This window comes from Cervus elaphus, chromosome 4, assembly GCF_910594005.1.
Source record: "Cervus elaphus chromosome 4, mCerEla1.1, whole genome shotgun sequence".
NCBI classification, from domain to species: domain Eukaryota; kingdom Metazoa; phylum Chordata; class Mammalia; order Artiodactyla; family Cervidae; genus Cervus; species Cervus elaphus.
Genome location: NC_057818.1, coordinates 25,841,742 through 25,909,954, shown reverse-complemented (window position 1 = coordinate 25,909,954; position 68,213 = coordinate 25,841,742). Strand labels below are relative to the sequence as shown.

The 68,213-nt window shown below is 43.4% G+C and overlaps 1 protein-coding gene and 1 pseudogene across 2 annotated transcripts; both read right to left on the bottom strand.

The window, feature by feature from the left end:
* Positions 1-15,801: 15,801 nt before the first annotated feature.
* On the bottom strand, positions 15,802-21,519 carry LOC122692725 (annotated as a pseudogene).
* A 9,922-nt stretch (positions 21,520-31,441) lies between these two features.
* On the bottom strand, positions 31,442-57,520 carry CES5A (carboxylesterase 5A). 2 transcript variants are annotated; one of them, XM_043898513.1, is made up of 13 exons: positions 57,448-57,520; positions 55,998-56,205; positions 53,035-53,173; positions 50,907-51,040; positions 47,754-47,907; positions 46,880-46,984; positions 44,948-45,052; positions 43,144-43,284; positions 40,102-40,170; positions 38,162-38,309; positions 34,497-34,646; positions 31,929-32,001; positions 31,442-31,837 (listed from the first exon to the last, which is right to left on the bottom strand). In XM_043898513.1, the coding sequence occupies exons 1-13, from the start codon at positions 57,518-57,520 to the stop codon at positions 31,606-31,608; spliced, it is 1,731 nt and encodes a 576-aa protein (XP_043754448.1). In that variant the 3' UTR covers positions 31,442-31,605. The 2 variants fall into 2 exon arrangements, with proteins under 2 accessions (XP_043754448.1, XP_043754449.1); XM_043898514.1 differs by lacking the exon at positions 34,497-34,646.
* Between the last annotated feature and the right edge of the window lie 10,693 nt (positions 57,521-68,213).

Here is a 68,213-nt window from a genome sequence, read left to right as displayed (position 1 = left end):
AGTGTATTAGAGGTTTCTACAGGCTGGGGATGAGGGGAATGAGGAATGACTCCTGATGGGTATGAGGTTTCTTTTAGGAGTGATGACAATTTTCCTGGGGATGGGATTGCATAGTGGTGATGGTTAAACAACTTTGTGAAAAATGTGAATTTTATGGTACTTGAATTATATTTTAAGAAAATTATTTAAAAAATCTAATCATGTATAGTATACTATGTTAAAAAAACAAAGCTCTACTTCATAAATTTGAAGATATAATTGGCTTTTCAAGTGATTGACACACAAAGCAGAAATCCATCGAGCAAGCAGAAAAGTTCTGAAAGGTAGAGAGGGAGTTGGACAAGCAAATCATAAACAAACGAAAAATGATGACATTGGGCAGTGTCACTTTCTTCAAGGGGACAAAAGGATCTGTGAGGCATATTACCTCACTGCTGCTGGCCAGGAAATTCCAGACTGACTGGTTAAGATTCCATTCCTGGGGAAGGTTGAAACTCCAATTAGGTAAGGTACTAAATCTTCATCTGATGATGAAGGCTTAGCACAAGTGACTGCATTTGAGGCCTCTTTTGTTTTTGTTTTTAACAATTCCCCTCTTTTGATCAAACACTTAGCTTAACTGAGAGATGTGATCAAGATCTAAGGCACCTAGGCAAGATCTAAGCTCCACTCTTGGCTACAGGTCACAACTTCTGTGGGTCCTTTGTGTGGTGTCCAGAGCTCAACAATTTTTCTTGTTTAATCCCCGTGACAGTCATAGGTCATGGCTTCAAGTTCATGATACTTAACTGGTTATTCTTTTTCCCTCTTTTCCAACATTCCAGTCTGAGGGAGATTATTTGCTTGGTCCTTAGCAGCTGGGAACATGTATTTAAAGCTTTTGAGAGAATACAGTGCACTTACGGAAATGATTATGATTGTAATAAGCACAGTAACTCTCAATGTTTGGAGTGTACTCAATGCAGGAGATGCAAGAGAAGCAGATCCCATCCCTGGGTGGGGAAAATCTCCTGGAGGAGGAAATGGCAACCCACTCCAGTATTCTTACTTGGGAAATCCCATGGACAGAGGAGCCCGACAGGCTACAGTCTATGGAGTCACAAAGAGTCAGGTACAACTGAGTGACCAAGCATGTGAGGGTGTGCATGCACACACACACACATACCACACAGTAAAGCCATGGTCCTCAAGACCTAAACCAAAGTCAAATCTGTCCAAGAAAGAATCTTCGAAGGAGTCAGCTTTTTAAGCCAAGTGGTTTGCTCAGTGATCTTATGTAATTGATCATATGTGACTAAGTTACTTGCCCAGAAATGTTAATGCAAGTGCAGTAGGTGGTGTTGGTCAAAGCACAGATATCTCCTTGCTCAGTTAAAAGATGATCAGGCTTATCAAGTGTGAAACAGATCGCCAGTCCAGGTTGGATGCATGAGACAAGTGCTCAGGGCTGGTGCACTGGGATGACCCAGAGGGATGTGATAGGGAGGGAGGTGGGAGGGGGTTCAGGATGGGGAACACATGTAAATCTATGGCTGATTCATGTCAATGTATGGCAAAAACCACTACAATATTGTAAAGTAATTAGCCTCCAATTAACAAAAATAAATGAAAAAAAAAGATGATCAGGGGAAAAAGACACATGTATCCCATTGTTCACTGCAGTACTATTTACAATAGCTAGAACATGAAAGCAACCTAGATGTCCATCGATAGATGAATGGATAAAGAATTTGTGGTACATATACACAATGGAATATTACTCAGTGATAAAAAGGAATGCATTTGAGTCAGTTCTAATGAGGTGGATGAACTTAGAACCTATTATACAGAGTGAAGTAAGTCAGAAAGAGAAAGATAAATATCATATTCTAATGCATATATACAAAATCTAGAAAAATGGTACTGAAGAATATTTACAGAGTAGCAATGGAGAAACAGACATAGAGAATAGGCTTATGGACATGGGGAGAGGGGGAGAGGGTGAGAGAGTAAGAGTAACACGGAAACTTACATTACCATATGTAAAATAGATGGCTATTTTAAAAAATAGGGAATTTGCCGTATGGCTCAAGAAACTCAAACAGGGGCTCCGTATCAACCTAGAGGAGTGGGGTGGGGAGGGAGATGGGAGGGGGGTTCAAAAGGGAGGGGATATATGTGTACCTATGGCTGATTCATGTTGAGGTTTGACAGTAAACAACAAAATTCTGTAGAGCAATTATTCTTCAATAAAAAATAAATTAAAGAAAAAGATGATCAAGGGCTATCCTATTATCAAAAACAACTTTGGCTAGAGAGTCTAAGGAGTTTTCTTGGGCAGCTATTGCTTAAGCAGCAGATTCTGTAATACTTTCAAGAGTAAAGGAGAGGTTCCTGATCATAGCCTTATTGACATTTACTCCTAACCATTTACATTTATGCATTCCTTCAAAGGAAGCAAGTCTTGAACACTGAATGCCTCCTGGTAATTCCCATTTGAATCTTTGGCTCAAGATTGGAAAGTTGACAGCCATGGAGGCTAGTAAAAGGGTCTGTAGACCACCCAGGCACTTTTACCCTTTTCCCATGTACAATTTTCTTGCGGATAGCCTGGACACAAGGTTTCCCAAATTTGGGGTTGTTAACAGAGACAAAAAAATGGATCAGGGTGACCCGGGCATCATGGACAGACAACAGTTTTTTAAAAATGACAGATCCAGCAGTCGGAAAACTTCTTCCCTTTAGCAATGGTCTTGGAAATATGGATGATGGCATCATCTTTCCAGGCCATTGCCAGAGTAGAGGGAAGGAAGAGAAGAAAAAGAAAGGTTTCGGGTTTGAAGTATTAAGTCTTTTAAAAAAAATTAATTTCTGTTGGCATATAGTTGCTTTTTACAAGGTGTTAGTTTCTGCTGTACAGCAAAGTGAATCAGCGATGTTGGTGATGCTCATTGCCATTTCCTCCTTCAGGGGTCTTCCTGACCCGCGGATCCAGCCAGCATCGCCTGCACTGCAGGCAGATTCTTTACAGCTGTGTCTCCTGCGAAGCCTCCAACACTATTGTTTGGGTAAATTCCTTTCTTCTTGAGGTTCCTGAGTCTGCCAGGAAGTTATTTTCCTTACTACTTGGTAAGGTTGCTGGGAAACCTGTAAGCAAGGTAACAGGTCAACTTTTTCAAGCAGCTCCTTAAAGTTGTCTGGTCATATTTGAGCCTTTATACATCACGATGGTGTGATCACTCACCTAGAGCCAGACATCCTGGAATGTGAAGTCAGGTGGGGCTTAGAAAGCATCACTACGAACAAAGCTAGTGGAGGTGATGGAATCCCAGTTGAGCTATTTCAAATCCTGATAGATGATGCTGTGAAAGTGCTGCACTCAATATGTCAGCAGATTTGGAAAACTCAGTAGTGACCACAGGACTGGAAAAGGTCAGTTTTCATTCCAATCCCAAAGAATGCTCAAACTACAACACAATTGCACTCATCTCACACGCTAGTAAAGTAATGCTCAAAATTCTCCAAGCAAGGCTTCAGCAATACGTGAACCATGCACTTCCAGATGTTCAGGCTGGTTTTAGAAAAAGCAGAGGAACCAGAGATCAAATTGCCAGCATCCAATGAATCATCGAAAAGGCAAGAGAGTTCCAGAGAAACATCTATTTCTGATTTATTGACTATGCCAAAGCCTTTGACTGTGCGGATCAAAATAAAATGTGGGTATGACGAAACCCACTGAAATGTTGTGAAGTAATTAGCCTCCAACTAATAAAAAATTTTTAAAAAAAATGTGGAAAATTCTGAAAGAGATGGGCACACCAGACCACCTGACCCACCTCTTGAGAAACCTGCATGCAGGTCAGGAAGCAACAGTTAGAACTGGACATGGAACAACAGACTGGTTCCAAATAGGAAAAGGAGTATGTCAAGGCTGTATATTGTCACCCTGCTTATTTAACTTATATGCAGAGTACATCATGAGAAACGCTGGGCTGGAAGAAGCACAAGCTGGAATCAAGATTGCCGGGAGAAGTATCAATAACCTCAGATATGCAGATGACACCACCCTTATGGCAGAGAGTGAAGAACTAAAGAGCCTCTGGATGAAAGTAAAAGAGGAGAGTAAGAAAGTTGGCTTAAAGCTCAACATTCAGAAAACTAAGATCATAGCATCTGGTCCCATCTCTTCATGGGAAATAGATGGGGAAACAGTGGAAGCAGGGTCAGACTTTATTTTGGGGGGCTCCAAAATCACTGCAGATGGTGATTGCAGCCATGAAATTAAAAGACGCTTACTCCTTGGAAGGAAAGTTATGACCAAACTAGACAGCATATTTAAAAGCAAAGACATTTCTTTGCCAACAAAGGTCCATCTAGTCAAGATTATGGTTTTTCCAGTGGTCATGTATGGATGTGAGAGTTGGACTGTGAAGAAGGCTGAGGGCTGAAAAATTGATGCTTTTAAACTGTGGTGTTAGAGAAGACTCTTGAGAGTCCCTTGGACTGCAAGGAGATCCAACCAGTCCATCCTAAAGGAGATCAGTCCTGGCTGTTCATTGGAAGGACTGATGCTGAAGCTGAAACTCCAATACTTTGGCCACCTCATGTGAAGAGTTGTCTCAATGGAAAAGACCCTGATGCTGGGAGGGATTGAGGGCAGGAGTGGAAGGGGACAACAGAGGATGAGATGGCTGGATGGCATCACCGACTCGATGGACATGAGTTTGAGTAAACTCTGGGGGTTGGTGATGGACAGGGAGGCCTGGAGTGCTGCGATTCATGGGGTCACAGAGAGTTGGACACGACTGGGTGACTGAACTGAACTGAACTGAACATCTCTTTCAAATATGACATTCTCAGGTTCAATGGCTGGGTCCAGAAGTTCCCCTGGAGAAGGAAACAGCAACCCACTTCAGTTTTCTTACCTGGAAAATTTCATGGCCAGAGGAGCCTGGTGGGCTACATTTCATGGGGTCGCAAAGAGTTGGACATGACTGAGGAATCGAGCCCTACAACTACTCGTCAAAGCTCTGGTAATATGTCCAATGTTATTGTGTTCTGTTACAAGGAGAACAGATTCTTACTGAACTTACTCAAATAAACTATATTGCCATGAAAAGAATACTCAAGAGTTTCTGAATTTTGAAGGGGTTAGGTAGGGAGAAAAAGTAAATGTTTCATCTTTGTTCACAAGGGTATAATTGATTAACTTGTCAATCACTTCAAGAGAAAGAAAACAGGTTTCCTGAAATTTGGAAGAACAAAACATAAGCAAACCAGCAACATTTCAAACAAAAAATCAAAAATTATAATGATCTTTACCAATTCATTTAGTGCTACATAATTAATTCTTGTTGATCTTTTGTTAGCAATTTCATGAATTTAGATTTTCCTTAGAGTTTTGAAAATTGTTACCCAGTTTGGTGGTATGATCGAAAGTTATTACAATCGGTATTTTAGAGCACTTGTGTATGAATTTCTCTGAAGATGAAACATTTTATTGGAATACTTTTGCAAAAGCATCCAAGTAAAACAAGAACTATCTGTAAACGACAAAAGACTTAAAATAACCATGGTTAAAGATCTAATTAGATTTCATTACAATGTGATTGATATGGAAATTTTGTTATTTCTGTGACACACACAACATTTTAAGATAATAACTGGAATTACTAAGACATTTCAGATTTTTAGGAATTTCATGCAATTTTTGGAACACATAATACATACTAACATAAATACAACATTAAAACACTTAGTTTTACTTCTTTTCTGACAATGTTTTCCATGTAACTTAACACGTCAAATAATAATATCTTTACATATGTGAGAGAATAAATTTTTAAAGGTGTTCAAGGAATCCTTCAAAAGATCCCAAAGTTAGTTTATGTCAAAAGATTTCATTTAGAATTTGACTTTGGGGAAGTTTGTGAAAAATAACAAAAGGTTTAAAAACAGTCAAATAGAATCACAGGTCACTGTGAAACAATACGTAGTTATCTGATAAACCAAAGTGACAAAGACTTCTCAAGCAAATATGGAAGGTTATATATTCTGAGCAAAACTTACCTCATTTACTATTGAGAGGACTAGTTTTACTTAAGTAATTAAAGACAACATACAATACACGTGATTATTTTAACAAGTCTCAAAATGTTTGTTTTCTAGGCAGATCATTTTAAAAGGAAAAGAAAAACCTTTCACTATCGGACCAATAGTTCAATAAAACATTTTCCCTTTAACAGTGAAAAAGTCAACTTTTAATTTGTACCAGCTTACTTCTGATATTGGGAAAGTTCCCAGTGGCTCAAGGGTAAAGAAACCACCTGAAATGCAGGAGAGGCAGTAGGAGCCGTGGGTTCGATCCCTGGGTTAGGAAGATACCCTGAAGAAGGAAATGGCAGCCCACTCTAGTATTCCTGTCTGAGAATCCAATGGACAGAGGAGCCTGGCAGGCTACTGTCCGTGGGATCACACAGAGTCGGACACAGCTGAACAACGGAGCACACACTTTTGATATGAAAACTCATTCAACTTATTTAAAAATTTAAAAATACATTCAATATATTTTTTAGAAGCAGAATTTTTATAGCAAAATTTTCAATGTGGCACAAGATATGTTTACTAACATACCCAACAAACTTAAACTAGCTTTTATTTATTAAAGATTATTTTAGATCATATGAACTTGAGAAACATTTGTACTAGTTTCTATTATATTTCTGAGAGTTTGACTTATATAAGCACTTAATTTTTCTTAAACTAATTAAATAGAGCTCTTTTTACAAGTTAATTTTGGAAATACCATCTAGAGGTAGAAAATACACACACATCTACAGCACACATATTTATACATATAAACATACAGAGAGAGAAAAAGAGACTTTTTAGTTTCATTTATGAATTGTAGCCAGGCCAGCACAGTAAGAGGCGGCAGCACCTCCATTATGCTCACATGCTTTGACAATGTCATTTAGCAAGCCTGCTTTTGTCCAGGCCAGACCAATATTGACATCAGAGAGAGCTGAGCAACCAGCAGCTATAAAACACAAGATAATCCTGAAAAGGCTCATGGGTTCTTGGCTAAGGGCATAGTTAGTTATAGCTGAAATGAAGCTTCTGGAGACCCACATTCTAGAAAGGATGCTCACTTGCACTTATTCTGGCCACAATGGCAGGCCTGTGAGGGGAAGCCCTGTGTTACAGATGAGGACTTTGTAACAGAATTGGGATCAGCCTTCAGAGAAGATTGCTTCTATGAAGCGTGATTTCTTCCCTTACTTTTATTTGAGAAAGAACCAGGGGTCATATGAGCACCCTAAAATGGGAGCCTCTATTTCTATCCATGTGGAACAATCCAAGTGGTCTACCTAAGCAAAAAACAAGGCTGTTTCTAATCACTTACATACCACACACACACACACACACACATACTTACACTCACACTGAAACTCATAAATGCATACGCCTGTCAAGGAATAACCATCCAGCCTTATGCCCTGGCCATTTGGCCTTTCCATTCTGGGAACACAACCCTAGCTGTTAGCCCATGAAGACTGTGGGGTGCTGTCTTAACAAAATATAAAAAGAAGAGATGAATTATTCTCATTTCATGGTTCAATCACATATCTACTTGCAACACCCACAATTTCAAAAAGAGAGGCAGCCACTCCCAGACCTTGCTCTGAATGGCTATAGTTATGGATGCCCATACCTGGCTCATGATGACTCTGCAGAAGTGGGTAAGGCTGAAGCCTATCAAACCTGAAGCCAAACCTCAGTTTCGCTTAATGTATATAATCTTATGACATCACAACTGCTATAAGTAACACAGCTCTTAGGTGTCAGTGGTGATTGATTGGGATGATCTCCTTTCCTTTGGGTAACTCCTTAATGTTTCCATGTGAAACTAGATGATCTGGAAAGTAAAATCCTAGGAACTGACCTTAACTCCTAAGCAGTTGGGCAGGTCTTAGGAGAGAAGACAAAACCTTTCCAACTCTATCAATTTATTCAAAAGATGTACAGGGAGCACATACGAAAACAAGCACTGGACAAGTATGAGCTTGTGTCATGCTGGGTCCTTTACTGGGCTTTGTCTGGTGAACCATGGGATTAATCGGACAAAGCCTTCATGATGTAGGACACAGCACTGGGAGATCAGAAACCTGGGAACTCCACTGGGTGGCATTTGGGCAACTATTCTGGAAAGGGAGTGGTGAGAGGCAGGAGCGGCCATGGGTGAGGTAATCTCTCATGCACCACTCACTCTGAATCGACATTCTGTGAATATAGAATTATATGACACTTTCCACTGCAGCCTAGACATGTGTAGTGTTTCTGGAACCTCAGTTGTTTTCATAATAACACCATGCTTTTTTGCCATTATATTATACCATCTGTATTACTATTATCATGAGAGCCTGTGTGTGTGCTCAGCATCACATATCTGACTTTTTTCAACTCCGTGGATTGCAGCCCTCCAGGCTCCTCTGTCCATGAAATTTTCCAAGCAAGGATATTGGAGTGGGTAGCCATGCCCTCCTCCAGTGGAACTTCTCCATCCAGGGACTGAACTTGTGCCTCCTGCATTGCAGGTGGATTCTTTACCACTGAACCACCTACAGGTGGATTCTTTACCACTGAACCAACTGGAAAGCCCATCAGAGCATATATATATATTTATATATGTTTATTTTTATAAAAGCCCAAATCTGTCCAATACTTCTGATCATACTGGATATTAAGAGGTGAGCAGGATTTGGAGAACAGAGAAGAAAGGACATTAGCAGCAGTGCAAGGTGGATTTGGAGGCTTCTTGGGGGTGGGCAGCAGGGGCTGAGAGGTGAATAAAGGACAGAGACCAATTGTTTTTACTCTGAAAAGTACCAAGTTAAGGAGAGATGGGTTTCACCCCAGATGATGGGGATGACAAGATACCAACAGTGTTTCTGAAAGTAGAATATGGGAAAAGCATGTAAGCCATTGGAGTGGCCAAGAGGGTTACTCTAAAAGGAATCTTCCATACATTCACTAAGATGGAGGTAGGTGAGCTCTCCTTCCCAAACATGGCTAAGTTCTCTGCAGGTGAAAGTTTTTCCTTAGGGGCTCCCACAGACCTCAGCAAGAATAACGACCGGAGAATCTCCAAAATGCTAGATGCCAAAAAGTTTTGTCAGATCCCAGGATCTATTGTTGTGAGCTCTTGGCTCTTGCTCTGAAAGGTCACAGGAGCCATGGGAAGTTGTAACCCACTGAGATCCCCCAGAACCAATGCCTTGTCCTACTAGGAAGCAGGTCATGAGCACATTGGAGACTGGGCACAAGTGTGTGGTGTGGGCAGAGGCTGAATCAGCCCACGGTTCCCCTAACATATCGCCCAGGGTTCAAGTACCCTTCAAGCTACACATACATATAAAATGTTACTCCAAAGTACAATAAGCATGAACATCAAGATATGCAAATTAAAACTATATGTATCAAACTGTACCTATCCAATTGGCAAGGAATCACCTCATGACAGTTTTAGTGGTTGTGCCAAGTATTGGCAAGAAAAACAGGAACTTCCACAACTGATATAGGAGATAAATTAATACAGCATTTCTTGGGGCAATTTTGCAAAATCTATCCCCCTGAAGAAGGAAATGGCAATCCGTTCCAGCCGAACATGACTTCGAACACGACTGAAGCAGTTGAGCACATCCAAAAACTTACAAAGGATATCCGGGTTGCCCTAGCTATTCTCTGCTGCTGCTGCTGATAAGTCACTTCAGTCATGTCTGACTCTGTGCGACCCCATAGACGGCAGCCCACCAGGCTCCTCCGTCCCTGGGATTCTCCAGGCAAGAACACTGGAGTGGGTTGCCATTTCCATCTCCAATGCATGAGGGGAAAAGTGAAAGTGAAGTCGCTGAGTCGTGTCTGACTCTTCACGACCCCATGGACTGCAGCCTACCAGGCTCCTCCGACTGTGGGAGGAAGTTTCCAGGCAAGGGAGGAGTATCCAGGCAAGAGTACTGGAGTTGGTTGCCATTGCCTTCTCCCCAGCTATTCTCTACTGAGGAATAATTCTGAATGTGCTCAAAGCTGTCTGTATCATATTGTTCACCTCAGTGATACTGATGGTAGTAAAAAGTATGAAATAACCTATGACCAACAAAGTAAATGGTTAAATAATTTATTAAGTATTTCTACTGTGGGATGCTATGGAGCAGTCAAAAATGTAGAAACATATATGATACTGTTTTTAAGTGTTCATTAAAAAATCAGTTTGGCATTTGCTATTAAAGAAGAAGGATCAAAACTTGCATTTATGGGGACTTCCCTGGTCGTCCAGTGGTTAAGAATTTGCCTGCCATGCAGGGGATGCAGGTTTGATCCCTGGTTGGGTAACTAAGATTCTACATGCCTCAGAGCAACTAAGCCCACAGGCCACAATTACTGAACCTGAACACTCTTGAGCCTGCCCGCCACAACTAGAGAGTCCATAGGCTGTAGCAAAAGATCCCACATAACACGACTAAGCCTCCACACAGCCAAATAAATAAATATTATAAAAAATCTATTAAAAAACCCCATGCATTTATTTCCACTCCCTTCTCAAGTTTTTCTAAAAGGAGAGCAAAATAACATTTGTTAAGGCACAAGCTGCTGTGTCCGAACAAAACAGAAGAAGAGATGATGGCAACAGTATTTTGGAAGCTGAAAGATGACAGAACAGTGATTACTACTTTCAGAGCAGAGAGAGGGAGAGTCGATGTGTGGGGAAGAGGGAACCCTCAACAGATGGATGCAGAATGGAGGCAATAGACAGCCCTCTGGCTTAGAGGTGCCAGGTAACTGTTAAAGTGGGGGTGTAGGTATCCCCAACTTCTGTGCATCAAGGGTGCAGCTCTCCCCTCCAAGATCCACCCAGGCCAAAGTTCCCCACGTGGGCTCTGCTTCAGCCATTCCTAGAACTGGACTGCATCTGGGGAATCCAATCACCTGATCACAACGGGGCATCAGAAGGACCCTGGAAGTCTCAACATAATGTTATTTCTGTCCAGAGAACTGAGTGTAAAAAGGAAAAGTCTCCTGAAGTTCCAGGAATTGACTGCAGTAGCAGTGACCCTTGATGAAGACAATGCCTGGTCACCTGCCTAGTGGTCATGATGGTGGACAAGGCACTCCCATCCTTATATTACTAGCTGATCATCAGTGGTATGCTTTTCCCACCAAGTAACTTATTTTCAGGAAAATAATTTTCTAAGGGAGTGGCCAACATGGTGGAGTGGAAAGACCCGGAACTCACCTCCTCCAACAGGCACTCCAGATAGGGTAACAATGAGAATGACCTGAAGACTAGCAGAAAAGGTTTTCCACAACTAAGATACGCAGAAGGAAGCAACAATGCAGGAGGATGGATGGAGAAGACCCACGCCCCCTGCGTAGGTGGCCCACACCCGGGAGGAGAAGCACAGCTGAAGAGGTTCTTCCCAAGGGGCAAGGAGTCTGAGTCCTGCCTGCACCAGGGCCCCCAATCTGCGGAACCTGCGCCAGGAAGACCAGCCCCCAGAATCTCTGGCTTTGAAGGCCAGCATGCAGAGGAACTGGAGGCCTTGGGAAAGGTGCACATAAAATATCACATACTCTTAGGCCCAGCAAGGAAGCAGTCATTTGAAAGGAGCCTAGATCTGATACACTTGCTGATCGTGGAGAGCCTCCTGAAGAGGCAGGAGACAACTGGGATACCCCCTAAGGAAAAGTATTATAGTGGCAGCCATTTATGGGCTCCTGCTCTACCACCAGGACCCCAGTGCTAGCAAGTGCCATTTGGGAGCCCTCCCTCTCGTCCATTAGCACGCCCTCCTCCCTACCCACCAGGTAGTTGGCACAAGTCCCAGGACCCCTCAGGCTGAGCAGTCAGCCACTCTGGGACACAGCGCTGCCCGTCAGCAGGCCCAGAACCCATCAACAGGTCAGCACCAGCTGTAAAACCACCCAACCTCAGAGCCAACCTACTGGCACATGGCCCTGCCATGAATGGGCGGAAACCAGCCCTGGGCCCCACCCCCAGTTCAGGATCCGCTGGCAGCCACCTGGCCCAGGGACCAGCCCACCTACCGTGGGCCCGCAGGGGTCCGCCCTGCCAAACAGGAGGACTCGGGCATCCTCACAGGTGGCGCCACTGGAGCCTATAATCTTGGTGACCTGACGGGAGTGTGCTGCTGGCTCCCACAGGTGAGAACCGCTGCATGAGGCCACTTCTCCAAGACTGGGAGATGTAGCTGACCTATCTAATACAAAAAATGAAAACAGAGCTAGGCAAAAGGAGGCAAAACGAAAATATGTTACAAGCAAGGAATAAGATCAAACTCTAGAAGAACCGGAGAAAAGCAATCTATTCCATAAAGGGTTCAAGGTAATGAATATAAACAGCCTCAACAAACTCAAGAAGACTGGATGAACACAGTGAGAAGCACAACAAAGAATGAGAAAGTATAAAGAAAAATGGAGCTGAAGAATAGAACAACTGAAATTAAAAACATGCTAGAGGAATCATCAGTAGAATAGGTGATACGAGGGAACAAATCAGTGAACTGCAGGACAGAGTAGTGGGGATCCCCAAAGTGCAATAGGAAAAAAAAAAGAATTAGGAAAAATTAGAATAGGTTAAAAGACCTCTGGGACAACATCAAGTATACTATCATTTGCAGGATAGGGGTTCCAGAAAGAGAAGAGAGAGAGAAAGGGGCAGAAATTCTATTTGGAGAAATGATAGCTGAAAACTTCCCTTATATGGGAAAGGAAACAGAAATCCAGATCCAGGAAGCACAGAGTGTCCCAAACAAGATCAAACCAAGATGTCCACACCAAGACAAAATGACAAAATGTCAAAAGTTAAAGAGAGACTATTAAAAGCACCAAGGTTAAACCAACTAGTTATGCCTAATGAAATTCCCATGAAGCATCAGCTGACTCTTCAGCAGAAACTCTACATGTCAGGAGGGAGTGGCATATATATTTGAAGTCATGAAAGGAAAAATCCTACAATCAAGAATACTCTACCTGACAAGGATATCATTCAGCTTTGAAAATAAGATAAAGAGTTTAAGCTACAAGAAGGCTTCCCTGGTGACTCAGTGGTAAAGAATCCACCTGCCAATGCAGGTTCAATCCCTGGATAGGGAACATTGGATTTTCCCTGGAGAAGGAAATGACAACCAACTCCAATATTCATGCCAGGGAAATCCCATGGATAGAGGAGCTTGGCAGGCTACAGTCCAGGGGGTCACAAAAGAGTCGGAGATGACTTAGCGATTAAACAACAAAAGCTAGGAGTTCGATACCAGAAAACTGGCTTTACAATAAATGCTAAAGGGACTTCTCTAAGAATGAAAGGCCACAGCTAGAGATAGGAAATTTACAGAAGAAAATATCTCACTGGTAACCAATGGTAGTAGATCAGCTCCTCTACAACAGAGGGCCACATAAAGATGGGCTGGCTGGGCAGAGTCATGGTGTTCCCCAAACCCCACCCCAGTGTGGTGACCTACAAGCAGGAGGGATCTCACAAACACACTGCTTATCCCTGAGGAGCGAGGGGCCTGTGCCCACTAGCCCTTGGGACCTGAACTAGAGAGACAGCTCCTAGGATGCCTGATTTTAAAAACCAGCAGGGCTCCGGTTCAGGAGAACTATGGGCCTATAGGGAATGGAGTTTTCCCTCTTAAATAGATCATGCTCAAACTCACTTGCCTGGGATCTAGCACAAAAGCAGCAGCTTAAAAGATGCCTAGACCATTTGTGAAGAAGATTTATTTGGTAATCCTTAAGCATCTGCTGGAGGGGCAGGAACCTGTTGGGATGCTCTCTGGGGACACAGGCACCGGTGGGCACCCTTTTTGCTTCTCCTTCTACCTTGCTAACATCAGCTTGGCAGACACATTTTCTGTACTCTGCCTCTGACCTACTAGTTCCGGGGGGGATATCTGGCATCTGGAACTTTCCCTTGGCCCCGCCAAAGCCGACCAAGCAAGTGCCTCACCCCTGAACCACTTCTGCAGTCCCTCCAAAGCCAGTTGGGTGGGTGTCTACAGTTGCCAAGCCTGGCTGGGCAAGTACCCTGCCCTTACACTGCTCCTGTGACCGTCCCCCAAAGCCGGCAGACACACGCAGGCCACAGTGGGGACACCCACTGAGTGGTTCACTCTGGTGGCAAGGAGTTTTATATTTCTGGGTCCCAGGGGTCTGAAAAATCAGAGAGTTCTTGACACCCTCAAAAACTGGCGCCTATCAAGAAAAAAAATCAGGCTGCTTAGAAACAGACTCACAGACTTAGAGAATGAGTTTATGGTTGCCAGGGAGGAAGGATGTGGGGAAGGAATATTAGGGAGTATGGGATTGACATGTACACATTGCCATATTGAAAATGGATAACCAATAAGGACCCACTGTATAGCACAGGGAACTGTGCTCAATGCTATGTGACAGCCTGGATGGGAAAGGAGTTAGGGGGAGAAAGGATATATGCACATATGTGGCTGAGTCCCTTTGCTGTCCTCCTGAAACTATGACAACACTGTTAATTGACTATATTCCAATATAAAATAGAAAGTTTTAAAAAAATCTAAACCACAAAATTAAAAAAAATCAGGCTGCTTAGATAATCACAAATGACTAAGAGACAACCCAGGCTAGGTCAGGTTAAATGCTGTTTTATCTCCTACTCACGTCTGTTACTTCATGACTGGGAGAGATAGCTATTTTGCCGTATATAAATACATAGGAACAAATACAGAGAGCAAAACAGAATGAGGAGATTGAGGAATATTTTCCAAGTGAAAGAACAAGATAAAACCCCAGAAAAACCTTAATGAAATAGAAATAGATAATTTACCCAGTAGAAGTCTAAAAGCAATGGTCATGAGGACGGTCACTGAATTTGGGAGAGGAAAGGATGAACACAGCAGAATTTCAGCAAAGAGAAAACACGAGAAGGTACCAAACACATCAGAGGCCTGCAGAATACAATAACTGAACCAAAAAATACACTGGAGGGGTTCAGCTGCAGACTGGAAGAAGCGTCGAAAAGAATTAGTGACTTGGAAGACAGGGCAGTGGAACTTACTCAAAGAGAGCAGCAAAGAGAAAAAAAGAACTTTAAAAATGAAGATAACTTAAGGGACCTATAGGACCACATCAAGCAGAATACCATTCACATTATAGGGATTCAAGAAACATAAGAAGAGAAAAGAGAGTCACTTCAGATCTAACCTGAAGAAGAAGATGGCAACCGGCTCCAGTATTCTTGCCTGGAGAATCCCACGGACAGAAGAGCCTGGTGAGCCCCCGCATGTGGGATTACAAAGAGTCGGACACGACTGAGCGACTAACACTTCACTTCAGATCTGAAGACGCACACAAACTGAAAGTAAGGAGATGGGTAACCTCTGAATTCTTTGTTTTCTGAGCGCATATAAAAGTTATATTTACACCCTAACAGTCTATTAGGACTTTCCAAGCGGAGATGGTAAAGAGTCTGCCTACAATTCGGGAGACCTGGGTTCGATCCCTGAGTTGGGAAGATCCTTTGGAGAAGGAAATGGCAATCCGCTACAGTATTCTTGCCTGGAAAATCCCATGGACGGAGAAGCCTGGTAGGCTACAGTCCATGGGGTCACAAAGAGTCGGACACAACTAAGCGACTTCAGTTTCTTTCTTTCATAGTAGTCTATTAAGTATTCAATAGCATTATGTTTAAAAAAAAATCAATGCTCATACCTTATTTTAAAAATACTTTTTTTTTTTTTGCTAAAAAAAGTGCTAACCATCATCTGAGCCTTCAGCAAGTCATAATCTTTTTGCTGGTAGAGGGTCTTAACTTGATGTTGATAGCTGCTGACTGATCAGGGTGTTGGTTGCTGAACATTGGGGTGACTGTGGCAATTTTTAAAGATAACAGTGAAGTCTGTGCATTGATTGACTCTTCCTTTCATGAATGATTTCTCTGTAGCATGCAATGCTGTTTGATGGCATTTTACCTACAGTAGGACTCCTTTCAAAATTGGAGTCAAATTCTCCCAAATCCTGCTGTTGCTTTACCAATGAAGTTTATGTATTATGCTAAATCTTTATTGTTATCTTAACAATAAAGTTAAATCTAGTTATTTTAACTAGATCTGATAGACACAGTGCCTGATGAACTATGGACAGAGGTTCATGACATTGTACAGGAGACAGGAAGCAAGACCATCCCCAAGAAAAAGAAATGCAAAAAGGCAAAATGGTTGTCTGAGGAGGCCCTACAAATAGCTTTGAAAAGGAGAGAGGTGAAAGGCAAAGGAGAAAAGGAAAGATATTCCCCTTTGAAGGCAGAGTTCTAAACAATAGCAAGGAGAGATAAGAAAGCCTTCCTCAGTGATCAATGCAAAGAAATAGAGGAAAACAATAGAATGGGAAAGACTAGAGATCTTGTCAAGAAAATTAGAGATACCAAGGGAACATTTCATGCAAAGATGGGCTCAATGAAGGACAGAAATGGTAGGGATCTAACAGAAGCAGAAGATATTAAGAAGAGGTGGCAAGAATACACAGAAGAACTGTACAAAAAAGATCTTCACAATCCAGATAATTACGAATGTGTGATCACTCACACTCACCTAGAGCCAGACATCCTGGAATGTGAGTCAGGTGGGCCTTAGGAAGCACCACTATGGGCAAAGCTAGTGGCAGTGATGAAATTCCAGTTGAGCTATTTCAAATCCTGAAAGATGACGCTGTGAAAGTGCTGCACTCATGTCAGCAGATTTGGAAAACTCAGCAGTGACCACAGGACTGGAAAAGGTCAGTTTTCATTCCAATCCCAAAGAAAGGCAATGCCAAAGAATGCTCAAACTCCCGCACAATTGCACTCAGCTCACACACTAGTAAAGTAATGCTCAAAATTCTCCAAGCCAGGCTTCAGCGATACGTGAACTGAGAACTTCCAGATGTTCAAGCTGGTTTTAGAAAAGGCAGAGGAACCAGAGATCAAATTGCCAGCATCTGCTGGATCATCGAAAAAGTAAGAGAGTTCCAGAAAAACATCTATTTCTGCTTTATTGACTATGCCAAAGTCTTTGACTGTGTGGATCACAATAAACTGGAAAATTCTGAAAGAGATGGGCATACCAGACCACCTGACCTGCCTCTTGAGAAATCTGTATGCAGATCAGGAAGCAACAGTTAGAACTGGACATGGAACAACAGACTGGTTCCAAATAGGAAAAGGAGTACGCCAAGGCTGTATATTGTCACCCTGCTTATTTAACTTATATGCAGAGTACATCATGAGAAACGCTGGGCTCGAAGAAGCAGAAGCTGGAATCAAGACTGCCGGGAGAAATATCAATAACCTCAGATATGCAGATGACACCACCTTTACGGCAGAAAGTGAAGAACTAATGAGCCTCTTGATGAAAGTGAAAGAGGAGAGTGAAAAAATTGGCTTAAAGCTCAACATTCAGAAAAGTAAGATCTTGGCATCCGGTCCCATCACTTCATGACAGATAGATGGGGAAACAGTGGAAACAGTGGCTGACTTTATTTTTCTGGCCTCCAAAATCACTTCAGATAGTGATTGCAGCCATGAAATTAAAAGACGCTTACTCCTTGGAAGGAAAGTTATGACCAACCTAGACAGCATATTTAAAAGCAGAGACATTTCTTTGCCAACAAAGGTTCATCTAGTCAAGGCTATGGTTTTTCCAGTGGTCATGTATGGATGTGAGAGTTGGACTATAAAGAAGGCTGAGCACTGAAAAATTGATGCTTTTGAACTGTGGTGTTGGAGAAGACTCTTGAGAGTCCCTTGGACTGCAAGGAGATCCAACCAGTCCATCCTAAAGGAGATCAGTCCTGGGTGTTCATTGGAAGGACTGATGTTGAAATTGAAACTCCAGTACTTTACTTTGGCCACCTGATGTGAAGAGCTGACTCATTGGAAAAGACCCTGACGCTGGGAAAGATTGGGGGCAGGTGGAGAAGGGGACGATGGAGGATGAGATGGCTGGATGGCATCATCAACTCAATGGACATGGATTTGGGTGGGCTCCAGGAGTTGGTGATGGACAGGGAGGCCTGGTGTGCTGCGGTTCATGGGGTCACAGAGTCGGACATGACTGAGTGACTGAACTGAACATGAACATGTTTTCATGATAGAGTAATTGGCCTCCAACTAATAAAAATAAATGAAAAAAAAAATTCAACAGCTGAGTAGTTGCTTCTAATGATGAGCAAAGAAAGCGGCTACTTTAGATGAAATCTATTCCTGGTGAAGATGTTGTGAAGATTATTAGCTCAGTTCAGTTCAGTTCAGTCACTCAGTCATCTCCAACTCTTTGCAACCCCACCATCCACAGCAAGCCAGGCCTCCCTGTCCATCACCAACTCCCGAAGTCCACCCAAACCCATGTCCATTGTGTCGGTGATGCCATCCAACCATCTCATCCCAGCATTTCTCATGATGTACTCTGCATATAAGTCAAATAAGCAGGGTGACAATATACAGCCTTGACGTACTCCTTTTCCTGTTTGGAACCATTCTGTTGTTTCATGTCCAGTTCTAACTGTTGCTTCCTGATCTGCATACAGATTTCTCAAAAGGCAGGTCAGGTGGTCTGGTATGCCCATCTCTTTCAGATTTTTTCTACAGTTTATTGTGATCCACACAGTCAAAGACTTTGGCATAGTCAATAAAGCAGAAATAGATGTTTTTCTGGAACTCTCTTGCTTTTTCGATGATCCAGCAGATGCTGGCAATTTGATCTCTGGTTCCTCTGCCTTTTCTAAAACCAGCTTGAACATCTGGAAGTTCTCAGTTCACGTATCGCTGAAGCCTGGCTTGGAGAATTTTGAGCATTACTTTACTAGTGTGTGAGCTGAGTGCAATTGTGCGGGAGTTTGAGCATTCTTTGGCATTGCCTTTCTTTGGGATTGGAATGAAAACTGACCTTTTCCAGTCCTGTGGTCACTGCTGAGTTTTCCAAATCTGCTGACATATTGAGTGCAGCACTTTCACAGCGTCATCTTTCAGGATTTGAAATAGCTCAACTGGAATTTCATCACTGCCACTAACTTTGTTCGTAGTGATGCTTCCTAAGGCCCACTTGACTTCACATTCCAGGATGTCTGATGACTTCACATGGCCAGGAAGTCAAGAAACACCTGGAGTAACAGGCAAATTTGGCCTTGGAGTACAGAATGAAGCAGGGCAAAGGCTAATAGAGTTCTGCCAAGAGAACGCATTGGTCATAGCAAACACCCTCTTCCAACAACACAAGAGAAGACTCTACACATGGACATCACCAGATAGTCAACACCGAAATCAGATTGATTATATTCTTTGCAGCCAAAGATGGAGAAGCTCTATACAGTCAGCAAAAACAAGACTGGGAGCTGACTGTGGCTCAGATCATGAACTCCTTATTGCCAAATTCAGAATGAAATTGAAGAAAGTGGAGAAAACCACTAGACCATTCAGGTATGACCTAAGTCAAATCCCTTATGACTATACAGTGGAAGTGAGAAATAGATTTAAGGGACTAGATCTGATAGAGTGCCTGATGAACTATGGATGGAGGTTCGTGACATTGTACAGGAGACAGGAATCAAGACCATTCCCAAGAAAAAGAAATGTAAAAAAGCAAAATGGCTGTCTGAAGAGGCCTTACAAATAGCTGCAAAAAGATGGGAAGTGAAAAGCAAAGGAGAAAAGGAAAGATGTACCCATTTGAATGCAGAGTTCTAAACAATAACAAGGAGAGACAAGAAAGCCTTCCTCAGCGATCAATGCAAGGAAATAGAGGAAAACAATAGAATGGGGAAGACTAGAGATCTCTTCAAGAAAACTAGAGATACCAAGGGAACATTTCATGAAAAGATGGGCTCAATAAAGGACAGAAATGGTAAGGACCTAACAGAAGCAGAAGATATTAAGAAGAGGTGGCAAGAATATACAGAAGAACTGTACAAAAACCATATACTTTACCACAGGTTAAATGGGTAGCCAGTGGGAATTTGCTGAGTGACACAGGGAGCCTAAACATGGTGCTCTGTGACAAACAAGAGGGGTGGGATGGGGGTGGGAGGTGGGTGGTAGGCTTAAGAGAGAGGGGACTTGTGTATACCTATGGCTGATTCATGCTGATGTATGGCATAGACAAATATAATATTGTAAAGCAATTATCCTCCAATTTAAAAAAGGTAAAAAAGTTTTATCATGAGATGGCAGCAATTCAGTCACTTCATGAGGTTCCTCATCTAATTCTAGCTCTCTTGCTATTTCCATCACATCTGCAGTTAGTTCCTCCACTGAAGTCTTAAACCCTTCAAAGTCATCCATGAAAGCTGGAACCAGCTTCTTCTAAACTATTGTTAATATTGACATTTGGGCTTTTTCACATGAATCATGAATGTTCTTAATGGCATCTAGAAAGATGAATCCTTTCCAGAAGGTTTTCAATTTCCTTTGCCCAGATCCATCAGAGGAATCAATACCTGTATTGTCTATAACCTGAATAAAAAGTATTTCTTAAATAACATAACTTGAAAGTTTAAACTAGCCCTTGATCCATGGACTGCAGAATGGATGTTTAAGCAGCATGAAAATAGAGCTCTTGAGTGACTAGGTGCATTGTCAGTGAGCAGTAATATTTTGAAAGGAATCCTTCTTTTCCCTGAGCACCAGGTCTGAACAGTGGGCTTAAAATTTTTGGCAAACCGTGTTGGAAACAAATGTATTGTCATCCAGGCTTTGTGGTTCCATTTACAGAGCACAAGCAGAGTAGATTTAGAATAATTCTTCTAAGCGCCCTAGGATTTTCAGAATGGTAAATGAGCATTGACTCAACTGAAAGTCAGCAGCTGCATTAGCCCCTAACAACAGAGTCGGCCTGTCCTCTGAAGTTTTGAAGCCAGATAGTCACTTCTCCTCTCTAGCTGTGAAAATCCTAGATGGATCATCTCCTAATAGAAGGCTGTTTATATTGAAAATCTGTCAATAGTGCAGCTGCCTTTGCTAATCATTTTAGCTAGATAATCTGGATGATTTGCTGCAGTTTCTTGGCACTTCTTTGTTCTTCTATGTTATGGTGACAGTTTCTTTCCTTAAACCTTATAAACCAAGCTCTGCTAGCTTCAAACTTTTATTCTGCAGCTTCCTCACCTGTCTCAGCCTTCACAGAATTAAAGGAACTCAGGGTCATGCATTAGATTAGATTTTGGCTTAAGGGAATGTTGTGACTGGCTTGATCTTCTATCTGACCACTAAAACTTTTTCCATATCAGCAATAAGGCTGTTTTGCTTTCTTATCATTTGTGTTTACTGGAGTAGCACTTTTCATTTCCTTCAAGAACTTTCCCTTTGCATTTACAATTTGACTAATGTTTGGCACAAGAAGCCTAGCTTTCAGCCTGTCTTGGCTTTCAACACGCCTTTCTCACTAAGCTTATTCATTTCTAGCTTTTGACTTAAAGAGACGTGAAACCCTTCCTTTCACTTGAATGTTTAGAGGCCATTGTAGGGTTATTAATTGGCCAAATTTCAATACGGCTTTGTCTCAGAGAATAGGGAGGCCTGCGGAGAGGGAGAGACAGAGGGGAATGGTCCATCAGTGGAGTAGTCAGAGTACACACATTTATTAAATTCGTGATTTTATGTGAACATGAGAGCATGGTTCCTGGTGCCAGAAGACAATTATAATAAATCAAAGATCACTAGTCACAGACCGTCATAATAAATATAATAATGAAGAAAAGTTTGAAATATTGTGAGAATTACCAAAATGTGACATAGAGATACAAAGTGAGCAAATGCACCAACAGATTTGCTCCACACACGGTTGCCACAAACTTTCAATTTGTAAAACATGCAGTATCTCTGAAGCACAATAAATTCAATAACAATAAAATGAGGTATGTCTATAAAGGGGCCCAGATACATAGACGATAGATAGATGTATGCGTGTATGTGTTAGTTGCTCAGTCTTGTCCGACTCTTTGTGACCCCATAGACTGTAGCCCACCAGGGTCCTCTGTCCATGGAATTCCCCAGGCAAGAATACTGGAGTGGGTTGCTATTCCCTTCTCCAGGGGATCTTCCCAACCCAGGGACTGAACTCACACATTGTCTCACACATTGCAGGCAGATTCTTTACCATCTGAGCCAGCAAGGAAGCCTGATAGATAGATACAGATGATAGATAATGGACGAATGAATGGATAGGTAGGTAAATTCACCTTTTATCAATCATCCCACTGTAAACAAAGAGATCTATTTCCTACAGGTCAAAGTATACAAACTCTTCTCTAAGCCTCGAGGCTGTGCTCCAGCATCCATGACAATACCGGCCCCGGGCTGCATACTGGGCTGACTCCCGCCCTGTCCTGAGAATTTATGGCCAAGCTCCTACACAGCTTTGCTGGCCTTTACTCCCCCATTCCTTCTGGCCCCAATGTAAGACTGAGTTCATCCACACAGCATAGCAATCTCTTTGCCCAGGAATCCCCTTGTCGTTGAACACAATCAGATGACAAGTTAGGTTTTTTCATCCCCACGCCTCCCTTCCCAGGGGATGAAATGAGCCGCACACTTGCAAACTTGCAGAGCACGGGGCTGTGGTGCGCTGGAGCTGTCTTAGGGCAGCGGTCGCCCAGGCAGGGCAGCTTCCCAGGTCTGGGTCCTGAACCCCACCTCTGCCAGGAGGGGGAGCCCATGACTTGTGGCCAAGACCAGAGGCTGACGGGGAGGAGGAACGGGCTTTGGGCGGTCAGGCAGAAAGGTCCACAGCGCAAAGGGCCGCTGAGGGAGGAGTAGAAAGAAGAGAATCTGCTGGGGAAGGAACTGCTTCCGACCCGTCTGAGGCCCGGAGGGATTGATAGAAAACTAGAAAAAATAGGAAAGGAAAAGACCGCTGGCCCCAAACTCTGTTTTGCCTGTGAGTCATTTCAGTCAGACTTTGTTTTTTAATTGGAGTATAATTGCTTTACGATGTTGTGTTAGCTCCTGTTGCACAACAACGTAAATCAGCTTTTTATATACATACACTCCTCCCTCTGGAGCCTTCACCTGCCCCACTCCTCTAGGTCATCACAGAGCACGGAGCTGAGCTCCCTGTGCCAGACAGCAGCTTCCCACTAGCCATTCTGTGGGAGCGTGTATATGTCGATGCTACTCTCTGCATTTTCCTGCCTCCCCTTCCCCCACTGTGTCCAGCAGTCTGTTCTCTACATCTGAGTGTCTGTTCCTGCCCTTGAGGTAATGAACTATACGTTTCCCCTTTCCAAATATTACAGAGAAAAGAGACAATGGTTAATGGTGATGGTTTGCAACTTAACTATTTTGTATGGTTTTCTTTTCCTCCTAAGCTCTAGCATTATCACAGCACCTGCGTCCCAGGAGCCCTGAGGGAAGGGAAATTTTTTCCTCTTTTACATTGCTGCCCTCTGCTGGATGAGAGGAAATTCACAGGTGAAGACTGATTTATCTCTTCAAGTTTTGTTTGGGTTTGATTTAGTAATTCAATTCAAGATGGTCTGAAAAAAAAAATAAAGGATTTTTCTGTAAATAAAGAAGTTTTAAAGTTTGCAACAAGAAAGTAATTAAATATTTAATGCTTTTAGAATGATGAAAAAGCAGAAGAGTCTGTGAAATACATGTACCTGTATTGTTGAAGAAGTGATGTGATCTTCCAGAAGTGAATTTGTAGAACAAAGGACAGTAATGTTAATAGGGCACCGCCTTTGATCCAGTTGATCTTCTGCAAATTCAGAAGCCAGAAACAGTTTTTAAAAGTATCAATAAAAGTACATATGCACTGTATAAGTTTAAGGTTACAGAATAATGATGTGACTTACATGTATCATGAAATGATTACCACAATTTTCGTGAACAGCCATCATCTCATACAGATACAAAATTAAGGATAAACTTTTTTCCCCTTGTAATGAAAACCCTAGGATTTACTCTCTTAACAAATTTCATACATAACATTTCCCAGGCAAGAATTTCCTGAGAAATCTGTATGCATGTCAAGAAGTGACAGTTAGAACTGGACATGGGAAAATGGGCTGGTTTAAAATTGGGAAAGGAGTATGTCAAGGCTGTATATTGTCACCCTGCTTATTTAACTTACATGCAGAGTACATCATGAAAAATGCCAGCTGGATGAAGCACAAGCTGGAATCAAGATTGCCAGAAGAAATATCAATTACCTCAGACATGCAGATGACACCACCCTTACAGCAGAAAGCAAAGAGGAACTAAAGAGCCTCTTGATGAAGGTGAAAAAGGAGAGTGAAAAAGCTGACTTAAAACTCAACATTCAAAAAACCAAGACCATGGCATCTGGTCCCATCACTTCATGGCAAATAGATGGCGAAACAATGGAAACAGTCAGACTTTATTTTGGGGGGCTCCAAAATCACTGCAGCTGGTGACTGCAGCCATGAAATTAAAAGATGCTTGCTCCTTGAAAGAAAAGCTATGACAAAACTAGACAGTGTATAAAAAGCAGAGACATTACTTTGCTGACAAAGGTCTGATAGTCAAGGCCATGGTTTTTCCAGTAGTCATGTACGGATGTGAGAGTTGGACCATAAAGAAGGCTGAGCACCGAAGAATTGATGTTTTTGAACTGTGGTGTTGGAGAAGACTCTTGAGAGTCCCTTGGACTGCAAGGAGACCCAACCAGTCCATCCCTTGGACTGCAAGGAGACCCAACCAGTCCATCCTAAAGGAAATCAGTCCTGAATATTCATTCGAAGGACAGATGTTGAAGCTGAAGCTCCTATACTTTGGCCACCTGATGCAAAGAACTGACTCATTGGAAAAGACCCTGATGCTGGGAAAGACTGAAGGCAGGAGGAGAAGGGGATGATAAAGGATGAGATGGTTGAAAGGCATCACTGACTCAGTGGACATGAGTTTGAGCAAGTTTGGGAGATGGTGAAGGACAGGGAAGACTGGCACACTGCAGTCCATGGAGTTGCAAAGAGTTGCACACGACTGAGTAGACCGCACAACAAGGCAAGAATACAGCAGTGGGTGGCTGTTTCCTTCTCCAGTGGATCTTCCCAAAGCAGGGATCAAACCTGCATCTCCTGCTTGGCAGGTACATTCTTTACCGCTGAGCCACCTGGGAAGCTCTTCATATATAACATACTGTAATGTTAATTACAGGGCTTCCCAGGTGGCCCTAGTGGTAAAGAACCTGCCTGCCAATACAGGAGATGTAAGAGACCCAGGTTCAGTCCCTGGGTTGGGACGAGGCCGTGGAGGAGGGCATGGCAACCTACTCCAGTATTCTTGCCTGGAGAATCTCATAGACAGAGCAGTCTGGTGGGCTACAATCCACAGGGTTGCAAAGAGTTGGTCATGGCTGAAGTGACTTAGCATGCATGCATGCAGTGTTAATTTATTATGTTGTACATTGCATCTCTCTAGTATTTATTTATCTGATAATGGGAAATTTGTACCTTTTGACAACATTCACACTATTTCACCTTCCCCACCCCTGCCTCTAGTAACCAAAAATATAATCTGCTTTTCTATGAGTTTTTTAGTTTATTTGCTTGTTTGGGCTTCCCAGGTGGTGCAGTTGGTAAAGAATCTGCTTGCTAATGCAGGAGACGGAAGACACACAAGTTTGATCCCTGGGTCAGGAAGATCCCCTGGAGGAGGAAATAGCAACCCACTCCAGTATTCTTGCCTGGACAATTCCATGGACAGAGGACCCCAGAGGGCTATAGTCCATGGGGTCGCAGAGTCAGACATGGCTGAACACAGCACAGCCTTGCTTGTTTGTTTGTTTTTGAAGTATAATTGCCCTACAACACTCTGTTAGTTCCTATTACATAACATAGTGATCTACATGTTTCCAAAAAATCACCATGATAATCTAGTTACTATCTCTCACTATACAATAGCACATATATTTTCTATATCCCCCATGCTGGACATTTTACATCCACAACTCATTGTTTTACAACTGGAAGTTGGCAATTCTTAATCTCCCTCCCCTATTTTTCTCTTTTACCCAACCCCCACTCCTTGACAACCACCTGTTTCTTCTCTGTATCTATGATTATGTTTCTGTTTTGTTTTTTCATTTGTTTTGTATAAGGGGAATCATACAATAGTTGTCTTTCTTTGACTTATTTTGCTTAGCATAATAACTGCTAGGTCCATCTACATTGTCAAAAACAGCAAGATCTCATTCTTATGGTTAAGCATATATATATATATATATATATATATATACACACACACATATATATACACACACACACATATACATATGTGTATATATACCTATCTTCAGTGTCCATTCGTCTTTTGATGGCACTTAGGCTGCTTCTGTATTTTACCTATTGTAAATAATTCTGCAAGAAACATTTCAAACTAATGTTTATGTCTCCTTTGGATAAACTGCCAGGAGTAAAATTTCTGGATCATATGGCAGTTATATTTTTAATTTTTTGAGGATTCTCCATACTGTATTGCATAGTAGCTGCACCAAATTTACATTCCCACCAATAGAGCCGAGGGTTCCCTTTCCTCCACATCCTCACCAACACTTGCTATTTGTTGTCTTTTTTATAATAGCCATTCTGACAGGTGTGAGGTGATACCTCATTGTGGTTTTGATTTTTATTTCCCTGATGATTAGCGACATTAGCATATTTTCATGTGCCTGCTGGCCTTTGTATATCTTCTTTGGAAAAATGTCTGTTCAGGTCCTCTGCCCATTTTAAAATCATGTTTTGTTTTTTTTTTTTGGATGTTGAGTTCTGTGAGTTCTTTGTATATTTTGGATATTAGACTCTTATCATATATATCATTTGCAAATATTTTCTCCCATTTTGTAGGTAGACTTTTTGTTTTGCTGATAGTTTCCTTTGCTGTATAAAACCTTTTTAGTTTGATGTAACCTTATTTGTTTGTTTTGGCTTTTGTTTCCCTTACCTGGGGAGATAGATCCAAAAAAACGTTACCAAGACCAAAGTCAAAGAATGTACTACCTGTTTTCTTCTACAAGTTTTAAGATTTGGGGTCCTACATTTAAGTCTTTGATACATTTTGAATTTGTTTTTGATTATGGTGTGAGAAGTAGTCCTGCTTGATTATTTTGCATGCTGCTGTCCAGTTCCCCAGCACCATTTATTGAAGAGGCTGCCTTTCCCCTCACTGTGTGTTCTCACTTACTTGGTCCTAGATTGTGTGCTGTGTGCTCAGTCACTTCAGTCGTGTCTGACTCTTTGCGACCCTGTGGGCCATAGACCACCCGGCTCCCCTGTCCTTGGGATTCTCCAGGCAAGAATACTGGAGTGGGTTGCCATGCCCTCCTCCAGGGGATCTTCCTGACCCAGGGATTCAAATTGTGTTTCTTATGTCTCCTGCATTGGCAGGCAGGTTCTTTGCCGCTAGTGCCATCTGGGAAGCTCTAGATTAACGGACCATATATGTGTGAGTTCACTTCTGGACTCTCTCCTCTGTTTCATTGATCTGTATGCCCTTTTTTGTGCCAGGATCATACTGTTTTGATTACTGTAGTTTTGTATGAGAATTTGAAATCAGGAAACATGATACCTTCAGTTTTGTTCTTCTTTCTCAACATTGTTTTGGCTATTCTGGATCTTCTGTGTCTCCATACAAATAGTTCTAGTTCTGTGAAAGGTTCCATGGGTATTTTGATAGGAACTGTATTGAGTCTGTAGACTGTCTTGGGTAGTACGGTCAATTTAACAGTATCAGTTCTTCTAATCCATGAGCACAGTATATCTTTCCATTTGTTTGTGTCATTCTTAATTTCTTTGGTCAGTGTCTTATAGCTTTTTGAGTACAGGTGTTTTATCTCTTTGGTTAGATTTATTTCTTAGGTATTTTATTCTTTTTGATGTGATTGTGAATGGAATTGTTTTCTAAATTTCTCTTTCTGATAGTTCATTGTTAGTGTATAGAAGCATAGCAGATTTCTATGTATTAATTTTGTATCCTGAATCTTCACTGAATTCATTGATGAGTTCTAATGTTTTTTCAGTGGTAGCTTTAGGATTTTCTATATATAATATTATGCCATCTGCAAACAGGGAGAGTTTTACTTCTTTTTTTTTCCAATCTGGATTCCTTTTATTTCTTTTTCTTGTCAAATTTCTGTGGCTAAGACCTCCAGTACTAAGTTGAATAAAAGTGGTGAGGGTGGCATCCTTGGCTTGTTCCTGACAAGAGGAAATGCCTTCAGCTTTTCATTATTGAGTGTGATGTTATCTGTGGGCTTGTCATAGATGACCTATATTATGTTGAGGTTTGTTCCCTCTGTATCTATTTTTTGAGAGTTTTTATCATAAATGGATGTCAAATTTTTTCAAAAGCTTTTTCAACATCTATTGTGATTATCATGTGATTTTTATTCTTCAATTTGTTGGTGTGGTATTTCATATTGATTGATTTTCAGATATTGAACTATCCCTGCATGCCCACCATAAATTCTGCATGATCATGTTATATGTTCCTTTTACTGCATAGTTGAATTCAATCTGCTAATAGCTTGTTGAGGAATTTGCATCTATGTTTGTTAGTGATATTAGCCTGTAATTTTCTTTTTTTGTGATATCTTCATTTGATTTTAGTATCAGGGTGATGTTGGCCTTCTGTAATGAGTCTAACCCAGGTAATTTCAAATTACTGCTTCTGCCCTGGGTCTCAGAGAATGTAAGATTTTGTGTGTGCCCTTAAATGTGGAGTTTCTGTTTCCTACAACCTTCTCATGAAAGTTAGATCCACTGGCCTGCCAAGTCAAATGTTTTGGGGGATCATCTTCCCTGTGCAGGGCCCCTGGACTGAGGACCCCAATGTGGAGCTTAGACCCCTCACTCTTGGGGGGGGAACCTCTGCAGTTGGAATTATAATCCTGCTTGTGGGTTGCCTATACAGGGGTATGGATCTTGACTATAATATTTCTGCCCCTCCAACTCATCTCATTGTAGACCCTCTTTTAATTAATATATTTAATTATACAAAATATTTTCTGCTAGTCTTCATGTCATTCTCATTGATAGTTGCTCTGTAAATAGCTATAATTTAGTTTGCCCATGAGAATAGGTGGAATTGGGGTCTTCCTACTTTGCCATCTTGGCCATGCCCCATAAAAGTTGATTTTTTTTAAGATTCTCTAACAATTAGAAAAATACATATGCCACATGATTAATGCTCAGCAGTTCTTATTCAGGGTGCACACTGAACATGTAAAAGCTGAAAATATAGATATCCAGGTCCCTCCCAAGAAGATTTTGCCTCAGTTAGACTGGGGTATGGCTGGACATTAGATTTTGAAAAAAACCCTCCATATAATTCTTCTACTTACACCCCATATAAATTCTGAATTAAATGAAGAAAGTTGGATACCAAGTGTCATTTATATTTCAACCTTGGTTTGATAAAACATCTGATTGCAGGTGGACAGGAATACGAGGAGAGAGGGCCCTATATCTGGATGAAGTAGAAATATGCTCCCTCCAGCAAGATATTAACCAAAATAAGAACCATATTTGATGTTAGGACTATATTCGGTATATAAATAATATGTGTAATTTCATTTAATATAATAATATTTAAAAATATGAGTTGAGTGGTATTTTCTAGTTGGTAGTTTTGCCACATATCAATGTAGAAATTAGCCTTCTGCAGCTGCAGAAGCAATTGAATTTTCAGCTTGCTTGCATGTGGCTCAGTCCCTCTTTTAAGAGCCATAAAATAGCCTGAACATCACTGATCTGCAGCTCTCAAAATCACCTAAACTAGAGACAATCCAATGACTTTGGATCATCTGCTGAGAGAGGCAGCCAACATGGCAGGATGGGTCTTGCTCTGGAGAGACAAGAGATTCAAGGCCTGGTTGATGCAAGTTGGCTTGCTGCTAACTCACTAAGTGATCTTGGGTGAATCCCATCATCCCTGCAGATTACTGTAAAATGAGAAGGTAAGGGGTCCAAACCTAAACACCTTCAGGGGGCAGGTAATGTCAGTGAGTGAAGTGGGCCAGGACCAAGATAGTGGGGAATAGTGAGGGCTGTGGAACACTGAGAGTTCATTCCTCTGTCAAGGGATAGCCACTCCTCAGCTCCTGAAGACTGTTCTGTCAGAGAACAGTTACGAAGGTCGTACACTGTACAAGGACACTATTTCAGAGGATGTGTCATTCATATCATAGATGTAGATATTTTCTGTGGAGAGTTCTGAGGAAAGGATATCTTCTAATTTGCACAAAGGTATTTCACGGGCTTTCAGAAGTCCATGTTAGTGTGTGGTAATTCTGTTCCAATGTCAGCAGATCTGTTGTTGAGAAGCTGTAAATATAGCTTTTAATGTGAAATTTCCCTAATTTAAAATTAGGTGGAAACTAATTCCAAAACATATTTGACATTGTGTGAGCTAAACAAAATACTTGTGGGGATCAGATTCAGGCTGTAAGCAATCTCTGACTGAGATGAACTGTAAGTTACTGACATTTCAGAGACTTTCTTATTCTGTGTACCTCATGTGTAATTCTGAAGGAATAAATAAAAAAATGCTAATTACCTGGGTAAGTTATATGGATGTAATAGGGATTATATGGGTATAAAAAGTAAAAGTACACCCTTTGAATGATGGTATGTATAATGTTCTCCCTAATTATCATGTGGTTAACTTTAATTCATCCCTTCTTATTACAAATGTTATTTCTCCAGAGAGAACTTCCTGAGACTTTCACCTAAGTTAGGTTCCCCTCTTACACTTTCTTAAAACACCTTACTTTCTGAGTGAACTCTTCAATGTTATAATGTAAGATAGTCACATGTGTGAATGTTTGCTTCCTGTCTGCTTACCATTCAGTGGAGAGTATGCCTTTGTTAATCGCTATATGCCCATTGGAGATATTACTGATATCTATCAGGCATCCAGTGTAGATTTACTGAATGATGGATTAGTCTTCACACATCAGTGTAACATCTTTTCCTCTTGGTGTCTCTGACTGAACTTGCTGCTTGGTGCTTGACTTCTCGGACCCAGACCTTGGGGGACATCTGGTTTCCATTCCTGAGGAGGATCTCTGGTATGTCGCCCTCCCTGAAATATCTCCAGAGTCAGATAAGAGACATAGTTCAAGTCAGTGATGTTCAGGACATCCATTCTTGGTTTGTGGTTAAAAATCACCTGGATGGGGGTTGGAGGACTCGTAATTTGGGAAACATACACAAGATACATTTTGCTGATAGAAAGTCCACTTCATCTTGGTGGCTGGGACTGGGGGGAGAATTTTCAGCCCAGAATTATATTCTGTTCTCTGTACATGTTTTGCATTTTTATTTTATTTTAGATGAGTAACAGGATCATGATGATGCCAACTGATGGGCCAGCCCTCTTTCAGATTTACTAAAGAAATCTGGTAGCCTTCCAAGACAAACTGCATTTTTTGATGTTGAAAATAGTTTTTTAAGGATCATCCCCAAGTTCCCAAAACACAGATAAAGCAGCTGATTCCATAAAGTAACTGAACATAGATGAAGCTAATGATGGTGGACGAAATTGTAGGAGAAGGAAAACCAAAACTACACAAAGATAACTTCTCAGGGAGCAAAAGAGAAAATGAAAGGCAGGAGTAGAAAAAGGAAGGTTAAGGAAGAAAGAGAAGCCAGGAGAGCTCCAGACGAGGTCATCATTAAGGGGAGGGTTTCTGTCCAAAATTTCAGCTCCACCTCTTTCAGTCTCTGTCCCACGCTTATGTTCAAGTCCAGCTGCAAGTATTCCTCAGACTGCCTGTAGGCCGGCCACAGAGGCAGACCTTTCCCATTAGGATTCCTGGAAGTGAGAGATTTTTTTGCCTCAAATACCCAGTGAGATTTTCATCCTCAAACACCTGGTTATGGAGGAAGCTGGGAGGTTCACTTACCCAGTCCGAGCAAAGTTAGCCCAGTATCTCATCATCTTCCTGCTCAGTCCTTTCTCTTCCTCTGTGGCTTCTTCTGCAGGAAATAATCACAAAATCTCATTCCCACAATGATTTGCCAGAAGCCCAAGGGGCCTCACATTGGATGAATCACTTTCGCACTTTTCTTTCCATTGCATGCCTAACAGCCTACCAAGTCACCGTACTCATTGTGTATTTGCAATGACTTGCCCAAGGAATCATGCTTTCTAATGGCGGAGGCTGAACACACACCTTTGCTGTCTGTCCAATGCTCTTCCAGCCCTTTATATGTGACTGCGATTTCTTGGGGACAAAGATCACCTCTCTCCCTCTCTACCAATCCATTAATTGTATTTTTTTTTTATTTGAAAATGTAATACTGCTCAAAGTACAAAATTAGAAATACAGGAAGTAAATCTAATGAAAGTTAAGTTTCTTCCCATCTCTTCCCTCTAGTCACTGAGTTACCAGCCTCAGAGGCAACCATTGTTTCCTTGTTTTTGAGAGCACTTCCAAAGGAGTGCAGATGTGCACAGGGGTTTAAGCAGACATCTTTTTACACACTTGGTACTATAATGGACACACATTGTATATCTTTCTCTTTTACTAAAACTGTATCCAGGAGTTAGTTCCACATTGGCACCTATAAAACTTCCATTTGTTGCTCTTTGTTGTTCTAGAAACAGATAATATATAAATATATATTTATATGTATGTGCTTGTGTGTGTGCTCAGTCGTGTCCGTCTCTTTGTGACACCATGGACTGTACCACGCCAGGCTCCTCTGTTCATGGGATTTTCCATGCAACAATACTAGAGTGGGCTATTATTTCCTCCTCCAAGGGATCTTCCCAACCCAGGGATCAAACCCACATCTCTGGCATCTCCTGCTTTGGCAGGCAGATTCTTTTCCACTGAGCCACATGGGAAGCCCATATTTACAGTTAATTATATGTAAATATATAATTCAGGTATCCAGTACTGTATTAATGGGTCTTGACATTTTTTCAATTTTTTGCTCAAAAAAGCAATGTTTCACTGTGTGCATATATATTTTTGCACATGTGGAAGTATAATTGCACACAAAAAAATCTTAGAAGTTGAATTGTTGGACTAATGACTACGTGCATTTTAAGTTTTGATAGAGTGTTCCATTGATATATGAGGTGTACAAATCCCCCACCTGCTCAAATACATTATGTAAAATGTTCTTCCCAACCTTGACCTATGAAAAATGATTACTTGGTCAAGGTTAGTTTTTAATCCTCTTTGCCAGGAGCCAGTCAGAGTAGATTTTTATGCTCAAAAGCCACTGGTGTTTCTGTTTCCATAAACTATCTATTTATATCTGTTACCCAGTTTTTGACTGGGTTGTGCTTTTCTCATTAATTTCACAAGCTCTTCAGGTATCAAGTAATTTAACTCTTTGACACAAACATATGTTGTTCATTTGTCCATTTTTGAGAGTCTATGTGCCCATCACATACTACAGACTCAGTGATAGCTACTGAGTAGTAATAGTAATATGTATTAAGCACTCACCATGTGATTTATGAGAATTGTTTCATTTAATCCTTATGACAACCTAAGAGGTAATTCTGTTATTACTGGCATTAAAGATAAGAAAGAATAAATAAGCAATGAACAAACCACACTACACACACTCTAGAGGAGAGGTTCTGTCCTTATCACAGAGAGGCCAGCATGAATTGGTTAAGGGTCCATATTGTGCAATTTTTTTTAATGAAATAGTTGAGTCATAACTCCTGTGTATAGTTCCTGTGGTTTTTAAATTTTTGATAACCTCACTGAACAGGTCATAAGCTCAGGAATAAATGAGCTAACCTCACTAGAAACAGTTCACAAGCATTCACATAAGATCACCTGAATCCACACCATTTTCAGCTAAAATTATGAAAAATATGGCTTTTGCCTTTGAAAGCCCTGGGTAGTAGCCTCACAAGCTCTGAGAAGGGCAGGGAGGATAAGATCAGGTGTCAGGGAGAGGGAACTAAGTGGCTTTGTTTCTCAAAATGATCAGATTGTGCGACTTCACTGGTGGTCCAAAGACTAAGACTGTGCACTCCCAATGCAGGGGACTCAAGTTCGATCCCTGGTCAGGGAACTAGATCCCACATGCCGCTACTAAGAGTTCACATGGTGCAACTGACGATCCTGTGTGCTGCAAGGACAACGGAAGAACTCACATGCTACAGCTAAGACCCAGCGCAGCCAAGTAAATAAATATCGAATTGCATGAGTGCCCCCAGGAGCCCACCCTGGCTTTAGTCCACCAGACAGAAACATTTATCGAGCAAATGTTGGCCCTTCTTTTTCATCCTGGTTTCTAAAACTATGAGTGGGGCCATTCTCCAGGGAAAGGTTGTGTCTGTAAACCAGAAGTGCAGTCCACACCACCAGTCCTCCCAGGCTCTCGCATAGTGCTGGCGTGGGTGAGGCTTCATGCTAACGGTGGTGATTCTCTCCTTCTCCCCTTATCCTTATTTCATGTTCCTGCAAGAGCAGGAACCCCTCAGGCCAGTTTCTTACCAAACATGACAATGTTGCCCTTCAGGAAGGCGCCTCCAAAGACGAAGCGGATTTCATCAGTGTGATCAGCCTTGACATAAGGTGGCTTCCTGTCCTTCAAGCACTGGGGCTGATGCTGAAATTCATAGAAGTAGACAAGGGCACCAGCATCTACAGGAAGGTAGAGAGGGTTTGTGGTAGGCATGCAGGCAGGGGACAGGAGAGGCTGGCCCCGCACTCCACCCATCTGGTCTGGGATTCACAGACTCACAGGTGGAGCAGCCCAGAGACTAGAGGTGACCTAAACCAAGCCAACTCCTTCCTCATCTGAGGCTAGGGTTTCCTGCTTCTGGAAACAGAACTCATTACCCCTCAGGGCAGCAAAACAGTTCTACTTCTCAAAACAAACAAACAACAAAAACCAAGGGAGGATGGGATAAATTAGGAGAATAGCATTGACATGTATTTATATACCATGTGTAAAACAGATAGTTAGTGGGAAGCTGTTGTATAGCACAGGAGGTCAGCTCTGTGCTCTGTGATGACCTGGAGGGCTGGGGTGGGGGTGGATGGGAGGGAGGTCCAAGAGGGAGGGGATGTATGTATACTTATAGCTGATTCATGTTATTATACAGCAGAAACTAACACAACATCGTAAAGCAATTATTCTCCAATTAAAAAAATTCTTTATACTGATCCAAGATATACCTCCTTGTGACTTCCTTTCACTGACACTGGTTCAACTGTCTGCAGAAAATAGGACAAAGCTATCCTCCTGCTTCCAAGATGCTCCACTGCATCCTATGTTGCTTCATCTCTCTTCTAGTAAACGTCTTTGCTCTGTCATTTCCCCTCCTTCTCTGCATCAGTTTTTCTCTATCGGATCATCACCATCAGTGGCAATAAGCTTACAAAGTCTCTCATTAAAGCACATACACACACACATGCATGCATGCATACACATAGAGAAACACACACAAACATACATACTCTTGGTCTCAACTTCCCCTCCTGTTACTGGCTTGTTTCTCTAAATCCTTTCTAGCTAGCCTTATAATGCAGTTGCCTTGTACTCACTATCTCTGCTTCCTTTCCTCCCATTTTCTCTCTTTTCATCAAAGTTTCAGGTAAAAAGCACAGATTTTAAGTGTACATTTTGATGAGATTTAACAAATGTAGGCACCTTCATGTAAACACCACCCCAGGCAGGATACAGAGCCTTTCCATCACCCCAGAAGTTCCTTGTAGCTCCTCTAGTCATTCTACCAAGAAACACAATATTTTTATTCCTATCACAATTGATTGATTTTGCTTGTTCTTGAACTTTGTGGGAATGGAATAACACAATATGTGCTCTCCTGAACCTGGCTTCTTTGGCTCATCATCATGTTTCTGAGGTTCATCCATGTCTTCCCTGTGTCAGTAGCTGACTCCTTGTCACCAAGTAGTATGCTACTGCATGAATATACCATAAATTATTTATCTATTCGTCTGATGAAAGACATTTTGGGTTCTTTCCCGTTTTGGGCTATTATGATCGAAGCTGCTGTGGATATCCATACACAAGTCTTATGTATATTTGAGTAATACAGTAGGTATATGTTTAACTCTGTAAGAAACGTACTGTTTTCCAGAGTGATTGTAACCATTTCACATTCTTGTCAAACGTACTAAACATTCCACATCCTTGGCAATAATTTTTGGTATATGGTTTGTTTTTAATATTAAACATTAATCATCCTAGCAGGTGTAAATGATTGCCTCATTTTGGGTTTACTTTGTATTTCCCTGATGATTAATACTGTGGAGCACCTTTTCATGTGCTTTTTGTTCTCGTTTTTCCTCTACTGCAAAGTGTCTTTTCAAGTCTTTCACCCATTTGTAAATGGATTATTTGTCTTTTCATTATTGAACTATATGAATTCTTCTATTCTGGATATGGCTTTTTGTGGGATAGCTGTGTTGTGAATATATTCTTCCATCTGTGGCTTGCTTTTGCAGTTTCTTCACTGTAAATCTTAAAAACTCACCAACATAAAGGTCAACATTTTAACAGTTTCAGGGTGTGTAATTCAGCAGCTTTTAGAAAGTTCAGAATGTTGTGCAATCATCACCACTATCTAGGTCCAGAACATACTTGTCACTCCAGACAGAAACCCAGGTCCGTTGAAGCACTCATTCCCTCATTGACCCCTCCTTTTCATTCATGGAAACTGTATGACTCTGTAGATTGGCCTATTCTGGACATATCACATAAACAGAATCACACAACATATAACCTTTTGTGTCTGGCTTCTTACACTTAGCAGTGCTTCCAAGCTTCATCCATGTTGTGGCACGTATCAATATTTCATTCCTTTTTAATAGCCAAATAATAATTCATATATATAAATTAAATATGTATATTCTGCATTGGCAAAAGAATTCTTTATCACTAGCATCACCTGGGAAGCCCCATGATCCAAAAAGATACATGCACCCTAATGTTCATAGCAGCAGTATTCACAATACCCAAAACATGGAAACAACCTAAATGTCCATCAACAGAAGAACGGATAAAGAAGATGTGGTCTGTAAGTGTGTATTTTTATATATACATCGGAATACTACTCAGCCATAGAAAGAATGGAATAATGCCATCTGCTGCAACATGGATGCAACTAGAGATTACTAAGTGAAGTAAACCAGAAAGAAAAAGACAAATACCATATAATATCATTTACATGTGGTATCTAAAATATGACACAAATGAACTTAATTGTGAAATGGACTCAGAGACACAGAGAACAAATTTGTGGTTGCCAAGAGGGAAGGGGGCTGGGGGAGGAATGGACTGGGAGTTTGGGTTTAGCAGATGAAAATTATTATATATAGAATGGATAACAACAAGGTCCTACTGTATAGCACAGGAAACTATACTCAATATCCTGTGATAAACCATAATGGAAAAGAATACTAAAAAGAATATATATATGTATATATGTACATACATATATAGCTGAATTATTTTGCTATATAGCAGAAATTTACACAACATTGTAAATCAACTATACTTCAATTAAAAGTAAATAAATACAAACTTTTTTTAAAAAGAAAGAAGGGCAGGTTTGTGCCCCACAAGTAATCTTCTCTTTCTTATTGCTCCACTACTCCTTACAGATATTTGGGAAGACATTTCCAAGGGCAGGACTTCCCAGGTGACTCAGTGGTAAAGAATCCACCGGCCAATGCAGGAGACATGGGTTTGATCCCTGGGTCGGGAAGATCCCCTGGAGTAGGAATTGGCAACCTGCTCCTGTATTATTGCCTGGAAAACCTGGCAGACTGTAGCCCATGGAGTCACAAAGAGTCAGACACAACTGAGCATGCTCACGCACGTATTCCAAAGAGAAAGGTGAGTGGGGGCCGGCCTCTGAAAATATGGCGGGGGGGGAATGGGACTTTTCTACATAGTCCTGAAGAAAGGAAAGTACTAGAATCAACAAGGACTGATCGACATTCCTGAACCCTGAAAGGCAGGGGAACTGCGAAGGTCGGCATGCAGGGCTATATCCCAGGCAGCCTTGGGAGCTCCCTCTCAGCAAGGGGAACAGAGGGCAGGGTAGACCAGGTGGCTGCCAGTACACAGGCAACAGGGACCCCTGCGGCCACCAGCCTTGCAGCAGAAGGGGTGCGAGGAGACTTACCTGTGTGATATTGAGCTGTGACCAGCCCAGGGATCACAAAGAACACATCTCCAAGCAGATCCAGGAAGCGATTTCGTATATCGACCAGAGAGTGCATGTTGTAGAAATATTCATTAGCCACAAGGTATAAATACTGGACAGGGATGTGCTGTAAAACATCACGGTAGCAAGAGATCCAGGTCAATCGCAATAGCCATCATAGCAAGACTCGCCAAACATTTGCCTTTGCAGGCATAATTCTAAGTGCTTTATATGCATTGTCTCATTGAATCCACACAGTGACACTATGATGCAGGCATCAGAATTAACCCCATTTGACAGGTGAGGGAACTGAGGTTTAGAGAGATGATGTGGTTTGTCCAAAGTGGTGGAACCTTGACCCCTTCACAAGTCTATTTGCATCCAGGTCCCATGTTCTTAACCCTGGTATGAGGTATTTGGTCATGTTCACCCATCCCAACAGTCTACAAGTCCCTCAAATGCAGGGAGAGTGCCTGCTATCACTGTCCAGTTCAGTTCAGTTGCTCAATCGTGTCCGACTCTTCGCGACCCCATGGATAGCAGCACACCAGGCTTCCCTGTCCATTACTAACTCCCGGGACCTGCTCAAACTCACGTCCATCGAGTCAGTGATGCCATCCAACTGACTCATCCTCTGTTGTCCCTTTCTCCTCCTGCCTTCAATCTTTCCCAGCATCAGGGTCTTTTCCAATGAGTTGGCTCTTTGCATCAGCTGGCCAAAGTATTGGAGCTTCAACTTCAGCATCAGTCCTTCCAATGAATGTTCAGGACTGATTTGTTTTAGGATTGACTGGTTTGATCTCCTTGCAGTCCAAGGGACTCTCAAAAATCTTCTTTAATACCACAGTTCAAAAGCCTCAATTCTTTGGTGCTCAGCTTTCTTTATGGTCCAACTCTCACATTCCTACATGACTACTGGAAAAACCATAGCTTTGACTAGATGGACCTTTGTTGGCAAAGTAATGTCTCTGCTTTTTAATATGCTGTCTAGGTTGGTCATAGCTTGTCTTCCAAGGAGCAAATGTCTTTTAATTTCATGGCTGCAGTCACCATCTACAGTGATTTTGGAGCCCAAGAAAATAAAGTCTCTCACTGTTTCCATTGTTTCCCCAACTATTTGCCACGAAGTGATGGAACCGGATGCCATGATCTTAGTTTTCTGAGTGTTTAGTTTCAAGTCAGTTTTTTTTCATTCTCCTCTTTCACTTTCATCAAGAGGCTCTTCAGTTCCTTTATCACTGTACCCAGGACCTAAGACATGCCAGGGTGTGTGGACTCTCAAGAAACATTTATTACGAAAAAATGAATGAAATGAACCTGGCACAGAATACACACTGAGTGTATATTTATGGAAAGAAGAAAGGAAGGAAGGAAAGAAATCTATCTCTGTCTTAGGGTCTAAGTTAAATATATCTCTATATCCCTAGTATAGGGAGTGAATGAATAAATGATTGACTAAAGACTCTCAGCATTGCTAGAACGTAGAACAGTACCTGACTGGTATGTAGTGAATATGGGTCTCTAGTCCCAGGTGGTTTTCAGAATTCAAAACTTTTCAGTTCTTAGATGAATAATTCAGCACATATGCTGAAAATTATATGATATGTTCAGCCCCCACATCCATATGATCACAGAGAAACATATAGTGGGATAAAGTGAATGAATGTGTAGGAATAGTGAAGACCAATGGCTGTGTATCAGTCTAGGTCAGTTTTGGCTGCCGTGTGGGTTATAAGAAGCTTTTGGGTTGTCAGAGCTATTTGGATGTCGAGACTGTGGATAAGGGATTGCAGAACTCTGTTTAGTGAAGATCTACTAAATGAATGAATGAATAAATTTCTATCCCAGCCTTATCCCTGCGTGTGACCCAGGAGTTTTGTGAAATGAATGGATCTCGGAGGAGAGTCAAGCTCACTTACCAGGATTGAGTTTATCAGTTGCAGGGCGAGGGACTTGTTGGAGCCCCCGATGATCTCAGGAAACTCCTTCTGTGGAAAGAAGCAGGGAGTCCTCCGTGAGTATATCAGGTCATAGAAGGGAAACTGGTCTCCCCGAGGGCCCAGGCACCCACCTTTCAGAGGGGAGGCTGGCCAAAGCAGGAACCCTTTCAGCCCCGAGGGGTCCATGTGTAAGGAGCAGCCTGAGTGGGTTGGTTGAGCAATGATGATTCTTTTTCTCACATTTGAATTTATCAGGCAACTGTTGCCTGTCATACCTGAGGTCTTGAGGGAGCTGAGTGGCCACCACGTTATGAGTTGAGTGCGTCCTCTACCAAAATCCTATATGGAACTCCTAGGACCTCAGAATGTGACTGCGTATGGAGAGGAGGGTCTTTAAAGAGGTTGTTAAACTAACATGAGGATGCTAGGGTGGGCCCTAATCCAGTCTGATCAGTGTCCTTATAAGAAGAAGAAATTTGGACGTGCAGAGACTCCAGGGGTGTGCACATGGAGGAAAGACCTTGTGAGGCCACAGCAAGAAGGGGGCCACCGGCAAACCAAAGAGGAGGCCTCAGAGGAAACCAAACCTGCTGGCACTTTGATCTTGAACTTCTAGCCTCTAGGACATTGAGAAAATACATTTCTGTGGTTTAAGCCACCTCTGCAGTATTTCATTATGGCAGCCCTAGGAAACTAATACAGACCACTACTTGGCTTCAACAGCAAGTTGAAGTGGTTTATTTATTGCTCTCTTTCTAAAGTCCTTTGTCATTGGGCTCTCTGAGAAGCCAGAAGTTGGCAGGGGCAGGCAGCGGGTGAGGCTGCAGAGTGGATGGTTAAAAACACAGAGGCTGCTTGGTATAGAGTAAGAGCTACAAGCAGTTATTTTTAAAACTGACCCTTCCCTGGCCAATATCACAGCTTAAAAACACGAAGGAATAGAAATAGTATTCACTTGTCAAATGAATTTCTCTGGTACATTTTCTGCTGAAAATCTTGGGGTAATGAATCATGACAGATATTTAAACAAATCTGTTTTGTGGAATCTGAGAGAACCCCTAGAGTCATTCAAATAATCCACAAGTACATTTTAACTGCTAAGAACCCTCTCTGTATGTTCAGGAGCTAGGATTGGTTTTTGGAGATTGTCTATGGTCTCAGACAACCACAGAAGGACAGCACTCATGCAGGCTTTTGTGCTATACAGACCTGGGCACCAAGTCCTGTCCTTCCCCTTGAATAATTCCAATATCTAACATATGCCTAGCACTTAGACCATATGCCAGGCTATTTGATGTGTACCTGTGAGGCAGGAAGTAACTTTAGCCGTATTTCATAGATGAGGGAACAGAGGTTCAGAGAGGTTAGGCAGCTCCTCAAAGGTCACACAGCTGGTAAATAGAGAACTCAGATTTACAGGCAGAACCTAAATATATAAAACTTATACACTGCTGTCTCCTCTTGAGCTCGGAGATTTAGGAAAGTCACATGAGCCTCTCTGAGCCTCAGTTTCTTTAGCTGCTAAATGGGGATAATAATGCCTGTTTGCATTATTGTACAGTCGCCAAACACTTGGCTTATGAAAGACACTCAGTCACAGTGATTATGATGATGTAGCTGTTATCAGTAGCACCTTTCTTTCTTTCTCTAGTACAGATCCACAAAGCATTAAAAGAACTAACTTAAGCCACAGTCTGTGACTCAGTTGCTTCAATTACAACGAAGGAAAAAAAAATTCCCACCCCACCTGCCCTGAAACACTGCTCTGTATGTCAAATGAATAATCGCCAGAACATGCCTTTAACAACCCAGTGAACTCAGGGTTTTGGTTCCAGAGGACCACCAGCTAGCCTTTAACTTGACAAACCACTGTGTTTCACAGCCTGCATTTCATACACTGTATTTCATTGCCCCTACTTGAAAGGTGGAGGTTGATCTGTAGAAATGAACTAGGAAATATTAAGAATTGAGCACTCTCTTCTGAGGACAGCACACATGTGTGCTAAGTTACTGTAGTTGTGTCTGAATCTTTGCGACCCTGTAGACCGTAGCCTGACAGGCTCCTCTGTCCATGGGATTCTCCAGGCAAGAACACTGGAGTGGGTTGCCATTTCCTCCTCCAGGGAACCTTTCCCAACCATGGATCAAACTTGCATCTCTTATGTCTCCTGCATTGGCAGGTGGGTTCTTTACCACTAGCGCCACCTGGGAAGCCCTCTAAGGACAGATGAAAAGCTTATTTTAAATGCGGAGACTCAAACTACAGGGTCAAACAAATCATGGCTCCTACTAAGCATTCAGATCTCAGCTCAAATGGTCCCTCCTCACAGAAGCCTTTCCTGACCCCTTTTCCCTAAAGGGAGCCTTAGGAGGCTCCCTAAAGAAGCCTCCTCTTCTCAGTCTATGCCCTTCATAGCCCTTAGACTCTTTGAAACCATCCATTCAATCCTGCATATCATCTGTCTCTTCCTTTGAGAAGTAAGCTGGCAAAAAGCAGGAACAATGTGACTTGCTCATTGCTGAATGCTGTTTTTGTTTTTTTTTTTTAATGAGTGCAGGGCATAGAGTAAACCCTTGGTTCATATTTGTTGGATGAATGAAACAATTCAATAATTTTGCAACTTGCACTGGCATTCTTGGAAATGAAATGCAAGAACCAAGGCTGGACATGAAAGTGTGAAGGTTTGCAGTTTTCTAAACCTGTATGAATCTCATCTTTGAGGGAGAAACAGTGCTTATTTGAAACAATCATTTGTAATATTTTGAACAAAGCTCACTTGGATCTATCACTTTTTTGTACCGTTGTTCCTTTAACCCTATAGGAAGAACAGAGTGAACACTTACTACAGCTGCCCCCAATCCACAGTTCTCCTCCTTCAGAGAGAAAAAGTGACTGCTGTGTATTTCGGGTGATGGGCTCCAGCCCTCATAATGCTGGTGAGATCCATGTGCATGCCCAGTGTGAAGCAGACAGCTGCCTGACTGTTGAAGGAGTGGGAGGAGGCACAGAGGAATTCTTACCATGGGTAGCAGGAAGCCACACTCGTGATTATTGACTCCGATGATGGAAGGAACCAGATGAAATGATTTTTGAGCCAACAGGTCTAGCGGCTCATTAGGAAAGAAAAGGCCATCAACCACTCGAGTGAAAGACTTGGTTTTCTGAAACAAGGAAGAAGAGAAAAATCAGCAGCTGTTTCATTTCACAAAATCTGCTGTCCCCAGACTCTAGCCCAACTGAGCCAATCCACTATAGCAAAAGGCATTAAGAAAAGAAAAATCAATCACTCTTGGCCCATCCCGAGGCATCAGTGCTGCCTGGCCAACTCTGCCACTCACTTGGGAAAAGGGGCCCAACTTTTCCGGGCCTGAATTTCCTGGTCTTCTAAAGGTGGATAAAAAAGTAGTAACTCCCTAAGATATATAATACTTTATAATATATATTATATATATATAAAATATAATTCTCAGAAAGTGGCTCCAAGACCAGCAGCATTGCCTGGGAACTTGTTAGAAATGCAAATTCTCGGGCTTCCCTGGTGGTCTAGTGGTAAAGAACCTGCCAGCCAATGCAGGGAGCACAGGTTCGATCCCTGGTCCAGGAAGATCCCACGTGCCTCAGAGGAACTAAGCCCAGTGCGCCACAGCGACTGAAGCCCAAGTGCCTGGAGCCCGTGCTCCACAGCGAGAGAAGCCACCGCTGCCACCGAGAGTAGCCCCTGCTCTCCACAACCAGAGAAACCCTGCACGGCAATGAAGACCCAGCACAGCCAAAAATAAACAAATAAACGAAAATAAATCTTAAAAAAAACACAAACGAATTCTCATGTCTTATCCCAGGCCTGCCATATACAAAACTCTGGGGTGTGCAGCTCAGCAACCAGCCCTCTAGGTGAGTCTGATGCATTCTCAAGCATGGAACCACTGTCCAAATGCAATGGGCAGAGAGCTGAGGTGAGGGGATGGCCAGGGTAGTGTGGGTTGGTGTGCGCGTCTTCCCAAGGCATCTTCCTCAGCACTGAGACTTGGGTCTGGATGGATGGTTCTTGGGTCTTAGGAAGTAACATCTGATTCTATTCATGAGTTTTCTTTTTTTTTTTTTTAAGGTCTCTGTTTTGGGAGTAGGGGTACAAGAGAGCCCACAAAAAGAACTTTCACACTACACTGAGTCAAGAACTTATCTATTTCCTGGATCCTAGTACAACTTGTAGCAGATTTTTTAATCCATGCCAAATAATTGCTTAACAAATGTTGGAATTGGACAGTAAGGACTTCACTGTCTCTCAAGGACTATCAGAGGGTCTCAAGATTGGAAGATTAGGCATAAAAGATTATCCAGTCCAATGAATTACTTGGTGATTGAAATTCATCTGCAGTCATTTAGACCCTGCTTGCATACCTACAGAGGTGGGTATCTCACTGTGTTCTAAAGGAGCTGATCCCTTTTCAGATAACTGAGTTTTTAGAAAGTGCTTAGTTATGGCTCCCCAACTTCCAGCTCTTGATCTTGACGTTAGCTCCTGGTGGCCTGTGGAGTAAATGTGGACCCTGTTCCCTGTGAGATCCCTTCACTGATGTAGAGATAATCGCAATCTTTGTGTTTTGTTGTGTCTTCTCCAAGTTAAGCAGCACCCTGGCTTGTCAATCTCCTTAAAATAAACTGTAAGAGTTCTATATCCCACATTGCTTTTTTAATAGTTATTACTAGGAATCCCCAACCCCTATCTGTCCAAGTTCTGAATCGAAATAAATAAGAGAGAGGTAGGATTTGTTTACGATTCCATTCAAAGGACAACCTTGTCCCCAAATTCCCCTCCCTCTTCACCTGGTTGATGCTCAGCAACTCCTTGGAGGACTTTGCCCGCAGGCATTGCAGCAGAGCCACGGAGTCTGACGCACTGCAGTCACAAATACTTGCAATTGTCTGCAACTATTTTCAGAGAAGGAACAGGTCAGTGCACAGAACTGAAAGCCTCCAGGAAAATGAGAGTTGAAAAACGTCCTCAATCCAGCCCTAAGCTGCTGCTTTATATGTGAAGACCAGCATGTGGCCTCTCCCACCACAGGCCCATAATGGAATGCACACATTGAGGACAGGTTGGCATTGCATCATCCTTTCTCTCTTGCCTGATCCTCCTCACCATCTTTAGTAATCACCTGAGCTGGATCTGTCTCAGCCTGTCAGCCCTGCTCAAGCCCCACCACCACCCCAACCATCTGAACATGTCCTGAACATCCTTTTTCTGTCTCTACACCAATTCCATTTATTCCTGAAGGCCCCAGCCCCATCTTTTCCAGGATGTCCTTTTAGACTATAGACCCCGTGAGTCCTTCCTCTTCTAATCTCCTGTTGCTCTAAGTGTCCTCACCTTCCTGCCCTAGTTAGCCTTTGCCAAACACCTTCCTACTCTCTCCCTGGACTTGGCCCTTGAAAGTAGTGGTCCTTACTCTTCTGGGAGTCATGGATGCTCTGAGTATCCAATGGAAGCTACAGACCCTCTCCCTGAAAGATGCACACACATGCAGTCTGCATAGAACTGCAGGGGTTCTAGAACCACCTCTTCTACTTTCCATGGATTCCAGGTTAAAAATCATAAAAAGGATTGATGCCATCCAACCACCTTATCTTCTGTCACCCCCCCTTCTCCTGCCCTCAGTCTTTCCCAGCATCAGGGTATTTTCCAATGAGTTGGCTCTTCGCATCAGGTGGCCAAAGTAGATTAAATAAATAAGCCATACATAATATAGAGGACTGAGTTATATATCAGCAAAAGAATATACCAGCAAAGAATAATGGATAAGATGTAAGAACTATCTCACACACACACAGTCTTAAGTTAGTATGTGCCTTCTCCACTTAAACACTCATTGGTCTTAAAATAGAGCAGGGAAAACAATGAGCACTCAATATATGTGTGGCAAACGCACAAACTAAAAGTAGCTTGATATATCATTCTACCAAAATCAATATTCTCTGTGTATTGAGAGTATTTTTAAAAATCATATTAGAGCTCTAGGTTCCCACTCTTGGTTGCTATTTTCTACAAGGTGGTTAAAAAAATGCACCACTATTGTGAATGATACCCAGGAGATGGCTCCATAGTCCAGTGCTAAATTAGTATTCATTGAGTGAATCGGCTCATTCGTGAGCTCATTCATTCAGCAAACATTTAGAATCTCCTAATACACACCAGATACTCTGCTGGGACATGAAAGATACAGAGAGACCTTGACCTCCAGGTCCTCTTATCTGGCAGAGCGCTAAGACAAGATGATAGATGACAAATATCTGGGGCACATGCTTCACTTCCCCCTCACAATCTCATGCCAGACAGCATTTATCAGTCACAGTGTTATTTCACTCTGAGCTGGAAACAACCTCAGAACCTTTCTTAACATAGCACTCTAGGTGAAGTAGAGAAAGCAGATAAGCGATACATAACATACAAAACTGAGTCATATATCACCAGCAAAGAATAATGGATAAGATGTAAGACTATCACACATCTGCTTACATCGCCCCTCCCACCCCGCCACACACAGGCAAGCACACCGGCAGTAGTGCATTGTGCACCTGGGCCCATGTCCTATTGAACCAGACCTTCCATGAAGTCAGAAGGGTCACCTCGGGCCAACATCAGATAGATCCTTTGGTCATGGTCAGTACGGACAGCCAAGCAGACGGTCTCTGGACACCTGACCCCATTCTCTCTTGACCAAAGAGAGGAAGCTGGAGAAGAGTTAACAATATACCTACATCATCATTCCTCTCATAATCAGGGGCCTTCAGGTAAGGGATGATGGCCACCCCACTCTCCATGATGGCTCTGTGGAATAAGCCTTCAGTCATGGGGGACAGAATCTGGAGAGAGAACACAGGAGGCCCAGGAAACGTTATTCAGGGAGCTTCCCACCCATCACACAGAACACCCAGCCTTTCTTTAGAGAAAACTTGCATAGAGATGCAGATGTGGAGAACAGACTTGTGGACACAGCGGGGGAGGGTGGGGGTGGGATGAACTGAGAAAGTAGTCCTGGCGTGTATATATTACCATGTGTAGAGCAGACAGCTAGTGGGAAGCTGCTGCATGACACAGGGAGCCCCGCCTGGCACCCTGTGACAACCTAGAGAGGTGGCAGGAGGGAGGTGGTGGGGGGCTAAAGAGGGAGGGACACATGTATACGCAGGGCTGATTTGTGTTGTTGTGTGGCAGAAACAATAAACATTTTAAAGCAATTAAAAAATTAAAAATAATAAAAGAAATAAAGAAAACTTCCTAGGAAGCCTCCTTAAGTGTTCTAAACTTAGAGGGAAAGAAGTCTTGGTTTGGGAATTTCAAGGATTAGCTGCCAAGGTTTGGGCAAGTCTTCTAACCTCTCAGAGGCCCAGGTTCCTCATGAACTTGGAGGTCAAGCCTTCTGGCATGGGAGTGCTGGCTCCTTCACTTCTTGCCCTTGAAATGAGACTAAGCCCCTCACTCACCATGTATTTGTGAGGTTCGAGGGAGACAATGTGTTTATGAGCGTTTGTTCAACATGAAAGCAACAATTAGATGTGCATGACTCATTGTCTTCATTTTTGTCACCTCCCCCACCGAGGTTCCTTCAGGTCCCAAAGAGAAGAAACTCACAAGGCTGGAAACACTTATTGCTCCTGCTGACTCGCCGAAGATGGTCACGCGGCCTGGGTCCCCACCGAAGGACTCAATGTTTTCCTGGACCCACATCAGGGCAGCCACCTGGTCCATGAAGGCCCAGTTCCCCAGCGCATGCTTGTCCCCTGTGCTGTGGACGAGAGGCAGGGTGAGAATGCTCATCTGGCCGCTGTCTGCTTCCCACAGCCCCGGGGGTCGGAGGAGGAGGCTGTGGGCTGTGTCAGGGCACCGCCACTCCAGCTGGAGAAAAGCAGGGAGTCAGAGGCCTGAGGTCGCTGGGAGAACCAGGCTTAATTCTCACCCTCTGTTGGGATTTGGGTTTCTTTGAGAATCTGATGAAAACTCTATACCCCCAGAAAAATGTATGGACAATCTGGTATGTGCAATTTCAGGGTATTCACAGGCTCCCCTGAATCCATGGATTCCAGAAGAGTCCTGCTCCTGAAAGTTGGTCTGCACCAGGAAGCAAGACCTCCCTGGGCACAGGGGTTCCAAGTGAATGACTGAATGAAAAATAATGATAATAATAGCAGCTGTTGCAGCGTCATGTACAATGCTGTCCCCAGGGCTTTATAGCTGAAGTTCCTTTAACCTCCCACTCTGTGAGGTAGGTGGTGCTGGTCTTTCTCCTTCATCCTTCTGGGTCCTCTCTGCCCTTCTCCACCTTGTTCTCAAAAGGCTGACTTTCATGAACTACCCCACCCAGGCTCCCCACTGTGTGCAGTCAGAGGAAGGCACTGGATGGGGGTTTCAGGGTGGAATATTGAGAGACAGATTCCATCACCCCATGTTCCCCCACCTCTACTGGGAAGTGGTTTGGGCAGTGGCTGCATTTCTTGGCAGCCAGAACTCACTCATGTCATGCCCACCCCCATCAGTGGTATCCGCAACCATGTTCTAAGGATACTGAGAGATTCATTGTTTCCATCTCACAGACAGGAAGCAGAGGCATGAGAGGTGAAGTTCCTTGCCCAGGAGCTAGAAAATTGCAGATCTGGGTCCATTCTCCTAACTGTGTCCCCGTGCTGTTGGGTAGTTCATGTATGCTACCCACCACGTATGAGAGTAACCTCGGGATCATAGTCTACTCCTCCTCCATCTTCTAATCCCCCACACCCACTCTTCCCCTTGGTTCTCTCTGTCTGTCCCTGATGCCTGGGATGGCCCCAACTCCACCCTCTCTCTCCCACAATGCCTGCATCTGGTCAGGAGCCACACTCTGCTAATTTCACTTCCACTCCATCATGGCTTCCACGTTGGTTCCCATTCCTCCCTTTGTTTATCCTGATTCATAACCTGGTCACTTATGATCTGGGTGACCATGAGCAAGTCACTTAACGTGCTTTGCCTCAACGTTCTTATGTCTGAATGGGGTTGATTAACGGTACCTGCTTCCCATGACTGTTGTGAAGACTGACAGTGCAGGCACACAGTAAGTGCCATGTCCATGCTAGCAATCCCTCTAGTTATTCAGCCACCAGCCTGCTTCACCCCGTGACCTGCATCTAGGCTGTATAGCAGCACCCCAACCAGATGTCCCATCTGAAGCCCAGGCACCCCTGGGCCAGCCCGCACCCTGCTCTGAGTGACTTTCCACTATACTGCTCTGCAGGGCACTCCTGGATCCCTCCTTCTTTATCCACTAAAAACCAGTCACCATGCACAGCCTGGCATTCAGGGTCTTTCCCAATCAGGCCTGGCCCTACCTTTTCACACCCATTTCCTTTCATATCCTCAGTTACCTGTCTATTCGAACCCAGATGTTATAAACAACCTTTGGAAACCTATCCGTTGAGAGAATATTGGCAGAATCCCAGTGTACAGATCTGCTAAACATGTAATCACTCTGGTCAGGACATTAGTCTGATCTCAGTCCTTTCTGCCTCCACTGCAGCCTCTCAGTCACCTCCCTGTGCTACATGCCCCAAAACCCAGTTTGCAAATACTGTTCCAGCCCCACATGCGGCTATGTTTCCTTCCAACTTCCTAGTCTTTGCTCAGGCTCTCTCCCAACCCCTCGTGCCTAAGTCCAACCCCGTCTTTAAGGTGCAGTTGGTTCCAATCCCACCTCTCTCAGGAAGACGGGCTGATTTCTTGCAGCTCCCGCCTGTTTCTACATGCAGCTCTAGCGCCTCTTACCCTCAGAACGTGACTGATGTCCTGCCTGGGAGCCTGGGGATTTGTGTCCCTGTGTTATTTTCCCCCTGACACTGGCAGCCTCTCAAGGGCAGGATCCATGCTGGACTCCTTGCTGCCTTCCCCATACTTTCTGACCTTTGGCTCACACTGCATCCTGGCCAGGGCTTGAGTTCTGCCATCTTCTACGTAGGATCAAGGAAGTGGCCAAGAGACCTAGCTCTGTTCTGTGACCTCTGGGAAGTTGTTTCACCTCTCTGTGCTTCCATCTTTCAAGTGTAAAATGAGAATAACAATAGTATGTTTCTCACAGAATTAGTCTGGGGTGAGTTATAACGAATGCATAGCAAGTGCCCGGCATGGTGTTGGGCTCATATGAGCACTGAAACATGCTTGATATTACTTGGTGGGGGAGGGAAGTCATCAATGGAGTGCTTATTCCTAGGTGAGCAATGGAGGAGCCCTGATGTGGGCCCCGATGGCAGACACTTGGAACTGCTCACACTCCCGGTTTCCTCATCTGCCAGGAACACATTTCCCTTGCAGTTGAGTGTGCTATTATGACTGAATTCTGCCAACTGTATGTAAACAGAGCAACAATCATCCCCTCCAAGCTGACCTGGAAAGACCACCCTGGTATGACTCTCCTGCTTGTTCTCCATCTGCTGGCCAAGTGCAGAGGAGTTGGGTGGGGCCCTAGAGGAGAGATGGAAGGAGCCTGGGTCCCTGATTGACCGTGGAGAAAAATGCCTGTCAGTCAGAAACACTTGGTTGGATTTCAGTTGAGTGAGAAGGAAATTTTTATAATTTGAAGCCACTAAAGCTTGAGGCTCATCTGTTACAGCTGCTAAAATGACCTAACTAGTTTGGGCCAAATTAGTTCAGAGCCACTGAAGGCTCATTTCTCCTTAGGTTGCCGAGCACTAAGTTCCCTGTGGCTGTGCCCAGCTGCTCCTTGGGGGTCAGGGGTATCAATCCGTTGGGGAGACTCACTTGAAGAAGCCAAATATTCCTAGTCGGTACTGGATGGTCACAACCAGCACGTTCTCATAGGAAGCCAGGGCGGACCCATCGAAGATGGACGCTGAGCCAGTCTCGAAGGCGCCGCCAGGGAGCCACACCATGACCTGAGGAAGGGGAAAGGAACCCTCCAGCCAGTCCAGCAGGCATCCACAGCCCCTCCCCATGCATGCTGGGACATTCTTTCTTTAGGGAAATAGGAATGTTTCACTTTCCTTCCCAAACAGCCTCAGAGGTTTTGCCTTTTGAAGAAGGCCCAGGGGTTAAGTTTGCCTGGGTTTGATTCCCATCTCTGCCCTTGACTAGCGGTGTGGCTTTGAGCAGCCTTCTGAACCTCTCTGAGGTTTGTTTTTCTCATCTGTAAGATGTGCAGAATGAAAGTGTCTCATTTACGAGGTTAGCATGACGTTTAAAAAAAATTCTTCATCTGAAGTTCATGGAACAACATTGGCATATTTCAAGAGCTCAAAAAGTGTTAACTGAATGTCATGAAACTTGTGACCCACAGAAACATGGAAATAGCTATAAGCGATATATGAGACCAAGAGCCACTTAAACTGTTTTAATCTAGAGTTTATATCCACTTACAGAGAGAAGAGAAGAGAGGAGGGAAAAAGAGAAAAGTGTGGAAGTTTTACTTTATCAATTAGAAAAACTGGGACCAGGAAACATCAAACATTCAAATGGTATTATCACCATGTATATACTTAATGTATGTGTGCGAAGTCACTTCAGTCGTGTCCAACTCTTTGCCACCCCATGGACTATAGCCCGCCAGGCTGCCCTGTCCATGAGATTCTCCAGGCAGGAATACTGGAGTGGGTCGCCATTACCTTCTCCAAGGGATCTTCCCGACCCAGGGATCGAACCTGAGTCTCTTACTAAGTCTCCTGCATTGGTAGGCAAGTTCTTTACCACTAGCACCACCTGGGAAGCCCATACTTAATGACTATTACCATGTATATACTAATTTTTAAACAATCCCTTCTCTTCTAAAAGTCATGTTAATGACTATAACTCATGGGGTAGGAAAGAGAAGAAAGCCATGGAGGTAAAGGAGAACTGGACCAAGCACTGGCTCGACACCCAGATCTGCCACTTACTGTGTGTCTAACGTGGACCAAGTTGCTTATGCCCTCCCTGATTCTCCGCTTCCTCATCTGTAGAATAGGTCCACTAATCCTCCCCCACTTGGTTATTGTGGGGGCTTAGATGAGAGAATGAACAGTACCCGGCATACAGTCAGCCCTCAATAGGTGTTGCTGTTATGATACAGTAGAGCAAGTCTCTGTTGCAGTGGCAAGGGGGAGAGAGAGGGTGATGGAGGGTGTGGTTCAAAATCAGATGTATAGTACACTCACTTGTACAAAGATCTTTCTCATTCTTAAGTGAAACATTTCCCATTATAACCTGTCTTCATCTGAAAATAAAAAATTTGCAAAAGGCAACTATCTTCCTTAAAACAGGATGTCCCCCAGACTTCCTGGGTGGGCCAGTGGATAAGAATCTGCCTGCCAATGCAGGGGACACTGGTTAAATCCCTGGTCTGGGAAGATTCCACATGCCTCAAAGTGACTAAGCTCGTGTGCCACAACTACTGAGCTCTCACTCTAGAGCCCGGGAGCCATAGCTACTGAAGCCCATGCCCCCTAGAGCCCATGTTCTGCAATAAGACAAGCCCCAGCTCACAGCAACTAGAGAAAAACCCTCGCAGCAACAAAGACACAGCATGGCCAAAAAGAAACGAATACATAAATATTTTTTAAAAGATAGGATTTCCCAAACCAAAAAAATCAGAGTCCTTCAAAGCAGGGTCTTTTCTGTTTGCAGACTATTTAATACCCAACAGAGGCAAAAAACAAAACAAAATAAACAATCAGAGGTCAAATTACTAACCATAAAGAAGTAATCACAAAAGAAGACAAAGCAAATCTGTCAGTAGAATGATTTTTAAGAAAGCTATTGACATGTCAAGTGAGTACATTTCCCTTTTACCCAAGGGAGCCTAGATTCGATTCCAGATATCCAGCCACCCCACCCAGGTCCCAGGCCCAGAACCTGTAACTGCAGTCCCCAGCGCAGCAGGAGCTGCGAGCCTTACCGGGAGCCTGGAGCCGGTTTCCGCATGGGCCGGTGCGTAGATGTTAAGGTACAGGCAGTCTTCCGATACTCTGAATTTGGGGTAACGCACCTTGAGAATGTGTTGATCTGTGAACAGCCACTCTAAATTCTGGAAGCACCTTGGAAAAGGGAAGGAGAAACCCCCAGAGTTGCTGTCAGCAGACCTGCCTGGGAGGGGCCAGCTTTTATGACAGCAGGGAGGCCTAGTGATCTCCTATGCCTGAGCAGAATAGGGATTCAGTGCTCTGGTACAAAATTTAAAAACATCCCAGTCCCCATGGTGGCCCATACAAGCTGTGCATGTTAAAGTCATTTCAGTTGTGTCCAACTCTTTGCGACCCTATGGATTATAACCCACCAGGCTTACATGGGATTCGGTCCATGGGATTCTCCAGGCAAGAATACTGGAGTGGGTTGCCATGCCCTCCTCCAGGGGATCTTCCTGAACCCAGGGATCAAACCCATATCTTCTGGGTCTACTGCATTGGCAGGCAGATTCTTTACCACAGGTGCCACCTGGGAAGCCCAAACAAGCTATAATTCTCTTTGATCTGGTTTCTGGGTAAGAAAGCACATTGTGCAGAATAATTATACCATGAACCCCCAGGACCCACTCATGCCTACCCCCAGGACCCACTCATGCCTACCCCCAGGACCCACTCATGCCTACCCCCATCACTATGATCCAGACACACACATAAAGACTCAAGCTGGCTCAACAACTCTCCAAGCTGTAGCCAGTAGGTCACAGGGATGTATATCAAGGGTTGTGCTCTCGGGGCTCCCTTTTCTGCCTCTAGAGGAACAAAAGGACATTCCCAGGCCTTTCTACCGGAAACAACAGAGGTAGGCTAGCAGGAAGATTCCTGCAATCAGGCCTTTGCTTAAGCTTGTCCCTCTGCCCTGACTACTTTCTCCCCAGATCTGCTTGTTCACATTCTTCCCTTTCTTTCAGACTCTGTCAAAGTGTCACCTTCTTCAAGAAGCCTCCTGAGATTTCTCCAGCTAGACCATAGCTCTTTGGAATTGTTTAGTTGCTAAGTCATGTCAGACTGTTTTGCGACCCCATGGACTGTAGCCTGCATGGCTCCTCTGTCCATGGGGTTTCCCAGGCAAGAATACACAAGTGAGTTGCCATTTCCTTCTCCAGGCGAGCTTCCCAATCCAGGGATTGAACCTGTGTCTCCTGCGTTGGCAGGTGGATTCTTTACCACTGAGCCACCTGGGAGGTCTTTGGAAACATGTATATATTTTGTGTTCTTTCCTAGAATCTCTCCTAGTGAACAGCTAAAAGCCTAGGGTTCTGTATGAGTCACCATGGTACCTTAGAGTTCCTATCCCAAGGCATAGTAGGATTAAGTGAGATTATATATGTGAATATGTCTAGTAAGTGCTCAATTAATGTTCATTGTTTTTCTAAAATAGAATAGTGTACAGATTAGGCAGCAGAAAATCATTGCTTCAAATACTTTTTTCTTCCTTTGTATGTTGTATATCAGAAATTGGGGCTCACTGCTTTTAACAAAGCTATATCTGGCCTCCCCTCAAGACTCCCTCACTGACCTGCTCTGACTCCCTAATGCTTGCCTTGTCACCCCATATTTTAACTGTCCTTATTGTTTATGTCTTCACCACCACAGCCAGTCTGCAGATTCCTTGAGGGAAGCTGTGTCTAACTCACTGTCATGATCCCAGGGCCTAATGGAGAGCCAGTTTCTGAGTTGATTCTCAGTGGATATTAGTTGAATAAATGAATGAACATACAAGGTTCAACTTATTGTCCTCGGTGTCTGGACAACATAGGGTTTTCTTCTGTGGCTTAGTTTTCGGGCACCAGGGTCCTCCCTCTGCCTGGGACCCCAGTACCAAGAACCAACATGGCCCAATCTGAGGGCTTCACAGAATCTGAGAGTTGAAAGATTCTTGGTGGACTTCGCTGGTGGTCCAGTGTTCAAGAATCTGCCTGCCAGTGCAGGGGACACAGGTTGGATCCCTGGTCTGGAAAGACTCCACATGCTGAGGGGCAGCTAGGCCCATGAGCCACAACTACTGACCTCGTGTGCTGCAACTACTGAAGCCTGCATGCCTAAAGCCTGCACCCCTAGAGCCTGCTCTTTACAACAAGAGAAGTCACCGTGATGAGAAACCTGTGCAATGGGCTAGAAAGCAGCCCCTGCTCACCAGAACGAGAGAGAGCCCGAGCAGCGACGAAGACCCAGCAGAGCCAAAAGTAAGTAAATAAATAAACTTATACTTAAAAAAAAGATTCTTGGCATTTCCAAGCCTCACCTCCCACCCAGTGCACAAGATACCTCCACAATTTACCTGGGAGCTGCTTGTTCATCTAAGCTGGAAAATTTGCAGTGTCTGGGATAATCAGCCCTCCCAGCTGCCCTGGGTCACAGAGACACATTCATGTATCTGTTCCACAGGTAATCATGGATTCCCCACTATGGGCCAGGCCCTGCATTGGGCACCATGTGAATTGCTAGAGTTAAAATTCCTCTGGGATGGTTCTCACCCTAAAGACCTGACCCAGTCCCATGGTGGAGACTAAGCCTGGGGTAGAGGTCACTTGGAGACACATCAATAACCTCTTTTAACCCAAAGACTCAGTCAGCCCATCACAGTGGTTCCCTAGCCTGACTGGTCCTCAATATCGCTTGAGAGCTTCTTTACAACCCAGTTTCCCAGGCCCAGCTCTGGGGATCCAGGGAGTTCAGAAGAGAGCCCAGGGACTCTGCTTGTTTAAACAGGTGGGAAACCATGTTAAACAAGGTGGGGAGCCATGCCATCACAGAAGCCTCAATCACACCTGACCCTCCGCATCCTCCTCACAAATGCACCCCCTTTTCCACTGGACTGTATGAACTTTACTCCCCCTCCACATTCTGCCCCTACTCACAGGTCACAGGCCACCCCTGGGACCAAGCCAGTTCTTACAATTTAGGGTAGGACGTGGCATTTAGGAAACCATTCCAGGGCAGTAAAGGCTCCGGGTTTGCAAATCGCAGGGGCCCTACAGGGGGTGCGGCATAAGGGACCCCAAGGAACACATTCACGAGCATGTCGTTTCCCAGAACAGAAGCTTGCGTCCCCCGGACCCATCCCAGGTTGGTGTGCCTGGTTGGTGCATCGGCGGTGGCTGGCCCTGAGGAAACACATAGGGAGGAATTAGGGGCGCGAGGAAGAGGCTGGGAACAAGCCAAACTCAGAGTTTCTCAAGGTGGGGCGCTCTTTCTCAACCCAGAGACTGTGCAAGTATCTGGACTCCTTCTCAATGAATCCATGTCCACTGCTCCTTTGACATTCCCCGAGAAGTCATCTTCATCAGAGCACTCACTGAATGTCTCCTAGGGTCACAGCACCAAGCCACAAAACTTTCTAAGATGTAAGTTGGGAACCCATCTCCCTGCTGCTGCACACAAGCTTTTCTTCACTGTGGAAGAGATGCACACTAGCCTTTATAGAGCCTGTGTGTGTTAGTCATTCAATTGTGTCCATCTCTTTGTGACCCCGCGGACTGTGTAGCCCTCCAGACTCCTCTGTCCACGGAATTCTCCAGGCAAGAATGCTGGAGTGGGTTGCCATGCCCTTCTCCAGGGGATCTTCCCGACCCAGAGATCGAACCTGGATTTCCAGCATTGCAGGCGGATTCTTTACCCTAGGACTCAATAAAATCTGGCCCACATTTCAGTTATTTTTATACCCACCGGCATAACTGCTGGCATGTCTGTGTATCACCTGTGTGACTACTGGCTTTCTTCTTTACTTAAAATTAAATTGAGATAGACTTCTAAAATTTTACTTAGGGGAATTCTAAACAATGCCATCTATGGAACTGTGGCTTTGATGACTTAGGTATATGCTTTTGAGTACACAAGAAAATACATATAGAGCAACAAAACCAAAAAATTATCTTACACTACCTGAAATCAGTTCATTTACCTCCAGGGGTACAAGGATAACACTTACAGAGACTGTGCAAGTTTCTCGGTATCCACATCAAATATGGAACCTTGAGAAGTTAGTTGCCCAGCTATTTACTTAGGAGGGCCCAGATTTCTTGGCATTACCTGTTCTAAAGTCATTTCAACAGTGACAGTCCTGCCTCAGCAGTAGGTGTTATAGAAACACAGGCTCCGTTCCACGCCCTTCCAAGCCTCCCAAGATTCAAGCAACCCAAAGACAGGACAGGATCTTCTGTGGTCTACACACACCTGAGAAGGAGACTCTGGCCTGGGGCTCTCAGCAACACCAGGACATGGGTCAGGTGCCCTGAGGTTCTACACAACCCTACATTTTCCATTTTCCACCAGTGAAAAATCCTCCAAGGCAGGGAAATCCCCTATCCCATCTTCTGAGAGCCCTCCTCTCCCACTGGGCGTCTCACCCTTGATGGCAGCTGCAAGGACCCAAACAGCCCAGATCAGGGTCTGGCCTGAGTGCACCCACTCCCCACTCATCTGGCCGGCCCGCCTGACTCTCTGGACATCCATGGCCACAGCTGGCCTCAAGGATCTTCCGTCAGGGACAAGAAGATAGGAGACAGTGTTGAGCAGGCAGACACAGGACACAGCCTCAGTGAAGAATAATAGCTAAGATTTTCAGAGGAATTGGCCAAACAAGACTTTCCTGTTCTGATTTACATAAGAAGCTGATGATTAACTCTTGAGTGCAGGATTGGGTGTGTGTGGGGGCGGGGGGCATTTAGAGATAATTTGATTCACAGGATGGTAGAGTCAGAAAGTCCATTTGGGAACTTTTGGGTGCATCTCAACTCAGATGTCTACAGAGGCTAGGAAGGCAGCAAACAAGCAGTGAATGAAGCTGGCCAGGAGAGGCAATAGGTAGGGACTGTGGAAAACCAGACAGCACATGCTCTGTTTAAAGGGGCAATGACTACTTCACTCCAGTAAACTTTTAGTTCATGATGATGTAGGTTGGCCAAACTAGAAGTCTGTGATACTTCTCAATTCTTAAATGTGGCCTCAATTTTAAAAAAAAATCATCATGTGAGCCCAACAGCATTTCTACTGGCTTGAGTTGTGTTGTGGATGAAGACTCTGCAATCCTAATCCAGTTCCAGGCTCCCCACAGTAAATATAAAGAGACAAACCTAGGGATCGAAATTATCATAAGCCATTCTGTTGGGACCATTCTGTTGGGACAGCATTCTGGATTCTTGTTGCAGTACTGGTGGGTCATGGATGATCCACCTCAGAACCCAGGATCATCACCATCCTGCCCCTCACAGGCTCCGTACCTCACATAGGGTTAAAGACTCAGGATAGAGCTTCCCAAATATTTGGGGCTGGGCCAGTGGGGTCAGAATTATCAGGGGCACTTGTTGAAAAGTGCGTTCTTCTGCCCCACCCCCTGGAGATGCAGGGAAGGAATTTAACAACAGCAATAGTGGGTTTGAGAAGCAAGGGAAGTTTTCTAGAATAGTCAGTCACCTCCTAAAAGAGACAGAGGAGTTATGAGCCAGATACAGAACTCTGCACTAGCAGATAAGGTCATCCTCAAGGTCAGGGCAAGGGGCTGCCTGATGTACTTTGCTCATTGGTGCTCCATAAACTTTGTGGATATGAAGTCCTCCAGTAAATAATATCTTCCTTCCCAGCTGCAACTGCATATCTGCTATGCCACTGACAGCACTAAGGATTGTGGAAAAGGGACTTCAGTGGAGTCTTTTGTGAGAGTTTGATCCTTAATTCAGCAAAAACCCCACATGGTTCAAATAAACCTCGAAAAATCCCTCAAATTGTCTTTGAAATCTGGTGAACACCTATGGACAGTAATCCCTATGCATGATGAGAACCACTGGGGGCCGGGGGTAAGGACGAGAGGGACTGCTCATTTCAGGGTCTTAAGGTCCAGATTGCCCACCTTTAGGTGACCATAAACCCTGGGAGGTGAATGGGGGATGGGGCCAGAATATCGAAAACATTTCCAGCTTGTCTGCATGGTTTACTTATTTTGGTTTAACATGAGGCATACAAACACCTTTTAAAAAAGTTTTTATTTGGTTGTATCGGGCCTTAGTTGTAGCACATGGAATCTTTGTTGCATCATGCAGGATCTTTTGTGATGGCACATGGACTCTCTAGCTGTGGCAAACGGGCTCCAGAGTGCGTGGGCTCAGCAGTTGCTGTGCATGGGCTTAGTTGCTCTGTGGCATATAGGATCTTAGTTCCCTGACCAGGGATTGAACCTCTGTCCCCTGCATTGCAAGATGAATTCCTAATTACTGGACCACCAGGGAAGTCCCTACAAATATCTTAATTCATGTTTTGTTTGTTGTAATAGGTTCAAGAGAACTATAGCATTTTAGACATCAAAGCATTTAGCTTATGCCCGGACTGTATAGTAGGTGGTCAGCAGTGTTTGCTAGATCAGAATCTAAACCTTTTTCTCCAGGCCTCAGTCTCCCATGTTATGAGAACTGAGATGACATTTAAGGATTACAAATTCTAGAGACCCCAGTATGAATGAGGTTTCCATTCCTGCCTGTGATGCCAGAAGAACCCAGAACAGGGTGGAAAGGCAGAGGAGTTTCCAAGGAGAGGAAGAAGGCTGCTGATTGGATAAGTGATTGACTCTGAGGCACAAACTTTGCCAATTCAGAATGGCATCTCCCCTGGCCTTCCCACCCAGCATCTGAAATGACCATTTTGTCTATAATCTTGAGCCTTCTTAGACTATCTCCCTGCTCTGGCCCTCCCTAACTGCCTCCAGAAAGAGTCTTGTTGCCCTACAATTCTGTCCCTCCATTCAATCAGAAATAATATTAATACCTTATACCAATACTCATTCAACAGTTTTAAAAGTGTCTTCACTTGTACTGTTGCTATTGTCACATCTCCGCACACATATTTTGGAAGTCTTTCATTTCTGGCTTCTTATCCTTTAAAGTCCAGTTCAATGGCCACCTCTTTCAAGAAGCTTTCCTAGGTTCTCCTGAACAACTAAATGCTCTGCTTTTTCCAACCCCCCTGCTTGCTAATGAGTTGTGTACATGACTGCCTTACTCCTTGAGGAGGTCTTCTCTACCCATGTATTCATCACAGCTTTTTCCATGTATCCTGGTGTTTCCCCAACTCAGCCATTGACCTCCTAACTTTACAATTTGTATCATTCCCACTACTAACTTTACTATCAATGCACTTGATATTTTTCTTTAAATTGACCTTGAAAATTGTTAATTATCAAAGAAACCATTAATATCTAATACAACAGGGATAGTATTTTAGAAAGAGTAAACCAGTGTGTCTTGCATTTCCATACTGCAAAATCATTCCCCCTTCTCCTGGCAACCATCATGTGAAGCCAAAGGGTGTGATGTAGAGCATCTCTAAATAGGACCAAGAGGAGAGTCTTGGTCCCTCCTACACTGTGGACCTTGGGAAGGAGAAGGAAACAGAGGCAGGGAAGGCAGGAGTTGACACAAGTTGCTTTGAGTCCCAAAGTGGGAGGTATGAGAGGTGGGAGAGTTCCGAAGCAAGCTTGGCTCTCCAGGAGGAGGAGGCTGCCTCCGGTGTGTCCACACCACTGAACCAGCCTGCAGCGGCCACAACAAAATAAAAGAGGACAGACAAATCACAGGTGATGCTCCCACTTCCCTCAGATCTGCTGTTCCTTGGAAGGACCCCAGATAAAATCTTGAAGGGAACACAGAGGTGATTGAGAACCTGGCCAGGAGCTGGAGGGGGAAGAGGGCAAGAGGCCCACAGAGGTGCTTTCTAGACTTGAAAACAAAGTGGAACCACAGCTTGACCTGGGCGGAGCACAGTGCTGAGTGCTGGTCAGAGCTAAAGTGAGGGCTGAGTTAGCAGGGGAGGACCCCTGGTTTTGATCAAGACAAGAGGACAGATCACAAGCTCACCATGTTAAAATTCATCAACCTCCCAGAAACCTGGTGCAGAGGGAAATTGCTGTGGAGATCACAAGAAGAAGAAGACGTTTACAAATGGCTCCAGGCTCCTTCTGCCCTTCTACTCATATAAGTTTCCCCAACTCACACAGCCAGATTGCACCTTGTAGAGGAGGAGGGAAGCTAGGAAGCCAATCTGAGAGGCCACACATTTATTTGAAAAAGCTACTTTTTAAAGCTTATTTATTTTTTTAATTGAAGTACAGTAGATTTATAATGTTGTGTTAGCAATATGTGTATGTGCTCAGTTGTGAAGTCATGTCCTACTCTTTGTGACCCCATGGACTGTAGCCCGCCAGGCTCCTCTGTCCATGGGACCTTCCAGGCAAGAACACTGGAGTGGGTTGCCATTTCCTTCTCCATGAAAAAAGTTTATGTTACTTAAAGAGACTTTAAAGTATTGAATAGAACTGAATTTACCAGTTTAAACACAATGTAATTTTCTCCCATTAACCAGAGGGACGAGGGTGTTCTCTCTTTGTTATAAAGAAAAATTAACAAGATATATATGGTGGCTCAGCAGTAAGGAATCCACCTGCAATGCAAGAGACAGGGGTTTGATCCCTGGGTTGGGAAGATCCCCTAGAGAAGGAAATGACAACCCATTCCAGTATTCTTGCCTGGGAAATCCCATGGACAGAGAAGCCTGGCAGGCTGTAGTCCATAGGGTGGCAAAGAGGAGGATATGATTTAGTGACTAAACAACAACAATATGCATATATATATATATTATTAATAAGATATATAAACATATATTTTATTTTATATATGTATGTATATCTTATATGTATGTATATATGAAACATGCAAACTGAGTCTATCTTTTCTGCAAAACCATTGAAAGAGAACTGTGGAGGATATGGCTTCCTAACCACGTATCTTCTATTTCCTGTTCCATCTAGGTCGCCTGTCCCCTAATGCTCAGCAACTCCACCCTGGGAGACACTAATATATGTCAAGAAACAATGGTACTAATTTTCATGTATGGAATGCCTTGTCGGTGTCAGATCCCAGGCAGAATGCTTTGCAACTATTCTCTAATTTAATGCAATGATTGCCATTCTGTAGATGAGGAAGCTGAAGTTTTGCAAGGTAGGATGAATTGTCAAATATCACAAAGCTGAAAAGCAGCATAGCTGGGACTTGAGCCCAGATTTCCTGCCTCCAAGCTGTAGGCTTTGCCATTTAGAGAGGATGGAGTAAGAAATGAGGAACAGAAGTAAGATTCAGGAAGGATGGCTGACTTCTGCAGTTCTTGATCTGTGAAAAATCACATAATCATCTCGGAAGCTGACTAATCACTTGACATCACCTCCTAGGACCTTGATGTCCCCATCAGTAGCACAGACCAGTGGCCTGGATGGCCCCAGAGAGACACAGGCCTTCCACGGGCTCTCTCTGTTCTCCAGATTGCTCTGCTATAACCCCTGAGGGAGAAACCAAAAGTGAGAGAGGACCCCAGTCTGAGGCGTGGCGTAAAGCATGCGCTCAACTACCCCTGCTGATAGATGGTAGTGGATATCAAAAGCACACTTTCCGATTCTCATAAGGGGAGACTGAAGGAACCCTGAAGGCATCAGAGCAACTCTGTGGCCTCAAAGTGGAGAGTGGCCCGCAGGTTGACAAAACAAAGGGAGGATGGTCTGGGGATGGAATCAGGTCAGCAGGCAATGCCCCTGTTATCCCACACGGGCCCAGAGCTGGACCTTTAGAGTTTCCTTCTTTCAATCTTTCTTCAAACCCACTTCACATTCATGTTAAACCCAAATCCTGCCATCCCAAAGAGATGCCTCATTGCACCCCATCCCTACAACCTGATAAAAACATGCCATCACTGCCGCCCCATAACTATACTCATCACTGCACTCCATCACTGTTCACCATGGGTGCGTATGGTCTTTGTCCATTATAGTTTCCTCTCCTGGATGTTTTGCCTTGACTTCAGCTGATGAAATCCTACTTGTCTTTTAAGATCCCATGGAAATACCATCTCCTCTATATAGACCTCTTTATTCTCAAATGTGAGATTCATTTTTCCTTTCCTCCTATATATTCTGTAGATTTCTCGTTATATTACTTATAACAGTGGTCCACAACATTTTTGGCACCGGGATTGGCTTTGTGTGTGACAATTTTTCCCTGGAACAGGGGTGGGGGGGTGGTTTAGGTATGATTCAAACACATTACGCTTATCGTGCACTTTACTTCTATTCTTATCACATCAGCTCCACCTCAGATCATCAGGCATTGGCTCCCGGAGGCAGAAGACCCCTGATTTATATATATATATAGAACTCTGCCCTTGTTCTACAGCTGGTTTAGCCACAAATAATGATGAGGAGGAGGATAACAATGACAACGATGATGACATCACTCATCACTTGGTCACTAAACCTCAGCACACTTTTGGTTTAAGTCTTAGCTGCAGTGGACAGTTTTCTGCAGGCTCAGCCTCACCTTGCAGACAGAATGCCACTTGAAGCCTCAATGGGCCATATGACTTTCTATTTTCTGCTCCCGTTTGTCTTTGTTCAAGTGAGACTGGAATTACAGGATGGTTAAACCCCCCAGGAGTAACCCTGTGCTCCAGCCTCTGGAGATGTTCTGTACCCTGCTCAGGTAGCAGGAAGTCCTGGAGAAATTGGGCTCTCCTTGGTCACAGCAGCAGTTTTAGTAATACACACTTATCTTGTGGTTTCCTCACCTGTCTGTCTCAGGTTCTGCTCTGAGTCCTAGAGGGGGACCTAGGAAGGAGACCCTCAGTGGGATTCTGTAACTGGATTACTCCAGTCTGACAACATCATGTCACTAAGACTCTCTCCAGCTGGAGGGACAGCACTGATACATGGATTAACTCTAAGTTATGGAGGCAATGGGCTTCCCAGGTGGCTCTAGTGGTAAAGAACCCACCTGCCAATGCAGGAGAACTAAATGATATGGGTTCGATCCCTGGGTTGGGAAAATCTCCTGGAGAAGGGAATGGAAACTCACTCTAGTACTCTTGCCTGGAGAATCCCAAGGACAGAGGAGCCTGGTGGACTACAGTTCATGGGGTTGCAAAGAGTTGGACATGACCGAAGTGCCTCTAGCGCAGCACAGAGGCAATGATAATTATAAGGATTGTTGTTTGGGCTAGCTTTGAAGTTTCTTGGAAATCTTAAAGAAAATGACAAGCTCAGCTATTAACAGAGGATGCCACAAAAATTAGAAGGCTTCTGTCAGCTCTGAAAGCTACCTTCTCTCCTGGAACCATAATTAGGTCATGCTGAAAGTTATTCTCAAAATTTAACCACAAGAGTAGGAGACCTACAGAGGAGGTTGAATATATAGCCGTGGAAGATCTCCTATGCTAAAGTTAGGTCCCAGATAAAGAATGATTAAGACCCCAAGACATGGAATGGAGACATTTGGAGGTATGCATTTGAGAAATGAGCACCCAGATTCTCTTAAACTCTCCAAACTAGCAGGAGCAGCTCTCTCCTTCTCACTAGAAGAGAGCAGATGTGATCCATGACGTGTGTCTCCTATGAAAATGCTTTTCCTCATAAAGATCACCTGACTTCATGCATTGCCCCAAGCTAATAACCAGGGACAGGTTGCAGCCTAAACAAGAAAATATAGTTCCTTCTCTGGGAGGAAATGGACTTCTTACTGAACTAATTGCATGACACGGCTAATATGTCCTGGTAGGAATGAGAAAAATATGTGTGGGAGTGACTCTTGAGGGTGGTGGACCTGAGGCATGGGGCAGAACATAAGTCTGTGTGGGAGGGAACCGATTAACACAAAAGCACATTCTCATGACTCAGGATTTATTGTCCTGAAAGAATGCCTCAGGCTGGTCTAGCATGCTGCAGGAATGGCTCCTTGAAGCTTGGACACATTGACAGCCTATAGTAAAAGAGGTGGAACTGCTAGAATTGCCATGGCAGAATCTTGATGAAGAGATCAGAAAACTAGGGACTGTGGGTCTGTTAGAATACATTTATTTCCTAAAATGAGAGAAACCACCACCTGATGATCTTTACTAAGAGAACCCAGGAGCTCTCTTCACAAAGGCAACAAGAAATGCACTAGTGTAGAGGCCACCAGCATCTTTGAGAAGCCAGATGGTGACAGTCCTTGTCAGATCAGGGTTGACAGTAGTCAATTCTACCATGAAAATAGGCTTTATTTGGATTCAGTGTGAGTGAGTCAGGAAAAGCAGAGGCCAGGTAGTGCTACTTAACCATTATAGATAAGGCAGAAATAATTACCTTAATGGGCAGCAAAGACATAGTAGCAACCAGGTTGTTTCATCCCATAGAGATCTATGACAGTGGGTAATAGACCATGGTATTCCTAGAAGTAAGATAGGTGGACAGCCAATTTGAATATTATTTAACTTTTAAAACCAGAAAAAGCCCAGAACTGGTGAGCAGAAGTTTTATGTAAGCCATAACAATGAAAAATCACAATATCTTGAATAAAGGCTTCTGGGTCCTCTTATGGAAGAATTATACAATGCCACTATCCGTAAGAAATTCCTAAGTCCTTCCCTAGAGAAAACTGTAGCCAGGATCCAGTTCACAAGTTTCAGATTCATGGGCACTCAGTGCCCAGGATCTAGCATTTCCTCTCTACCAGGATCAGTTACATACCAGGAGATGCTTCTCACAGGGCATGTAATTCTCTCCTGGAGTTGGCAATGGCCTTACTCCAGAATTCCAGGGAACTATATCATGAGTATCCCACTGGAGCTTGACATAGACTCCACAGAGTGCATCTTTTCCTGACTCTGACATCTCTAATACCATAAGGACTGGCAGATCCTGTCACTCAAACAGCAGGTTTCTTTATGTTTCACCTGGTATTTGGAGCAAAGCACTATGCCTTGGTATAAAATTTGGTACCTACAGAACCCAAGGAGGCCTAACTTTCTTCTTTTTGATAGGAATTTCAATTTGCATAAATCTGTGTTTTATTTTTAAGAGGAGATTCTCATATGCTCCTAATCACTAGATTCCTAAAACCTTCAATGAAGTGTCCACTCTCTGAATTTCCATAGGATTTATCTCCTACTCTCTGGATCCTAAGGCCTCCAGAATGCTAGCCACCCCTTTATCATCCTGTCCAGTCAACAGGAAGTTGTCAATTTAATGGGAGAGTGTGATGTTCTGTGGGATACCTGGCAGTCTAGATGTTTTTGGACTATACTATGACAGACAGTGGGAGACAGCCTTGCAGATGAGTATTACTCATCCCACGTGAATGTGAACTATTTCTGATCTTATTTCTAAATTGGAATAGGAAAGACTACATTTTCTAAATCAATGGCTATATACCTTGTAGCAGAGGCCTTATTAGTGGCAAGGATACCACATTTAATGGCAAGGATACCACATTTAGCACAGCAGTGATGATCAGGGTGGCGTGCATGCATGCTGAGTCGCTTCAGTCATGTCTGATTCTTTGCTTCACTATGGACTGTAGCCCGCCAGGCTCCTCTGTCCATAGGGATTTTCCAGACAAGAATACTGGAGTGGGTTGCCACGCCCTCCTCCAGGGGAACTTCCTGACCCAGGGATCAAACCATTGTCTCTTAAGTCTCCTGCATTGGCAGGTGGGTTCCTTACCACTAGTGCCACCTGGGAAGCCCCATGATCAGAGTTGCTACTTGGTTAAGTCTGCTGTAGACGTGAGTCATTCTCCAGGTTCCATTCAGTTTCTACAGGTGCTAAACAGGTGAATTAAATAGATATGTGAGAGGAACTAACATCCTTTTATCTTTTAGGTCCTTAATGGTGGCATTAATCTATGCCATATCCCTCCTCCAGGATACAATATTGTTTTATATTTCTTGTTTTGGCCATGGGATGGGGACCTCCTGGATTCTGGCAGGACAGAGGTTTCCATTTGGCCTTCCCTTTGTGACAGCTCTAACTTCATAAACCATGAACCCAATATGGGGGACTACTCCAACTGCCAGGTATATCAATCCCAATTTATGCCCTTGGGTACTAGAGAAATGACCACTGGGTAGGGGTCTACTGATCCAGTGGGCCCACTATGAGCTAAAATTTAGCTGAGATTCCATTTATTATCTGTCCCTATATAGGTTCCCACTCTAATAATGGGATCATGATGACACTTTGGGTCTCCAGATGTTAAAGACAATTCAAACTTTGTGTCCAACAGTCCTGGAACTGTTTGTTGACACAGTCACCCAAGTACATAACCATAGGAGAAGAACTAGGGAAACTGTCACAGTATATACTTGCCATAATTTTGCAGAGCCCGTCTTCCTGGGGATTCAGTCACCTTTTCATTCAATGACTTTCAGGTCTTACTATAACCTAAGAGCTACCTCTCTTATCAGGGTATGGACTGCATGAAGTCAGGGACACATTAGATTTACCTTTTACACATCAATGGCCAGATTAGAGCCAGACAGAGCAAGTCTTTAACAAATGTTAAGTTTAAAATTATGAATGTGTTTTCCTATTCAATTTGATAGTTAAAGGGGAGTTTTACACAAATGTGGCCTGGAGTAATTCAAACCCAGCAGAGCTATTTGAAGACATACTGGCTGCAAAACTGATGGAAAACATCAACCCACATATCTAAGAATCCCAAAATCTAAAACAGGGTAAATACACACAAAAAAACCTACACCTTGGCACATCACAATCAATTGCTGAAAACCAAAACTTAAAAAAAGTCTTGCCAACAGCCAGAGAATAAAATACATATTGGATTTCAGAGGAAAACAATAAGAATGATGGCTAGTCTCATTAGAATGAACGGAAGGCAAAAGATAACAAAATGATGAAAGAAAAAGCATTGTCATTCAAAAATTCTTTATCTAGGGAAAATACCCCTCAAGGACGAAAAAGAAACAAACACATATTCAGGAGAGACTGAATATGCATAGGCCGACTCAGATAATTCAGAAGATACAGGTTTGATTGGTCTCTGGGTCAGGAAGATCCCCTGGAGAAGGAAATGGCAACCCACTTCAGTATTCTTGCCTGGAGAATCCCATCCAGAGGTAACCTGGCAGGCTGCAGTCCACGGGATCACAAAGAGTCAGACGTGACTGAAGTGACTTAGCACACATACAAAACTGCTCATCAAGAGATATCATTAAGAAAGTGAAAAGACAAAAAAAAAAAAAAAAAAAAAATAAGTGAAAAGACAAGCCACAGACTGGGAGAAAGCATTCACAATACATGTATCTGACA

What these genes read in the sequence shown, in the direction of transcription:
- CES5A (XM_043898513.1), bottom strand. Translation starts at nt 57,520, where the DNA reads ATGAGTGGGGAGTGGGTGCACTCAGGCCAGACCCTGATCTGGGCTGTT. An exon ending in AGTTGCTGAGCATCAACCAG is followed by an intron (nt 43,285 to 44,947) that starts GTGAAGAGGGAG and finishes TCCTTGTTTCAG; the next exon opens with AAAACCAAGTCTTTCACTCG. An exon ending in GTGGCTTCCTGCTACCCATG is followed by an intron (nt 40,171 to 43,143) that starts GTAAGAATTCCT and finishes TTCTTTCCACAG; the next exon opens with AAGGAGTTTCCTGAGATCAT.